Raw genomic sequence first — 72,089 nt, forward strand, 5'->3', positions numbered from 1 at the left:
CCCCCACAACGGTAAGGAACTCTTCAACATTGTAAAAGAGCTCTCCAACCCCAGCGCCAGCAACAACGACATCACACCATCGTAAGACCTCTGCAACTCCCTCGCCACGTTCTTCTACCGCAAGATCGCAGATATACACGACAGCTTTGATGCCCAGACTCCGCCTCCAGTCACCAAACCAACGACCCCCACCACCACCCTCAGTGCCTGGACCCCCATCAGCACAGAAGACACCACCCACGTCATGAACACCATCCACTCTGGCTCTCCCTCCGACGCATGCCCACATCACATCTACAACAAAGCCCACACCATCATTGCACCCCACCTCCGGAACGTCATAAACAACTCCGTCGCGTCAGCCCCCTTCCCAGAGAGCTGGAAGCACTTAGAGATCAACGTCCTTCTGAAAAAACCCACAGCAGACCCTAAAGACCTCAAGAACTTCCACCCCATCTCTCTTCTTCCCTTCTCGGCAAATGTCATCGAGAAGACCGTCAATAAACAGCTGACTGCATTCCTCGAGGCAAACAACTCGCTCAACCCATCCCAGTCCGTATTTCGAGCCAACCACAGCACCGAGACCGCCCTCATCGCAGCCACCGATGACATCAGGACCCTGATGGACAACAGGGAGACAACCACCCTTATCCTCCTAGACTCTCAGCCGCCTTTGATACCGTCTGCCACCGCAGCCTAATAACCCGCCTGTACAACACTGGGATCCAAGGAAAATCCCTGGACTGTATCACCTCTTTCCTCTCCAACAGAACCCAGAGAGTCCGCCTCCTGCCGTTCCGCTCTGCGGCCACCAAGATCATCTGTGGCGTACCCCAAGGCTCCTCGCTCAGCCCAACCCTCTTCAATATCTACATGAGTCCCCTCGCCACCATCGCACGCAAACACAACCTCAACATCATCTCCTACGCCGACGACACCCAGCTGATACTCTCCCTCACAAAAGACCCAGCCACTGCCAAAACCAACCTCCAGGAAGGAATGAAAGATGTCGCAGAATGGATGAAGGTCAGTCGGCTGAAACTGAAGTCAGACAAGACAGAGGTCCCCATCCTCGGACAAACCCCATCCGCCTGGGATGACTCCTGGTGGCCCACAGCGCTGGGCACTCCACCGACACCCACGGCCCACGCACGCAACCTGGGATTCATCCTGGACTCCTCCCTCACGATGACCAAACAAGTCAACTCCATGTCATCCTCACGCTTCAACACCCTGCGCCTGCTCCGAAAGATCTTCCGGTGGATCCCCACCGAAACCAGAAAGACGGCCACCCAGGCACTCGTCACCAGCCGACTGGACTACGGGAACGCCCTTTACGCAGGAACCACAGCCAAACTTCAGAAACGTCTTCAGCGCATACAGAACGCCTCTGCACGACTCATCCTCGACATCCCTCGCCACAGCCACATATCTGCCCACCTGAGAAACCTGCACTGGCTCCCCGTCAGCAAGAGGATCACGTTCAGGCTTCTCATCCATGCACACAAAGCACTCCATGACATGGCCCCCCGAATACCTCAACAACCGCCTCTCATTCTACACTCCTACCCGCTAGCTCCGCTCCACCAGCCTCGCCCTCGCCAACGTCCCACGGATTCGCCGAACCACCACGGGAGGAAGATAATTCTCCTACCTGGCCGCCAAGACATGGAACTCCCTCCCCGCACACTTACGACTGACCCAGGACCATCTCACCTTCAGGAAACACCTCAAGACCTGGCTATTCGAGCAGTAGCGGCCCCCCTCCCTTCAGCGCCTTGAGACCCTCGCGGGTGAGTAGCGTGCTTTATAAATGTATTGATTGATTGATTGATATCTTTCCACTAGAATCCTTTCTTCTATTGTGCGCTGCACCGTCAGCACAACATATATATAGAAAAGAGAGTTCTGGAAATATTTGTATTGTATCTACATTTCAGTATACTTTGTAATACTTTTTTTGCTCGTATGATGCAAGTACAATCCACCAGCCCCTCTGAAGCAAGACCCTGAAATCAGTGACATCTTGCCAGCAGCGTGTTTGTTTCTTGCCTGTGCTTTTGTACAGCTAGGTTTTATAGTATAAATATAGTGTTGTTCAATCAAAGAAATGGGGGTCTCTAGTTGGCAAAGGTTTGCACCCTTGTCCAGGTAGGGACCCTTCTTCCTAGTCATGGTAAGTGGGATACACTTCTAGAATAACCACTTCTCACCCTCTTGGTAGCTTGGACAGGCTCAACTCAGAGGCAGCGTGTAAAGCATTTGTGCACAGATATAGTAATACAGTGAAAATACTACAAATGGACACCACACCAGTTTAGAAAAATAAGTAATCTTTATCTAAACCAAACACAATTAAAACGACAAAAATCCACAATACAGTAATCAAAATATGACTTTTAAAAGGTAGAAACCGTTCTGCTATACATCAATTCTCTCGATTCTCTGGTGGTAAAGAAGCCCTGTGCTCAGTCAAAATCATTCCTGTCCTCTCTGGTGTAGATTCCTGGCAGGAGGTGGAGACAGTATTGTGTAAGTCAGACCAGGCCTATTAGGTGCAAGTAAATTTTCTCCCGCTACTCTAAATGCAGCCCATATCTATCCAACCCAGCCCTGACTCATTCAGGAAAGGCAGCACATACATCAACCCTGCCCCCCCCCATGGCTGTCTGAGAGAATTCACAACCCGATCCCCTGTCATTTAAAAGCCGGACAGCCAATCCACAAACCTGCAGAGGCACACAGGATGGCTAAGCAAGGAAATATCCACTTTCTAAAAGTGGTATTTCCAAACACACAATATAAAAATATTCTTTAATAAAAGATGCATTTTTATATTCTGAGTTTAGGCATACCTCAGGCTCCAGCTTTCTATCTTGTCCCAATGGGAAGTTATATTTATAAGATGTTATAAATAAACTCGTATTCTATCCAGTGGGACAGATGGTCAATAGTGAAAAACGAAATTGGCAATATTTTACTATCAGGACATGCCACACACAACAGGGCATGTCCTACTTTTCACAAATACTGCACCATGACCACAGGGGTACCTTGGGCCTACATTAGGGGTGACTCACATGTTAAAAAAGAAAAGGTTGGAGCCTGGCAAGTTGGTGCACTTGAAATGAAATATAAAATACCAGTATTTGTAAAGCGCACAGCTACCTCCGAAGTGGTGTCCCAGCGCTAAGGGCCGTCAGGAAGATTAAGCAAGCTATTGCCTAGAGCCACATAGTGCTGAGCTAAACTGCCGCCGACGCCAGCGATCGAACCGTGAAACCCGTAGTCCGGAGTCAGTCACCCTGGCAGCTGCGCCACACCTCTTCCACTTGTCAGGTTGACATGGCAGTACCAAACTGTACACTGACTCTGTAGTGTAAGGTCTGAGTTACATTTACAGGCTGCTCATGTGGGTGGCACAATCAGTGCTGCAGGCCCACTAGCAGCATTTGATTAACAGGCCCTGGGCACACACAGTACACTGTACTAGGGACTTACCTGTAAATTTAATATGCTAATCATGGAATCAGCAATCCATAATAAAAATTTACAGGGAGAGCATATGCATTTTAGAACTGATCAGCAGTGGTAAAGTGCCCAGCAGCGTCGGATTGGTAACACAGCCACTCAGGCAATGCCCGAGGGGCCGGTGACCTAGTTCCAGCTGTGGGCTGCTTTGTTGAGCAGTCTGGGTGGCTGATTTGCATGGTTTCTGCATTGTTCCCAAATACTGCCAGCGACCCAGGTGGTGCCTGAGTAGCCTTTCTGGAGGCAGATGAGCGTCCATTACCTCCCATTTAGGAACGGGCAGAGGTGTAACTCCCTTTCTCTCACTGGGCCTGCCCATTAATGTATGCATATTGAGCGGGGGACATGAGCAGAAGTTGAAGTTGAGTTTATTGTACAGTTAATTAAAACCTATACAATCATACATTACATTTCTTTAAACATTATTAGTGACTTAAAATAGATCGTTGTTAAAACACAATAACATTTAGATAAAATGTAACCCAAGTGTAGTTTTGAGCAGCAAAGAACGGAACATCGGGAAGGATAAGAATATAGATTGAAGTGTGGTATGCAAGGAAGCAGTTGTTATTTCTACAGGATTCTTGTAAAAAGTCATTAGTGTTCTACTTGTCTAGCGACAGATAGAGATACTGATTACAGCGGCTGCTTGCTCAGGTTTTACTATGTAGTCAAGCGGTATACACATAGAGCCGTGGGGAGCTAGAGAGAGCAGAGAGCTGGGCAGCTGTGACTATAAACTTGCTATGGAGTAAAACAAGGGAGCATTGTGTACCTTGAGAGGCAGCGTATGGTGCACAGCTGCGTTGGTCTGGTGACTAGCAGCAAGTTTGAATATAGGGGCAGAGCTGGAAAGGTGCGTCATGCAGATAAAGGTGCAAGGTGCTAAACAGCGAATGTTGCATCTACAAGATATTAGTGAGGGGCATCGGTATTCGACCTAACTTGCTACAGGGTAAAGTGCTATGTGCTAACAGTGCTGTTTTACGAGAATCTTACTGTAGCGTAGGAAACAGTGCCTTTGTTGGAGATTGTTGAATGCTGAGGGCAATGGTATATGCAGAGATTTGCAATAGAGGTATGCATTATGGGGCTTTGGGTATTTAGTAAGTTGTTTGGTAAGTATGAAAAGGGGGGTTAGCGAGGGCATTCCGCCTAGTGCAAGACCTTAAAAGTGCATGATGTGCCAATCTTCAACATTACTAAGGTTTCCATTTGCGGCAGCAGAACAGTCCTTTAAAGTGCATGATGTACCAGTCTTAACATTACTGAGGTTCCCATTTACGGCAGCAGCACAGGCAGTGTCTTATGAGAATTGGAACTAGGTACCATAATGCGTTCAGCTGTGGTGCGGTATGCAGACTGGGTGGCCTGCCTTTTTATCATCGTTTCTGCGACGGGTAAGTATTTTACCAGATGAAAGCTTAGTTGGGCATCCTCGCCAGAGAAGGATGCTAACACTGCTTGTCTGCAAATTCGAATTAATTTCTTATTGAAGAGAGGTCTTAGCAAGATCCGTCGTTCCTGTGTTAGGGCCTTGCATATAGTCAAAAGGTGCACTATATCCTCCTCCCCCTCCCCACAGAGTCGGCAGATTGCTGGCTTCGGGGGACGTAGCCAGGGCAGCATGTGGTATGCAGATGGTAGTATGCCTGTTTAGTGAGTCAGACGGACCCCTTTTAATTTTAAACCAGCTTTTGATAAATGCCTTTTTGCGGGCGAGCTCTTGCCTTTTTAGCCCAAACTCCAGCCTTAGTTGTGCGGGAGATGTATATTCTGGTAGCCCAAAAATCATTCAAAATACTCTTGTTATTGTACGATCCAGAGTTTCTGCATCTCTCCCTCTCACAGCTTCACTTCCGTAGCTGATTGATGGTATAAGTTGCGCCTGGGTCACTTTGATTAAGGGAAGAAAATTTGGGACAGAGATGTTATTCTTGAGGTTTCTTAGTACCACAGCAGTTGATAATCCCCTTTTTTTATGGCCTTCAGTTGAGCTGTGTACTTTCCTTTGTCATCAGTTATGATTCCCAGGTACTTGTATCTTTGAACAGTTTCCAGTTTGCATGACGCCAAGTGCCAGTGAGGTTGTATTTTTTTTTGTGCCAGTTCACACAGAGAGTTTTAGTTTTTTCTTTATTGATGCTGAGTTTGTTCTCCTTCAAATACCAAGATGTAGTATCAAGCAGACGCTGTAAATCCACTGGTGTTTGCCTTATGAGCACCAAGTCGTCCGCGTAAAATAGGTTGGACAGTTGAAGGCCGCCTATTTTGGGATCGTGCGAGTTGTTACCATTGAGGGAAGTTGAAAGCTCTGCCATGAAAAGACTAAAAAGCTGCGGGGCGAGCACACAGCCTTGCTTTAATCCGGTGGTGGTAGGGATCTTTTTTGTTAAGTGGTCTCCGGTGCCTAGTTTTGCTCGCACCCAAGTGTTACTGCGCAAGAGGACTAGCTGTTTTAGTAGTAGCGATGGAATATTCAGCTTTTTTAGATTTTGCCACAACAAGTTCCTATTTATATGATCGAGCGCTGAGCTGTAGTCGATGAAACATAGATACAAGGGCTGTTTTTTGGCAAGAGCGGCGTCTATCATTAACAAGAGGGTCATGATGTTGGTGGTGGTCCCCATGTTTTGCAGAAGCCTGTTTGGTTTATCGGGATTGCAGAGATTTCCGTCGCCCAAGATTTTAATTCTTGTAAGAGCAGTACTGCGTAATATTTGGCTTCGTTGTCAAGTAGAGCTATCAACCGGTAGTTTTTGGGGTTGTCCCTGTTGCCTTTTTTGTAAATGGGGGAGATGATCGAGCCCCTCCATGAGGATGGTGTTGTCGATATACGCAGGATTGATTCACAGGTCATTTTTAATACAGATGCCCAGTATTCCGGGTCTTTTTTTGTATATTATGGGTGGGATTCCGTTTGGTCCTGGAGTTCCCTCGCGCCTACCCATTGAAATTCTTTTCCAGATTTGTTGACTCGTGATTATAAGAGGTTGTTCTAAAGTTATGTTAGATAGCAATTGAGATGTTGCAACATTGCTTTCGGGTGAAGGAGTGTCAGTATGAGGTTGAATAATTTCCTGTGCTTGTCTTTCAGTTCCCTCAGTTCTTGTAAAGTCATAGAATCGGACACGCCTTTCTTCAATCTCCAGAGTGCGCAGTTTATCAGTGATTTAAGCTTTTTCAGCTGCACATTGTTTCCAATTTGGAGACAGGGGCTTTTGGGTCTAGCAAGTCCTGAATTCCTGTTTAGGTGGTATCCCTTTTTCACACCATATTTGTTTCCTAGGTTACTTGTGAACATCTCCTAGCTTCTCAGGCCATCAGAGGTTGCAGATCGTGCTTCTTCCATGAGTTGTTTTGCAAGGATGAGAAAGCCTTCCGGGTCATCCATTTTGCATTTTATTCTCTTTGCGTTAGATGTAAATTCTGAGTCATGGATGTGTGCTGGCAGAGTTTGTGGTATGACGATTGAACCTATTGTAATTTCCTGTGGTAAATGATCGCTGTATTCAGAGGTTCCGATGTGATAGTCCGTTACTTTTGGGAACATGCAGCAAGAAACAAATGTTTAGTCTATTGTGGTACTTGCTACTGTGTTGTGGAATGTTGCAGTCTGTGGGCGGTCTCCTGGGAATCATCCATTTAAAGCTTGAAAGCCCAGCTGCTCCAGGATTGCTAAAAGCCTATGTGTAGTTTTTGTGTGTCTCCCGCCTGCATTATCATCTTGTGTTACTGCGATCCATGATAAAGGGTCCTCCTCCATGTCAGTTTCTTCAGCTGTTCTCCTGAACATGTTTGCATTGAAGTCCCCAGTGATGATCAGGCTGTTGGTCTGCTCTTCCGTTAGAATTTCCTCTAACTTCTCCTTCAACTACAGGATGCCTTTAGTTCTATCGCGTGGGTATAGGTAGAGATTTATGAGAATTACCAGCTCATTGTTCACCTCCCCCAGCAAGGTAAGTCTAAGCGCTTGCATAGCGTTTGGGGGTGCTAAGCTGTGCGTCATAGACCCCATAGCGTAGATGCTCTTTATGGAGCTGTATGTATCAAGACCTCCCTTGCTGTGACCAAATTTGGCGCTCTTTGTGGCAGGTAGGGAGAGCACATTGAATCCGTCCAGAGCTGGCGGCGATTCACACCAAGTTTCCTGGAGAAAGATTATGTCGAAGCCTTGTAGGTAGAGTTGCAGTTCCAGATCCAGGGTCTTATCTCCCACCCGTTGATGTTCCACAAGCAAAGTTTGAGGGAGTTTTTGGTGTCCGTATTGGGTCTGCAGAACTTGGTGTGTCACAGATTTCGATTTTTTGTGTTTATGGTCCTGGATAGCCCGCTCCACTCTTATGGTGGTATGCTTTTTGTTGCATTGGACCTATGGAGCCGCTGATCTCTAATTTCCTTGCCCTCTGAGCTTTTGCTGCTGGCTCTGCGTAACACTGAGTATGAGTGTGTACTCAGTTGAGTCCCCCCGGACTCTTTTTGATTTTCCGAAGTGATGATTAGGGGTTCCGGATATCTTGGTTTGGCGAAGGGTCGTAGCTTAATGCTCCAGGTGTTACATTTGGTATATTCTTTTAGAAATTTGTCTGCTATCCCAGATGTAGCCCAAACCTTTTTAGTCCATTCCACACCCAGATGTTCCAGAGACTCCACAAATTCTATTGACTCAAGAGCCATAGATCTTATGTTCTTCAGGCTGTTAATGGAATTTATTAAACGTTGAATGTTTCCTCTATTTAGTATGTCGATCTGTCCCTTTGACTTGTATTCGGTATGGAACTTGATTGTTGTGGAGTTCAGTTGCGCCATCTGGTCTATGGGTGATTCCTGATTGACTCTGGGTGTATCCGTTGGCTCAGGGGATTCACTTGATGTAGTTAATCCCACACCATCAGTTGTCCCCTCATGAGTGCGCCCTCTGTTCTAGCAGGGTTTGCTCTTTGGGGCTTCTCCACCGCTTGTGTTTGTTTTGGGGGAGTTGCTTCTTTTTGCTTCTATTGCCTCTTCCTGGGGGGAGTGCTCTGAAAGTTCCTGTTGGCAATCTGTCCCGTCAGCCACCTAGGTTGTAGTGTCAGGGGGATCCCCATTGAGGTCTTCCCCCGGTTCCTGGCTTATGACCCTGCAAGGAGATGTTAGTTTAGTTAGCTTTTGGTTTCGCCCCTTTATCTTCAGCTTCCTTCGTTGTTTGGATCTAAGCGAGCTGGTTGGTGAAACGTTAGTTCCGGGGAGTCTGCTGTTGGGAGGCATGTTATGCCTTGAGGACATTGGCGAGGTTTCCAGTGATCCTTGCCTTGATTGTTTTTTTTCCTCTGATCTTATTGAGACCGAGCTCTCATCGGGCATTCTGTTCTCTGGTTTCTGGTCCATGATGTCCTGAGGTACGTCCTCAGTTATCAGTTGTATTGGTTGTTGCTCGGCCATTCTCATTGTGCCAAGTTCTTTTGGTGTTGATTTCTGTGACACAGCGTCTCTCATGTTGGATAGGAGGTTGTCTATTACCGTTGGGAGAGTTGCCAGCTTATCTACTATGGTTACGCAGGTGCAGCTAGCCTGTACCGTTTGTGTCTCCGCTTGTGCTCTTCAGAATAAGATTATTGAGATCTACCAGTCTGTCATCTATATTTGCAACAAAGATTGAGAGAGAATTGAGAACTCACAATTGGATGTCCATCTTGTCGGTCTGATATTGCATGGCAAAATACAATAATAGGTAATCCGAGCACAGGCAAGAAAGTCCTAACAAAAATGAAATCCAAATGCCAGTCTTGATCAGATTCTTCTTAGTTTATTTCAGGCTTTGTTTGTCCAATAATGTGTTCATATTTCAAATAAGTCTTCGAACCACACTGGATGCCAACACGTGTTTCGTCCAACAGACAGTAAGTCATGGACTTACTCAGGGCTAAAGACAAGATGAAATGCTAACATTAAGAGCCATTCTAGTCTCAAACCTTACTGTTAAGTAAGTAATGATTATCTGCTGGGCTCAGCAGACCACCATGTCTGATACTGCTTTTAAATAAAACATTTTTTTTTAATGCAGCCCGTTTTCCTCAAAGGGAAACGGGATGCATTAAAAAAAAAAACGTTTTCGTTTCATTTTTTAACCCCTTCCATGCTGCGCAGATTCCGCCGCTGTGCTGACGGAATCTTGCGCGGGCGTGGTCATGACGGAACGGTTCCGTCATGAGCACAGCTCAACCGTGGCTCATGACGGAACCGTTCCGTCATGAGCACCGAAGGGGTTAAGGGCAGGTAGTGGTCCCTGGGACAACTGCCTGCCCATAAAAAAAAAATGTCCCCTGCAGTTGCAAAGGGGAAGGGGTCCCCTGGGGACCCATCCCTTTTTGCAAGTGCATTACCACCCTCATGAAAAGGGTGGTAATTTACTAATGTTTTGCGCCCGCAATTGCAGACGCAAAACATTCTTACATAGGGTGGCGCTCGCTATTAGGTAGGGTATGCCCCTTCCTAATAGCAAGTCGTAAAACCCTATTTTGCGAGTCGCAAAAAATTGCGAGTTGCAATATAGGGTTTGTACATTCCCCATGCTGCTTTTGTATGAGCAAACGGGTTCGCCTAATCATTACTTACATAACAGTAAGGTTTGATACCATTCCCGTTGCCTATTCCTTTTGTTGTTGGTGGAGTTCTGGAGTGCCTGGTTCTTCCCTTAGAGTAATGTTTTTATTGTTGTTAGTGTTATTGTTAGCAAGGTTTCCATGTTCTTATTCCAGGCGTTCATGATGTTTCGGCCCCTCTTTCCCGAGTTGTGTGCTGCCCAATTGGTCGAGGTTCCTTCCTTTTTGCCACTGAGGGGGTTGTGTTTGGCCATCTATCTCCCTTGCGTTGATTTTGTTGATGTTTTTGTTGGTGGCGTTTTTGTTGGTGGTGTTGTCTTTCGATATCAGCTCCGTTCGGGACCATTTGTCCTTGTTTGTTCCTTCATGTGCCTTGTCCCCCTGCTCCTTGTCCCCTTTGTGCTTCTCATCTTCTGTGCTTGCTTCGTGGGGTCCTGTTACGCGTAGCAAATCCCTGCCGGCCGAAAGCCCCTCGTGGTCTGCATTAGGCTTTTGTCGCCCAGTATGAAGTATTTTGAAGAGGGGTTGGAAGATTGCTTTATTTGTTGCTGGCTAGGCAGAAGACCGGCCCGGCATCTTTTAAGAAGGAGAATTTGGAGTATATTTTTGCTTGATAACCTTTGGTCTTGATGGCCCCGATGGTTGTGTTACTTGTGTTAACAATTGGCTGAGCCAACGGGCAGCTGAGAAGTGGGGAGATCAGAGGGGCCTCCTCCTCCTTTGTCGTCAGTTCTTCTGTGATTTGTAAGCTTTTTATGCCGGAAGCCTTCTTTGTTGTCCTGTGCGTTTTCCTGCTAGGGTTTGGCACCGACTGCTGTCTTGCCTTCCCTGATAACATTGTAGCGGTCGGTGTAAGTGTTGAAGGGGGCCCTTCCCGGTTTCTTTCCCTCTTTTTCCTTGGCTTGGTCCTTCCCCCTTAGCAGAAATTCCGATGGGCTGGTGATTATTGCCTTGCCTTTCCTCCTACCCCCTTTCTCGTTTGAGAAGCTCAGTAATCTAGGTTGTAAGGTGGATCTGGAACTAGGCCGGGAACTGAGCTGGGACTGAGCTGGAGTAGAAGTTGGGGGGATTGAATGGTGGACAGATGGACGGTAGACAAGTTTGTTGCAGCACGGAGTATCGTGCTGTGCGTGTTGCGCATCCAGCGTCTTGAGGTGCCTTGAGATGCTGTGGTTGTTGTACTGGGCTGGAGCTCCGCTGCCCCCTCTGCACTAGGGCTCACACCACTTCACTAAGCTCAACGCGCCGTCTCTTCCCCCCACCTGCCGCCCCTCCTGCGATTTTGCTCCTTCACGTTCCCCAAGCTCTTCTGAGCTCCACTGAGCTCCGCGGCGGCGGCGCCACTAGATGTTTCAGGGCAGCGCAATGACAAGGAGCAAGGCACAGGTGCAGAGGCCAGATAAGCTGACTGGCAGAAGCACAGAGGAGCAGTTGCAGGAGTTGTAGGAGTACAGGTAGGGCTGAGAGGCCAGGAGAGGCCAGGGGAGACCAAAAGAGCAGCGCGGGCAAGTGAATACGAGGAAAGTGCACTGAGGAGGGGGCAAGCCTGTTTACCACACACCGCTTTAGCCCGCTTTAACCCCTCTAGTCCTCCGCTGCAGGCGACCAACCACAGCCAAACCAAGCCACAGGCAGCAAGCCTCAGCAAAAACAACCCACGAGCGGCCCTCAGAGCGTGTTAACTGGCTTACCGGGTCGTTCCTTGCGTTGTGGGCATTGATGGGAAAGAGGCGGCAGCGGTGGCGGCAACAGCGGAGGGATGGCGGTGGCAGCAGGCGGCAGGTAACCTGTGGAGCGGTGCGGTGACACTGCGTGAGGCCGGTTTTGCTAGACCACCGGGACTGGGACGCCGGAGTTCAGCGTGGTCAGATCTCAGCATGGCCGCAGGATCCCAATGCTCAGCGCAGTTGGAGCTCAGCTCGACTGCAGGTTCCCAAACGCAGCTGACCGGAAGCATCGGAAGTCGGAAACAGAGCTAGCGCAATGGTCACTGAGCAGAAGTGGCCTCACTTGTTTTCAGGTGTGTTTCACCAGTGTAAACTAATCCATTCATTTTTTATTACCCCCCCTTTTTTTAAATACATTTTCGCCGAAACAGTGTTTTGAGGAAAGGCAATATTGAAATGTGGGCCACTTTTTTTTAGCGTGCCTGGGACAATTTTTCATCCCAATCCAACCCTGGTTCCCAGAGTCATAAAACCAACAACAACAGGGTTCAAAACAGGAGGCTAAAAATCAAAAAGTCTGGGGCTAAACTCGCTTGAAAAGCCAGGTTTAAAAAAGAACATTTTCTTTTTACAAAATATTGACTAACATTTCATACAACTCAGCGCAGAAAGTGAATTTACTGTGTTGCAGTAGTAAAAGGGAGAGAGTATTTTGAAAGATATGGCATAGTTCTGCTCTCTGGTATTGCGGGTGCACTTTTGGCTGCCTAGAGCCAATGGAGGCATCCTTGTGTCATTGTGCAGGAAGACATACGTACTTGCTCCAAAACTATCCTTGAATACGATATCCTCTTGGTATGTGTGCTGAAGAATGCAGCACACGTAGAAAGATTAAATGAGGAGAAATAAACATATTTCTCCTCATTGAGCGAACCTCACATAGGTGCACCATTTTGGCGCCACCCAATGTTTACAAGTATTTGTAAATTTGGGTTTGAGTCAAAATACACAGGTGTGCCCATGTACCACCCATGTAACAGCTACCTGACGAAAGGTAACGCAAGGAAGGGCTATGTAAATTCCAAAACGAATTTTGCGACCGGTCTGTGCCAAAAGGAAACCCTGACGCAAATTCTTAGTAAATGTGGATCTTCATGCTTTAGGAAAATTCGAAAACGGTATCCTCATTACAGATATTGAGAAGACTGCGAGGATTCTGTACACAACAGCGACATTGCACAACAGCATGTTGTACAGCATTGTGATACCTACTCAGGGGGTCAGCGACTGTTTAAAAAATAAACACTATAAACAAAAAACAAGATTAATATAAAGAAGCAAATTGTAGAAATTATCTCTTAATATGAAGAGGTTTGAAACTGGAGACAAAGAATTAAGGTCCTTATTTATACGCCCATTTGCGCCGCTGGTACGTCACTTTATATATGGGAAAAAGTGACATACCAGTGGCACAAGGGACTTGTAAATAAGCCCCTAAATTCATATCCTTGTACGGATTTGTGGGAGCAGTGCAACATTATATAATATGGACAATAGATGGCCTCACTTGAATGTAGAAAGCTCTAATCTTTCCATTAAAATGTAAGCTTTGTTTTTTATATTTGTTTGTGATTTTAAAAGAATATTTAATATTTTGTGTATTCGTCTGATAAAAGCTTGTTTTTGTATATTTGTGCATTGTTTTGTGGTTTAAATCATCAAAATAGCTTAGGCGGGTGTCTCCAGATTCCAATAATGACTAAGTGGGGGTCCACAAATTCCAATAATGTTTTAGTAGGTGTCCCCAGATTCCAGTAATGATTACATGAAGAACCTCTGGTCTACAGGCTTCCGCAGAGAGTTCTCATTGTCTACCCCGCACAGGAAAGAAATAGATTTCCATTATGGTTCATTCATAATGCTGACCTTAATCAAGATGTCTTGAGTTCAGGAACACTGCTTCACTGAAAGATGCAAAGGAAGTGTCTACATTTGCACCACTTCATAAGACGTGTGCTGGAAGGCTCTAATTGCAGGAGTTCAACAGCCTGCTCAAGATGTGAAGGTTTCCAATTTGTGCAATAGGAACTTGTACATAATGCATTGGCTTTAAGAGCAAACTAACGATATCAATGAATATGTCATGAGGCTTTGTAGGACTGTACATAATGCTTGCACTAAGGTGTCTCATTTCTAACCTCTGTACTCCATTCATTCTTTTATGGAGGTTACTTTGCTGATGAGTCACCAGACTGCAAGTCTCATTCAGCTATCACAATAGTAGTGCTTTTATGAATAAGACTTGCGGTATAGTACAGATGAAATGTCATAAATAAATATTAGAATTCCTATCAATAATATTAACTAATCCTATGCAAAATTTGATTTTGCTATGGAGAATTTTGTGAAATTCCCTAATAATAACACAAAATAACACAAAATTTCCAGAAATGCATTGCCGGAACCTCACCAAAGTGCCTTGCTAATGAACTCCACTACCACATCAGAGCCCCCATTTTCATCTTTACTTTCACGGGGAAATTGAAAACCTGGCTCTTCCAACAGGCCCTCAGACAGGCCAGAAATCCCCCACGTGTTGGTGGCCTTGAGTACAGTGTTTTATATGGCAGAGGTTGTAAGCCTTCACTGAAGGAGTACTCCTCTTGCACTTTTTGCTTGTAGGAAAGCTTCTGCTCAATATAGTAGGAGTATGTTGGGTGTGCCAATTCAATTATCAAGGCAATAGGCCCAATCCATTTGATATTTAAAGTTAAGACAAAGTTATAACAAAGACGGTACTCCAGAGATATTTATTGTTAAAAGCATATGTTGACACCAATAAATATTTAAGGGAGGATTGTTAATACACGTTGTGAAATACTATAGACACCTAGTTTCTCCCAGGGAATCTCAAAGATTACTGTAGGAGGCAAGGGCTTTGCTGATGGTTTCCCACTCTGACCAGCTATAGAAGTAGAAGAGTTGCACTGTGATAAATCTGGTTTTGTTTTGTCAGCGGTAAATGTATTAATTTGTAATTTGATGGCTCTGTGCCATCCAGTTGCCTTTTTTTGGAAAGATTATGCACAATGAAGTGGACCTGAGCTGTTATTGGTTTCAAGCCAATGACACAGGCAATAGACCTCTTTGGTTCTGGAAAAATGATATCCATCACCATATTATTGATATGTTTAAACATGAAAAGTAATGTTAAAGTAATTGGCTTGACTTATTTATTGTGAAAAGCATTTGTTACAGCTGATAGGTCTTAAAAGATGCATTGTTATTATCCTGTGTTAAAAGCTATGCCCAGGTATTTTTACTTTAATGCAGTAAGCAAGGGTTTTTTTGTTTTGCTAATCCTTCCTAACCCTCGTAAATGGGATTGTATTTTGTTTTGCCCCATGTAATTTTGTATTCATTTTTAATGTTATGACTTGTCGTCCGATGGATGCCTTTTGGAAAAGCTTATGCTCAATACAGTAGGTTTGAGGTTTTTTTTGTGAAAAACCCATTGATACTGGCCATAGGCCTGAGATGGGTAAATGGGAAAAAATATATCAGATGCCATAGGTCTGATCTGTTATGGAAAGATATTACAAAGGCAGGATGCCTGACTTATTTCTTAAATCTTAAAGCATATAGGCCTTATCAGTGGCTCGTTATTAAATCGGTATTTCAGTGCTTAACTTGTAAAAAAGTACCAGGACCCTTCTCAGGAGGCTATTGCAGCCTGCACCACACATTGCACCTGTCAGCACTGCCAATAGCAGTACCAATTGATAACCATCGCACTCCTGCAAGTGTGAAAATTCAGCCAATCAAACGCCATCCACAGCTAAAATAATGGTGTGATTGGCCGGTAATGACCTTCTTCCATGTATATTGACTTATTAATCCCTGTTGTTATGCTCATCTCAAACTTAGGCAGACAGCACCATCATGTGGTGAACTGTCACTGACAATTAAGGGGTATATTCACAAGAACGTGTGATAAATACCGCAAGAGTAGCTTAACTCAACTCTCAACATCGCAGCCCATCGCGGGAAAATAGCCCAGTGTCAACGTGGAATTCACAACAAGGCGATACCATGCGATAGTCTGCCTAAACCGCAGACAATGTCCACAATACAACCACCTTGATGGAGATAAAAACACAAACCACAACACAAAAAAACCTGCGATGGGCCAAAGCGCGATGAGGAAATCAGCGATAAGCAGTGCCAGGCCTGCAACACACACCTGGCAGGCGGGAAAAATCACCATAAAAGTAGAAGAAACACCTGACCCAGGCGGTGGTTCGAGAGTTCAGAGGGGTGGGGGCCGGAGTGGGGGGGCGGATTCCTGCCCACCTGCTTTCTAGGATTATTTTACAACAGCCGATGCGCCTTGGGGATATCTCTAGCGAGGTGCAGACCTTGCGGTTGTGCTGGAATAGGAGCCAGCAGAGAGCGCGGATCGATCTGAAAAATGCTTTCTTTAGTATTCCCATTGCCGAAGAGAGTAGGGATATTTTTGGCTTCTCTTTTGGAGGCCGAAGCTTCCGGTTCAAACGCGCACCTCAAGGCTATTGTGAAAGTCCCTCTATTTATAGTCAAGCTTTGAAATGTCATCTTTATGCTTTTTCCTTGCCGTCTGGTGCTGCTCTCATTCAATACATGGACGATTTGTTAATCGCTGCTGATTCAGAGGATATATGTAAGAATGTGACAGTTGCATTGTTGCGACACTTATCCAATCTTAATCATAAGTTTTCACCTTCTAAGCTACAATATGTTTGTCGAGAGGTCACCTATTTGGGTCATCTCTTATCAAAGGAGGGAAGACGATTAACCCCAGAACGTATCCAAGCAATTGCGCAAATGTCTGTGCCATCCACACAAAGAGAGGTACGTGCCTTTCTGGGTATTACTTCCTATTGTAGGCAGTGGATCCCTAACTTCTCTCTGTTGGCCAAACCTTTGTTGGCACTCACTTTGAAAGATACGCCTCAGCCCCTTCCATGGACTGACGAATGTCAAAGGAGTTTTACTGACTTACGTCCTGCTCTGTGTTCTGCTCCTGTACTAGGTACTCCTGATTACAGTAAACCTTTTATGCTCTATGTTCATGAAAGAGAAGGTTGTGCGTTGTCAGTCTTGACACCGCGATTTGGAGATAAACAGCGACCATGTGCCTATTTTTCGGCTACGTTAGATCCAATAGCTAAAGCATTGCCTAGTTGTCTTAAAGCGACAGCAGCAACAGCAACTTCTATTTGACAGTCGGCTGGAGTGGTGCTAGATAATACTCTCATTGTTATGGTGCCACATGCAGTGGATACTTTGCTAAACAGAACAAAAACACAGCATCTTACGAGTGCTCGTTTGTCTGGATATGAGCTGACGCTCTTGGCTAGTCACGTGCATATCAAACGATGTAATACTTTGAATTCAGCTACTTTGTTGCCTCTGCCAGAAGAGAAAGGTGTTCAAGAATAACATGATTGTTTCTTCCGTACTGAGGAAGAGACAAAAGGTAGAATTGACTTAACAGATACGCCATTAGTGAATCCAGATGGAACGCTATGGGCAGATGGTTCTTGTTTTAAGCTTCCTAATGGAGAGACAACTTCCACCTATGCTGTTACTACCTTGCATACAATCGTGGAAACAGCACACATCAGACATAATTCAGCTCAGGCAGCTGAACTGATAGCTTTGACCAGAGCGTGTGTGTTATCTAAAGGAAAAAGAGTGAACGTGGAATGCATTTGCGGATGAGGTAGCGAAAAAGACAGCCAGAGATGCTACAAGTCGCATGTATGTTGCAGGCCCCGCAAATTGGGTCAGAGAAAGAGGAATGTATGAGGATACAGTAGAAAGTGTGAAATCAATTCAAGAAGAGGCTACAGAGAAAGAATTGAGAAAGTGGAAAGAAAGTACAGGAATGTTAGACGAGATGGGATGTTGGGTGGGATGGGATGTTGGGTGGAATTGTCCGAGCACCAACGTTGGCTGTTACTGGATGCCTATGTACTACCTGTAGTTACTATGGCGCATGGTCCAGCCCACCTAAGTGCGAAAGGAATATGCAAACTTCTGGCTCCAGTATGGCAAAACGAAGGAATCCCAAAATGTGCAGACAATGTAGTGAAACATTGTATTATTTGCTTAATGTACAATCCGGGAAAAGGAACCCCAACTCCAGCAGGTCATTTTGCTCCTCCGACCTATCCATTTGAGGTGTTACAAATCGATTACATTCACATGGAACGATGCAACAATCTCAAATATGTTCTAGTGGTGGTATGTGCCTTTTCCAGATGGATAGAGGCTTACCCCCTGAAAGACAATACTGCTTTATCTACAGCCAAAGTACTTCTAAAGGAGTTTTTCCCTAGATTTGGTTTGCCGCGCATTGACTGGAGTGACAATGGGAGCGAATTTGTGGGCCAAGTCATTCAAAAAGTTTGTGCAGATCTTGGTATAAAACAGAAATTCCATGCGGCAAACCATCCACAGTCAGCGGGTCCAGTGGAGTGCTATAATGGCACTCTAAAACTCAAACTTGCTAAAATACAAGCTAGTACAGGCCTTAGTTGGCCCGATTCCCTACCTTTGGCTCTTCTATCCACCAGAACGGCTGTGCATTCTCGTTTGGGACTTAGCCCTTAAGAGATAGTTTTCGGATGCCCAGCTAATATATGGGGAGTCCTTCGCCCTAAAAAGTATTCAGACTTGCCATATCCAATGTTGATTGATTATTTGCACGACCTTACAACTAAATTGCGTGTTCTCCATCAACAGGTTCAGAGCGCTTTGCCAGAGGCCTCCACAGACTCAGGTCATTCCATCCGACCAGGTGACTGGGTTTGTGTGAAGAATTTCCAAAGGACGAAAAATTTGAAGCCTCGCTGGAGAGTACCCCGTCAGGTTCTCCTGACTACTCGTACAGCCGTAAAGGTTGAAGGAAAGAAGAACTGGATTCACGGCGTGCACTGCAAGAAGGTTCCTTTGCCTTTGCCCTTTAATCAGTGGGTCCGCAAGGGTATAAATGACTCTGAAAGCAAGAAGGTTTCACGATTTATACCTTTTAGTGATGAACGCTTGAATGGAACATTGTCGGTAAAAGAAAACAACGACATTCTCCAAGAAGCTGTACCACCACATTTTCGTCTGAATACCACAAATCCACGAACATTGTTTCAGGATCAGACTGTACATGATAAGGCTCATTACGATTTAAGACCCAGACTAAAGAAGAAAACTTGAGATTTTCTCTTTTGTGTAGTTTCTATCCCGGTTGCAGGGTCACGGTAGGAGTCTTGGTTGTGACCTGAGTAGTGGCAATAGGCCTGCAGGACTTGCAGTGTCATAGGACAGCAGACAATCGTAACGAAGTGATTAAGGAAGATTGCCGTGAGCATCCATTTAGAATATGGAAACTACATTAGGCGAAAGAGAAAGAAAGAACAAAATGAAAGACAATCATTGTAAAATAATATACAATCGTTGTGGTATAACTTTATGTGTTTTTATATTATTATGCATTTTATTGGCGTGTATAGGTTGCATTGTTTATGCTATGCAGCAAAAAGTTGTCCCTTCTTCTATTATTGTGCCTTCTTTTTCTACTATCTCTCCGCATCTATTTCATACACTTCCTCAGCATGAACTCGTTAGAAGAACCGAATATTACAATAATTCATTTATCCAGTTATTGCACCAACACCAATTAGTAATTAATACAACCAAGTGTTGGGTGTGTGGACTAATGCCTCATACCACAGAAAAAGGGATGCCATATTTAGTCCTCCCGTTCTCTTATGAAGGTTCTGCTTGGGCTTATTTTATAATTTTCTCTAACGCCTATCAAAGCTGATTTAAATGACCTGTCAGTTCTTATATTGGTGGACCAGACTTCAGTCATAGTTGATTGATAAAGGGAATGGTAGCTATGGCCAAAATCATGGAAAACAGTAAAATTTCTGTTGATGAGAGAAAAGCATATACTAATTGGAACGTCACTCATTATATCACTAGCCTTAGTGATAAGGTTAAACAGGGAAAATCTCCACCAATTTGGACTGTACCTCATCAAGGCAATTTCTGTTTGCAAATAAATGGCCAAACTACTGACACCGAACAGACAAAAAGTTTTTGTTCCCATACATACATCCACTCATCTCAGAATTCGCCGCCGTTAGTGCCATCTCAGGGCACGTATTTCATCTGTCACGATAGAGCCTATACGTGGTTGCCAACTAGTTTTTCTGGAACTTGCTATATAGCTTTTCTTCTTCCCCCGACATACACCGCTTCTTCAAATTTTCATAAAAGCAGATACGGCAGAGGAATTATTGATTCCAAAGACAAAGCAGGACAAGAGGGAGGAGACTTCCTGAAAGGATTTCTTCTTTTTTAGGGTCCTATGGCAAACAGCAGGAATATGAGACAACTGGTTTGTGTTGTAGAGACTACCATAGACATCACTGTAGGAGCTTTGAGTAATATTACAGCGGAACTACAGGCGGATCGTCTTATGACTTTGCAGAACCGAGTTGCCTTATATGTTATTCATGCAGATCGTGGTGGAGTCTGTAAAATGATCAAATCAAGTTGCTGTATTTGTATACCTGGTGATGCTCCGACAGTATACAAGGCCATCTCTAAATTACATATAATCTCCGAGTCGATTCATCAGGACAAAGGAGATTGGTCGTTGTTGGGATGGTTTTGGGGACTACTGTCCAATGGGGTTGGAAAGTGCTAACATTCTTTGGTATGGTTTAAGCCATCGTTTTCTCTTTTTGTCTGTGTATGCAGTGTGGTCCCGCTATCTGCGACCTTTGTGCTACTGTGTGCATCCCAAAACCTAAGACACAAAGAACAGAGAATATTAGAATGATGTTACAGCAACAACTCCATGACCTCATGGCCATCGACATCGACTCAGATTAACGTGAGTCTGTGTATCTTGCCTGAGTTCTGGCAAAAGGAGGGTCTGAGGAAATTTGATTTTCGATCACGATCGTATTGAGCCTCCATTTTGTGCTTCGCCGCCATTTTGTGTTGCCCGCACTCAGGCAGCGCGACGAACGAAGTCTTTTCTGCTTTTCCTGCAGTATTGTGTCAAAATAGCCTTGTGCCTCTGTTTACAAAGCTGGTGTTAGAGACTGGCCGAGTACACTAATCCCTGTCTGGTTTTCCTAATCCCTTTCTTAACTATCTGTTGGTTCACACTATTCACTTCTGACTTTATCTCATCCTCTGGCATTCGCTGTCCTCTGCTCGTATTCTCTCGTTTCACAACTGTCCTCCAAAACACACGAACGTATCTCACCACCTGCAAGTCAGTTACAGACACGTTAATACCTTAACCTGTGGGAGGGGTGGCAAACACAGTTGGAGGAGAGACCTCTTCGGGTTACTCAATACTTTTGTTTTCCAATTCTTTCTATTGTAGGACAACTGTACTAGCTGCAGCTAATAAAATCTGATCTTTTACGCCGACAGAGTGTCCCCGTGTCTCTGTTAGCTGAAGCAGGAGAACCCAGGAGATTAAGGCGTACCCTGCGCCGCCAGGCCCATAAGGTTTCTGGTTCTTCAGATGGGTCAGGAGACCCTTACATGCAAATTCTTGTTGGTTTAAGTTTGGCACTTTGCTAAGTTTTTTGCAGCACCCAACGTTGCTTCATTACTAGGGCCAGACACATGCTCCCTATTTTATACATTTGCGCTGACACATCAACAAGCACTTCATTTCGCACTGTACTGGATGTCTATAAAATGTCTTACGTGGCCATAGGGGCATTCATGATTATCATAAATCTAGACTGGTTCATGCATATACAGTTCTCCATCATACAGATTTATGCCTTCTGCAGGAACTACACCTTACAGCCCGTAAGACCCCCGGGGTTAAAAGCTAGATGGTACAACGAGGCATATATTTCGGTATACTCAAACTATGCCAGGGGCGTAGCCATCCTGCTCTGCTGGGGACTTTCATGGCGTCTCAGAGATGTAATCACAGATAAGGAAGGGAGGTATTGTTATTGCGAGAGGCACTTTGCACACAAAACACTAGTGGCAGTATATGGGCCGAACATGGATGACCCTGGGTTCTTTATGGTGCCTTGCAGCTTGGAGGGACCACGGGATACAGATATGGGGAGGAGACTTTAACATGATTCTAGTTGACAGCTGTGACAGATCCAGGTTGTCACATTGCCCGGATGCCAGAGCAGCATTCCCGCTAAGTACAATAATACAAGACAACAACCATCTTGATATATGGAGATAGTCCTGACATGGGCAACTTGAAGGGACCTGTTTTTCTGTGCAACACCACACATGGTCAAAAATAGATGATTGGATTATAGCACATGAGGCAAAACAATGGGACACCAAAGTTACACACATGGTCGGCACACTATCTGACCACGCCCCCGTTTTATTAGAGTTATCGATTCCACAAGCCCACCCCAGGCGCCATTCTCCGGGAGCATTGCAGGATATGGAGTTTAGGGAGGAGATTCGGCAGATGTAATCGCTTACTTGAAGCAGAATAAGGCCTTGGAAACATCTCCCTCCATACTGTTAGACCCGGCCTCGTGGCATGGCCATCCCTGTCCCCGCACCACATATCCTGACCCATGCACCTCAGGCAGCCCCCGAGCACACGGCCTAGCCGATCCTTCCCACCAGAACACACACACACCCGACCCGGACTTCCCCGTCCGTGGCCTTCCTCCTTTTGGCCACACCGGGCCCGCGTGCCCACTTCATGCACCAAGATGGCCGCCCGGTCCCCAGCGCGACCCTGGCCTAGAGGCGCCACTCCGGCTGGAGGATATCGCACTCCCATTGGGATGAGAGAGGGAGGAGCAGTTTCCATCGCACCTCTGAGTTCCCCTGGGAAGGTGGGTTTCGATCGGCCCTCCGGCCTCCCCGAGGGCTGGCTCCACGCCTGCTGGGTGTCTGGGACTCCTCCCAACCCGGCCCTGAAAGGATCAAAAGACACTGGCAGGAAACCCCGACAAGCGACCCCCAGGTGACAAGACCCCTGCCTGCACAGACTCCAGACATCAAAGAGGAGTCGACCTATAACAAGGGGTGCTCTGGGACTATCCGGCAGATTCGCCTTTGGAAACACCTGAGCCCTGCTGAGTGACTCGCGGCTCCCAGAAGATCGTAAGACCTCCGAACTTGTGCTTGAGCCCTGCTGAGTGACTCGCGGCTCCCTGAAGATCGTAAGACCTCCGAACTTGTGCTTGACCCCTGCTGAGTTACTCGCGGCTCCCTGAAGATCGTAAGACCTCCGAACTTGTGCTTGAGCCCTGCTGAGTGACTCGCGGCTCCCACAGACTCTCCTGGGCCCGCCGAACCCCGACGACAACAAGCGTATCCCCCAGCTCGAGGATTGTGAGCTGTGCGCTGGGTACGCCCTTGCATTTGATACATATCCCCAAAGACTGTCCCGCTACCTCCTACCCTCCCCGAGACTCTGTGAGCCCGTGCTCTACTTGTATATATTTGCCTTGCTGATCATAAAGATCCTACGACTCCGATTTGATAAAGATTTGTTCTTAAGAACTCACGGTGTGGCGTCTCTTTGTCGTGTGGTGCCGAGTGTACGATCCTAGATACGAGATTCCTCCCCTGAGAAGTCTCCCGCCAGTGCCCGGCTACGATACCTCGAGGGTTGGTCTCAGGATAGTCGGGGCCCCCTCCGGGCTCCTCTGAGGTCGCCTTCCAACACATACGTTAGGAGCTTTCAAGGCGGTAATATGTGGTGCATGTATCTATAAAAAAGCAGGCATACTCAGGGCAATATGCACCCAAATGACCACACTCGAGGGTAACATAAGTGCCCTGGTGATTGAATACTATATAACAAATGATCCACACACGCTAGCCATGTTCAAGGAGAAAATATCTGCTTACATGGAGAAGGCCAAGCACGAAGTGAAATAACTAGGCAGGGAAGCCCAGGCACGCCTATATGGCAAGGGGAATAGACCCGGGAAAACATTGGCAAGCATCCTCAAACACTGCTCAACATACATACTGGAACTGGTAGACAATAAAAATTGTGTTTTGACACACCCACAGGTGTGCTGGACACTATGTCTAACTTCTTTGCTGTGCTATACACATCCAACTCCATCAGGAACATGGACAAGCTCTCTGCTTATTTCGTCAAACTGCAGTTGGTATGGCTTGATAATGCACACACCGAGTTCTTGGACATGCCCATTACAGTAGAGGAGATTCTACAAACTATTAGCACACTCCCTAGCGATAAAGCACCAGGCCTGTACGGCTTCACTACTTCCTTTTAAAAGGAATACGCCACCCTATTAGCTCCCCATCAAGTGGCTTAGTATGAAGATTCACTCCACAATGGATCCCTTCCCCCTACACTTCAAGAGGCGGTTAGCATTTCACTATTAAATCCGGATAAACCTCCCAATAACTACAACGCCTACAGGCCATTATCACTAATTATTGTGGATAACAAAATACTGGCTAAAATCCTAGCGAACCGTATCGTGCCCCTGTTATCCACTATGACCCAAGCCCTCGTCAGCAGCAGGCTAGACTACAGCAACGCACTCTACGCAGGAATCCCGGCCAAACACCTGCGACGACTACAACGCATTCAGAACGCCTCAGCCCGACTGATCCTCAACGTCCCCAGCCGCAGCCACATCTCCCCCCACCTCAGAGACCTGCACTGGCTCCCCATCAACAAGAGGATCACCTTCAAACTCCTCACCCATGCACACAAAGCACTCAACAACACCGGACCAGCATACCTGAACGACAGACTCAACTTCTACACCCCCACCCGCCAGCTCCGCTCTGCCAGCCTCGCCCTTGCCGCCGTCCCGCGCATCCAACGAACAACCTGCGGCGGCAGATCCTTCTCCTTCCTTGCTGCAGAAACCGGGAACACCCTCCCCACCCATTTACGGCAGACACAGGACCTGCTCACCTTCAGAAGGCTCCTCAAGACCTGGCTCTTCGAGCAGTAGCGGCACCCTCACCCCTCAGCGCCTTGAGACCCTCACGGGTAAGTAGCGCGCTTTACAAATTCACTGGTTGATTGATTGATTATGATAAGACCAGATCAGGCGGTTTTTATTCCAGGCCATTCCACTGCACACAACTTACGCACATTATTTGCAGTTATGCATCATCTTGACATCGATGTGCAGGCAGTGGCCATCCTGTTAAACGCCAATAAGGCTTTTGACTCCTTGCTATGGGATTCCATGCTCCCACTGCTTAAACAGCTAGAAGTGAGCTTTACTCTCATCCGGTATATTCAATTGCTTTACACCCTCTCCACAGCTCGAGTACGACTAAACAGACTTATTTCATAGCCGATTGCGATCACTTGTGGCACTAGGGAAGGATGTCCTCTTTTGCCACTTCTATTTGTCATTGCCATGGAGCCACTGGCTACCAGGCTCAGACAACACCGGCGTATAGGATTCACCACACAAGAGATAATAATCTCAGAATATGCAGATGATGTTACGCTATATGTATGTGACCCACGCACATTAGCTCCGATAATATGCAAGATGTCCTGATTTGGAGGCCTGTTTTGTATAAACATTAAGTGGGAAAATCTGTGTTGTTTCCTCTTACAGATCATACTGACCCATTCCGCAGTGACTATCCCTTAAAATGGGCCACCTGCACAGTCCGCTACCTGGCTATATGGATAAGCCGAGGCAATCGATTGGCTTCAAAATAGAATTCCTGTGTGGTCCAAGCTATCAATATCGATCGCCGGATGCAATGCAATTGCCAAAATGGTAATTTTACCGAAGTTTATATACCTTTTTCAAAATATCCCCTTCCCATTAACATGCACATCCTGAGACGCCTTCGCTCTAACTTAATCACGATGGTGTCTGCAGGCAGACAGCCCTATATATCATGGGAAATTCTCATGTTGCTCCAATGCGCAAGGTGTGCTGGGAGCACCAGACATGAGGCTCTATGCTTCACACGCACAAGCACAATTCCTGCCCTTCTGGATTCAACCCACCCCATTCCAACCCCATGTGACGAAAGAAAAAGGTTGAGCCTCTCCATTGCCCCTAACCACCGCCACCAATGTATGCCCCTTACAAAGCAACCTGTCCATCTGTGAGCAGATGGACAGGTTGTCGCCAAACTACAGCCTCTCAGGTTGATATATTTTAACTTTTTAATTTTAATGAGTCCTACACCGGCTGTATTGCACCCCGCTGCAATTATATAAACTGAGACTAGCTGACACCAATATGTGCCTCAGATGTGGCGCACGCAGTGTGGAATGTCTCCATCTTGCATGGCATGCAGCTTACTGGAATGCAATAGTCTCAATAAACCAAGCCAGGTTTGAGATACGCATAGAATGCAAACCATTGATAGGGCTCTTGAGTTACACCGCAAACTCGTGGCCATGCTCCTCCTTTTGGCCAAGCAAAGAACCACTATGACGTGGGGAAGACGATTGGCACCGAAAGAGAAATATTAGCTCCAGGATGCAGCCTATTGTTCGGATCAATTATCGCACTTCTGGGGAATGATGCAGCACAAATCTCGCCCTAGAGATATTTGGGAACCTCTGTTAAGCTATTTGAGTTCCAAAAACGAAACTGGTTTAACAGCACCTCTGACTCCCACCCCAGGCTAGATTAGATAACTTGCCATGGATACCTACTCACTAGTATAAATAAGTTGGACATCTGTATGGTCAAACGTTATTAGTTGCAATACAAATAGCTGATGTCTAACACTAGACCTTTATTGCTTACACATGTGTTGTCAAAGACAGTATCATTAACTAGCAATGGTCTCGCATAGAATGGATGCTGATGTTTGTTGGCCCAAATAGCAACTGTTGATGATTCACACATTGCAATGTATTTCTCTCTTTTTCCAATAAGCTGCACTCGTTCTTTTAAGTTGTTCTACCCAGGCATGACTGAATATGTACGGATGTACTGCTTAAAAATGCTGGAAATGTGGCCATGCAAGCTCAATGTTTGTAATGTTATACAAACGCAAAAAAAAAAAAAATTGTTCTGCAGGTTGGTGTCTTCACACACTGAGAGCCCTCACGAAGGATTTGTATTATCCAAGGTGTGATTTGTTCCAATCATGGGCACTAGGCTCAGCCACATAACTGGCATAGCATTTTTATCAGGGCAAGTGTGGGAACGCTGAGTGGTAGGTATTTTGAAGATACCTTCCAACTTCAAAAGTTCCTGTCACAGAAATGTGAGGAAACATTTTTAATTTAGGCACAGTTGGAGGTTTGGAATCCACGCAAGTCACACCACCTGGAACTCTTTATGGTGTCTAGTTTTCAGAAATGTTTAGATTAGGTTTGTTTCCTTGGGTGGCAGCAGAGCCCAGGCCCAAAAACTACAGCTACTCACATTGCTAAGAAGGGTCAGTTTAAATTGGAAAGTTTGATCTATGCATGTTGCATTTTGGGGCGTTTCCTGTCACAGTCCCTACACCCACTCATACAAGTTATGGACCACGTTTATTGGGACAAGTGGGGGAACATTGGATCATTGGAAATTTGTAGATTCCTTGAGATTTTATAATGTTTTTTCACAGAAATATGTGGAAAAAACAACCTTTAAGATTAAAGTATGAGCTTGGTGAAGAATAAATCAAAATATTTCATGGATAAAATCGAAGCGGCTAATAACTCTGCTAAGGAGTTATTTAACCCCTTGTGTGCCACGCCCTTTCCCCGCCCTGTGCCGGCCGTTACATTAGCGGGCGGGGTTTATGACGAGCTGGACTCGTCATGGGCACAGCGCAACCGCGGCCCATGACGAGTCCAGCTCGTCATGGGCACACAAGGGGTTAATAGGGTCAAAATTCTTGCTAGTTTGAATACTCCCAATACTCTTGTACCAGATCAGACTATGTGTAACAAGATAGCAATTTTTTTAAAGACAAGATTCAGAAAATATATTGTAAATTTTAACCTAGCCAGAATACTAATAATGTAAGTGATTGCCTGAATAACTTACAGACATCACAGGACACACTACAGGAGTTCCCTTTGTTGTTGGAGGACAGAGTTAAGTTGTTTATTGAATCTACAAAATCTGGATCACCATCAGACTCCTGTCCTCCAACTATTTTATAATAAGTAACATATAATTTCAGGCCACCTCACCATACTTTTAAATTCAATCATCCAAACTGGAATCTTTCCGACTGATTCAAGGAAAGCATCTATTCTCCTATTGAAAAAGCCCTCTCTGGACCCTAATGAAGCAAAAAGCTATAGGTCTATCTCTTGGCTACTGTTTCCAGCAAAAATATTAGAAAAACATCTTAACTTTGGCCTCCCATCATTTTTGGATACAAATGAAACCCTAGATGCCGTGCAGTATGGTTTCAGGAAAAACCACAGTGAAGCGTCAGCACTTGTTGCGGCTGTGGAAGAAATCAGAACCACCTAGAAAGCATAGGTGTCGATGGTTCAGCACATTATTTTTTTACATCTTTTCTTGCATATAGAGAACAAAGGGTTGTGCTTGGAGATTTTACATATACATATTTTATGCTGCCTTGTGGGGTCCCTCAGGGATCTTCCCTGAGTCTGTCCCTCTTTAATATATATGTGGCACCTTTGGCCAAACTCATGAGATTGTTTGGTTTCTCCACTGCATTATATGCAGATGGTGTGCAGACTGTAGTTTCAATCTCGGGAGATCAATTAGAGGTTGCCAATCGTTTCACAAAATACATGTGTGAACTTGTAAGCTGGATGGGAAATAACTGTCTTAAAATGAACTCAGAAAAGACAAAGGTTTTGCTGTTTGGCAAAGACACAACTGTCTGGAATCCTGGTTGGTGGCATCAGGACCTAGGTCTTCTACCTTCTCCTGTCTCTAAGGTGAGAAATCTAGGGATCATCTTTGACAGTAAACTCACCTTCTCCGACCAGATAAATAAAACCACCTCAGCTTGTTTTTATCTTCTAAGAACACTGAAAAAGATACTGCAGTTAATCCCATTTGCTTTACAAAAAACAGTAATCACTCTTTCTAAGGAAAGTTTTTCATTGGTACATTCCTAGAAGACCTGTTTGATCCAGCTGTACTAAAGCAATGGTGAGAGCAAAAACTTGGAAAGCTGCCTAGGGAGGGAGAAGTCTTTCAGATGTCACTATAAAATTGTGGCACTCATTACCCTTACATCTTAAGGGCATTCTCCACCCTCCTGGAGTTTAGGAAACAACTTAAAGCATGGCCATTTTCCAAAAATCTTTTTTTTTATACCACCATTTCTACATATAGATCTGTTTTTGTATTTGCAGTGCCAGCACCAAGCTTCCTTAGGACATTCAATCAATCAATCAATCAATCAATCAATCAATCAATCAATCAATCAATTATTTTGTAAAGCGCACTATATACCCGTGAGGGTTTCAAGGTGCTAGGGGGGATGGGGGGGTGCTGTTGCAACTGGTCGAAGAGCCAGGTCTTGAGTCATCTCCTGAAGGTCAGCAGGACTTCGGTTTGTCGTAGGTTGAGGGGGAGGGTGTTCCAGGTCTTGGCGGCGCGGTGGGAGAAGGACCTGCCTCCGGATGTGGTTCTATGGATGCGCGGGACCGTGGCCAGGGTGTGGTCAGCGGAGCGGAGTTTCCTGTTGGATACGGAGAAGGAGAGTCGACTGTTGAGATAGGCTGGGCTGTCTTTGTGGAGTGCCTTGTGTGTGTGGACCAGGAGCTTGAAGGAGATTCTTCTGTCGATGGGGAGCCAGTGCAGGTTCCTCAGGTGGGGGGGTGATGTGGTCACGGCTCGGGACGTCGAGGATTAGGCGTGCAGAGGCGTTCTGGATTCTTTGTAGTCTGTTGATGAGCTTGGACGAGGCTCCGGCATAGAGGGCGTTTCCGTAATTGAGTCTGTTGCTGACTAGGGCCTGGGTGACTGTTTTCCTCGTGTATGTCGGGATCCATCTGTAGATCTTGCGGAACATGCGGAGGGTGTTGAAGAAGGTGGAGGAGACTGCATTGACTTGTTTGGTCATGGTGAGTTTTGAGTCGAGGATGACTCCCAGGTTGCGTGCGTGGTTGGTAGGGGCCGGGGGGGTCCTCAGTGATGCGGGCCACCAGGAGTCGTCCCATGCTGAGGAGTTGGGCCCGAGGATGAGGATCTCCGTCTTGTCTGAGTTAAGCTTAAGTCGGCTTTCCTTCATCCAGTCGGCGACGGCCTTCATTCCCTGGTGGAGGTTGGATTTTGCGGTGAGAGGGTCCTTGGTGAGGGAGAGGATCAGCTGTGTGTCGTCGGCATAGGAGATTATGTAGAGGTCGTGCTGTCGGGCAATGCGTGCTAGTGGTGCCATGTAGACGTTGAACAGCGTCGGGCTGAGGGAGGATCCCTGTGGGACACCACAGATGATCTTGGAGGCTTCGGAATGGAACGGGGGGAGGCGGACTCTCTGAGTTCTGCCGGTGAGGAAGGAGGTGGTCCAGTCCAAGGCCTTCTCTCGGATCCCTGCGTCGTAGAGGCGCGAGCGTAGTGTGCGGTGGCAAACGGTGTCGAAGGCGGCAGAGAGATCCAGGAGGATGAGGGTCACCGTCTGGCCATTGTTTAGAAGGATCCTGATGTCGTCTGTGGCGGAGATGAGGGCGGTCTCGGTGCTGTGGTTGCTGCGGAATCCTGATTGGGAGGGGTTCAGGATGTTGTTGTCTTCGAGGTGACGGGTGAGCTTCATGTTAACTATCTCCTCGATGACCTTTGCTGGGAACGGAAGCAGGGAGATGGGCCGGAAGATATTAAGGTTGCTTGGATCCGCCTTGGGTTTCTTCAGTAGGGCGTTGATCTCTGCATGTTTCCAGTTCTCAGGGAAGGTAGCGGTCTCGAAGGAGAGGTTGATGATGTTGCGCAGGTGGGGTGCGATGGAGCTGCCGGCTTTGTTGAAGATGTGGTGTGGGAGAGGGTCGGACGGGGATCCGGAGTGGATTGTGCCCATGGTCTTGATTGTGTCCTCGATGCTCACTTTGGCCCAGGTTGTCAGGGAGTCGTGGTCGGTGGGGTGCGGTGGGTCCAGCGTGTCGAGGCCTGTAGGGGTCATTCGGGGTTTGAAACTGTCATGAATGTTGGTGATTGTTTGGTGAAAGAAGGTGGCGAGGGAGTCGCACAGGGCTTGCGATGGCGGGATGTCGTTGGCGCTGGAGCTGGGGTTGGAGAGTTTCTTCACGATGTTGAAGAGCTCCTTGCTGCTGTGTGCGTTGTTGTCAAGGCGGTCTGTGAAGTATGCCCTTTTGGCGGTCCTGATGAGGTGGTGGTGGTTGCGGATGGCGTCTTTGTGGGCAGCACGGCTGTCCGGCGTATTGTCACTGTGCCATATGTTCTCCAATTTCCGGCAGGTGCACTTTGAAGCGAGGAGTTCCGGGGTGAACCAGCTGGCTCTTTTGCTGGTGTTTCTGTTGGTGGGCTTTTTCAGCGGGGCTACGGTGTTGGCGCTGTCGTCTATCCAGCGTTCGAGGGTGAGTGCACCATCGTCGGGGTTGGTGGGGTTCAAGCTCTTTATAAACATATCGATATTCACAGAAAAAATCATAGGTTTCAGGGGCGTTATAGTTAGTTGGACATTTCACTCTTACAAAACCATTGAAATTCCCCCGTTATAGTTAGTTCAGCTAACTATAACTCGCGCGCCACCAATGCACTGCCGATGACGTCACATATTACATCACTCATGACATGGTCAGTGACATCACTCATGACATCACTGATGACATCTCAAATGACATCACTGATGACATCCCTGATGACATCATCAAGTGAATGTGTGTTTTTCAAAAAATTAAATATGTTTTATATATGTATATCTCAAGGTCAATGGAAGAATAAATGGGTATATAAGTGTCTAAATGGATGATTTTGTTTTGAAAAATTGATTGTATAACTGACTGATTAAGTGTATCTTAGTGAATACATGGGTTAGTGAGTAATGTTTATATATATTAATATCTGTATCAGTCTCTCACTTTGTGTATAAGTGGCTGTATGAGTTGGTGAATAGCTACATGAGCGTCTATATAGGTTATTAGTTGGATTTTTGAGTATCAGTATGAGTATCTGAGTGTCTGTATGGTTCGGTGGGGGGTATTATGCAGTGCATAGATGCATGAATGAGTGACTCACTGTTTGTATGTGTTGAAGACAGCATGTGTGCAGGACTGTATGGGTGGATGAGTGTGTGTATGGGTGTGCTAGTGAGTGAATGACTGTCTCAATAGTGTCTTTATGAGTAACTACATATGTTTTAAACTAGTATATGTGAGTATTGGTGTAAGTGAGTATATGTGAGAGTGAGAGATTGGAAGAGTTCCTTTATAAATTAGTATGTGTTTTTATAAGTGATTGCTTAAGAGAGTAAGTAAGTGTAAGTTTCTGTAACAGTAAGTGTGGTGGTGTGTGTATAACTGTATATGCAATTTAATGGATATTTGATAATTTGTTTGCATGTGTGACTATGTATGTGACTAACTCTATGGATGAGTGTCAGTGTGTAACAGGATGTATAGGTGTATGAGTACATATGATGAGTGAGTACATGTATGAGTGACTGTATAGGACTGTTGATGAATGAGTGCATGTGTGTTTAGATCTTGGAATTACTGAATAGGTGTGTTGTGAGTGGTATTGGTATGTCCATTGTTTGAAAATGTTAGTTTCTATTTTTGAGTGTGTATATCAAAGGTTATATTAGGGTGAGAGGAGGTGTGCCACTCTATCACAAGGATGATGTCACCAGTGATGTCATTTGAGATGTCATCAGTGATGTCATGAGTGATGTCACTGACCATGTCATGAGTGATGTAATATGTGACGTCATCAGCAGTGCATTGCGGGCGCATGAGTTATAGTTAGCTGAACTAACTATAACGGAGGAAGTTCAATGGTTTTGTATGAGTGAAATGTCCAACTAACTATAACGCCCCAAAACCTATGGATTTTTCAGCCAATTTCTAAGGTTTTTTAAATGCTAATTTCTAACTATAACTTGCCTGAAACCTATGTTTTTTTCATTGAATTTCAAAGGTTTTTTAAATGCTAATTTGTAACTATAACATGCCTAAAACCTATGGATTTTTCAGTTAATTTCAAAGGTTTTTTAAATGCTAGTTTCTAACTATGCCTACAGAGATAGGACATGTGAAGAAAGAAAAAAAACACACAGAAAGAAGAAAAAGAAATGAATAAAGAAGCAACAGAAATCCTCAAAGACGAAGAAAAGTGCAGGAAGACAGAAGTCGTGCAGAAAGAATAAACAAAGGAGCAGAAAGAGGCCTTGTTGCAAAATCATCCTGTACCCTCAACTTTTTCAGATGGGTGGTGGTAACTGAGTCTGACTTACCAGTCCTAAAGCCAGTGCTATGCTAAAAGACACTTAGAATACAGTTAAAACACCTACATACACTAGGGAACACTATGCGTTGGGGTACCCCTGTGATTACTATGGCCTTCTCTGTAAGACCCTAGTACATAATAGGGCAGGGGGATTAGAACTACCTCTTAAAATGCACCACAGGGTGCGTTTGCACACTGGTAAAGTGAGGGGGCCTGAGCTAACGTGTGCAAACACACCCTGTGGCGATTTAATTTGGGGGATACAGTCCCTTTGAATCCTGAGTGTCCCTTGGGTCCAACTAGCCCACCAGGTATCTCCAGTTAGCGCCACAGAGCTGCGTTGCAGAGAGGTGTAAAAAGGGGCACGCCCTGGTCCACCGCTCTGCGCAGTGGCGCTTACTGGAAGCATCTGGTGGGCTAGTTGGCCCCCAGGGGCCCTCAGGATTGAAGGGGAATTATTTCCCCAACTTAAAATGTGCCACAGGGCGTGTTTGCCCACGTCACCTCAGGCCCCGCCCCCTTCCTTCACCACTGTGTAAACACGCCTCGTGGCCGTTTTAAGTTGTAAGATTTAGTCCCCTTGAATCCTGATGGACCCTAGGGTCCAACTAGCCCACTAGGTACCTCCAGTAAGCACCACAGAGCTGCGTTACAGAGAGGTGCAAAAAGGGGCACGCCCTGGACCACATCTCTGCAACGCAGAGCAGTGGCGCTTACTCGAAGCACCTGGTAGGCTAGTTAGCCCCCAGGGCCCCTCAGGATTGAAGGGGAATTATTTCCCCATCTTAAAACGCACCACAGGGTGTGTTTGAACACGTCACCTCAGGCCCCGTCCCCTCCCTTCCCACTGTGTAAACACGGCCTGTGGCCGTTTTAAGTTGGGAGATTAAGTCCCCTTGAATCCTGAGGGTCCCTAGGGTCAAACTAGCCCACTAGGTACCTCCAGTAAGCGCCATTGCAGAGAGGTGTAAAAAGGGGCACGTCCTGGACCACCTCTCTGCAATGCAGTGCAGTGGCACTTACTGGAAGCACCTGGTGGGCTAGTTGGCCCCCCAGGGGCCCTCAGGATTGAAGGGGAATTATTTCCCCAACTTAAAATGCGCCACAGGGCTTGTTTGCCCGTGTGGAAAAGCAATCGGCTTTGGGTTTTGGGAGAGAGCGCAGGATTCCCTGCTCTCTCTTCCAAAAACCAAAGCAGTTTGCTATGCAAACTGCAGTGTCCCGAGTGTGGGCACCCCAGAACACTGCAGGAGCCGGCCCTGGGGGGTGGCGGTCCCCGGGGCCATGACAGGGCTCCAGGAGGGGGGGCTGTGCGGCCCCCCTCCCAACATTAGCAAAGCCCTGGGGAGGTGGTGGTCCCCAGGGTTGGGGGGGCCGTAACAGACCCCCAATTTGCATACTTAGAGCCCTGGGGAGGTGGCGGTCCCCGGGGCTTGGGGGGCCTTTGAGCCCCCCCACCCATTTACTTTAGAAGCCCAGGGGGGTTGTGGTCCCCGGAGCTGGGGGGGCTGTGAGACCCCCTTGCAAATATTTTCAAAAAGCCCCTGGGGTGACGGTCCCCAGGGTTTGGGGGGCCTTTGAGCCCCCCACACCCATTTATTTTTGATGCCCCGGGGATGGCGGTCCCCGGGGCTGGGGGGGCTGTGAGCCCCCTCCACACATATTTTTGAAAATCCCCAGGGATGGCAGTCCCCGGGACTGGGGGGCCCCCCATTACAATATAAAGATTGCCCCCGAGACTTGGCCCACCCGGGGGCTAAATATTAACGAAGTGCGGGAGCCCGCGCTTTGTTTTTTTAAAAATTTCAGCCAAAATTCGCAGTGGGTGCGCAAATCTGACTGATTTTTTTTTTTATAAAAATGCTTTTTTTGGCCCTGGGGGTCCTTGTGGGGCCCCTGAGCAGCCCTAGGGGGTCAGGGATTTTCTACCCTGTCCCCTTTTCTTGATTTTTGCAATTCTTTTTCTGTTTCGAGGCACAAGATGGCTGCCAACACTTCCTGGTTTGGAGTGTTGACAGCCAATTAGCATGAAGCTCGTGATCAGGAGGGTGCGCGGATCCAACGGGGCCATAGATATCACTATCTGTATTTCTTAATTTCTCAAAAACTACTGAACGGATTCACACCTTTTTACAAAAGGTCGCTTTCTGAGCCAAGCAGTACCCTTCTGCCAAATTTGCTGTAATTCCATTCAGCAGTTTTTGCTATAACCGTGTCTAAAGTTTCCTATGGGAAAATTATTTTTTTACCACAATGTTTTTAATTTCTCAGGAACTGCTGAACGGATTTACACCATTTAAAAAAAAAAAAAGGGCGGTTTCTGAACCAAGGGCTACTTTTTTGCAAAATTTGGTGTAATTCCATTCAGCAGTTCAGGCTGTAGCCGTGTCTAAAATTTCCTATGGGACATAACATAGGGAAAAACGCGTTTTGGGACCCCCCTTTTTTCTCGGCCCCCGCTTGACAAATCACCCCCAGCTTTCAGGATAGGAGCTGCCCGGAACGGGCCATTAGTTTTGACAATTTCACGAAGATTCGTCAACCGGCGCCGAAGGTATTGGGAATAGAATGTTACGATTTTCCTATGGATAATAGGTCCTAACTATAACTATCTACTGGCAACCGCCAGTAGGTAATTAATATCAAAGCTGTACAGGTAAGAAAATCTCTTCAGGTCTTTGAAAATCATACCACCCTAGTCTTTTCTGGTTGTCTGGTTATCAGAAATGTTTGGGTTTATTAGGTGTCCGATGAAGGTAGCGGTTCAGGGGCTCAAAATCGACAGCAACTCTCATAAAAAAAAACATTGGTTTTGATTGTGACAATTCGCTACCCACGCTCTTATGCCTGCCACCAGGGGACCTACATATGGAACTTTCCACTGTTCCAATAAGCTTTCGGACATTCTACTTTGACCACATACTGATTTCTAGGCTCTTGAATGCTGTTCAGAAATTCTAGTACATTCCTGAACCATGCCGGATTTTGTGGAAACCAGCCTGCTTATGCTAAAATCTCCAATATCTAGAATTCTGTGCTCATTGCTTCAGCACCACTCCAGGCCAAGGACGGTTGGTGGAATTCAGCATTTTTGTCGCTAGTAGGTGCTAGGCTGTTCACACCTGATGCATGTGTTTATAGTTAACTCTTTTAAGCCCCAGTTCCCTTCAGTCCAGTGCTGGTCATTGTAGCAGTGTTCCTGTTTGGCAAACCCTTTGGTTTCTGAGTTTCTGAGCTTTTGCTATCCTTGTTTCCTGAAGATTCCTGATTACTCAGCTGTAGCAGCTTCCTTGTTCCTTAAACCAGCATTAACTTCAGTATTACCTTGATTCCTATACTGTTGAGCAAGCACTTTGATAGCGCATCCTTGCCTGCCTCAGAGGCAGATTTCATTTACCGCATCACAGCACCAAATGCTTTGCTTGTTGTGGGGCTGACAAGCCTCTTGTGTAATGCAAACTTGGAATATGGGATCCACATACATATCATCGCTGCTGTGGTGGGATGTCATCTAACCCACGACTCCTGGTTCTCTACTGTGCGTACCTTTCCATTTATAAGATTGGGTGGACTCACATGCATCGTAAGGAATTTGATTATATAACGTATACAGCTTTTACAATTTGTTTGCCCTGAAGTAGTCCACTTTGTTTGTATAAATGTTTTTAGAGAAAGAATTCTCTTAAAATCATTGAATACATATTGAATGTGGTGCACCTCTGGTTGTATTGTTTGAAAGAATTGTCTCCCCATGATAGGGTAGCATCCTTGGAGCACAGGGTGCCTACAGGGAGTGTACATGTTATGACAGAAGACTTAGGGATATTGCGGTGAAGGTGCAGATGTTGTTAAGGTCCACTGCCCTTTCTTTTTTGTATTTCTCATTAATCATCAGGTGTAAAAGTGCCTATAAATGTCAATAACGCACATGTACTGTGATCAATAAACACTGTCAGCATTACTATATCAATAAAGCATTTTAAAAACACTGTCAGCATTATTTTGCCAGTATAGCATTTTAAATTGAGGAAAAGGTGTCTGTGTGCCTTTGTGGACTTTTGAATAGGTCTGGGCACAAAACTGCAGTCAGCTCGCGGAGAATGCAACGGAGCAGAATTTTTGTTTTGTTAGCGCGCTAAAATGTCCCATCTTGTCGGGTGCTCCCGATCGCTCACAAGATCTTCAGAGCTGTTCACGAACCCCACGAGATTTGCTTGCTGGCCGCATGCTCCTGCAGGATTTTGCGGTCGCCATACGTCATTCGGGCATGCCAACAACTTCCGGTGGGTGTTTACTGCTGTATGCGATCCTGAGAGCACTGGTTCTCTTGCGACTGCAATATGGGGAAGATTCTCTCCTTGAGAAACATCTAAATCTTCCCAAAATGTTGATTTGGAGTTAAAAACCTCCCCGAATTGACATTTGGGGGTTGTTTTTTGTGTGTGAGTAGTCCTACATTTTTTTATTTCTTTTTTCCAACTGGAAGCAAGTGCCCCAGAGTCTTCAACTTCCTGTTCCTTTCCAGCAGGCCTCTCCCGGTGCTTTGTCCATCTCCAGGTCACTTTTCTTTTGGATTTGGAGCTGCATGTACCATTGGATTTAAAGACTTTGTACTTGAGATTTCACAAGTACATTGAAAAACTGGTGTTGTTTGTTTGATTGGGGCCATGCACCGTGATTAATTTGTACTCCTAATTTAACCCCTTCAGCGCGGCGCGGATTTCCGCGCCACGCTGAAGGTTCTGAGCGCGGGCGGGGCCATGACGGAACGGTTCCGTCATAAGCACAGCCCAACCGACGTGCATGACGGAACCGTTCCGTCATGCGCGTCGAAGGGGTTAATTTTAAAATGTATTGTGGTGAGTGGCCTGCAGTTTCAGTAGGGTCCTAGTTATTTCTTTGTAAGCTATTTGTCTTCTTTTATAAAGGAAAATGTTGCAGAAATCACTACCTTTTTTCCATGTTTTATTTTTACTACATTTGCGTTATTGTTTTAATTTACTATGTGGCCTAGTATGCCAATTGGGCTTCCAGGCAGTAGGCCCGGTGTTAGCCAAGGGTGCATAAAACAACTGTTTCTGTGGTGTCTGTTGACTTTGAAACATCATTTAGGCCTTGGATAGAATTGGATTGTGATAGAAAATGTTATTTTTTTGCTCCTACAAACAGTGCTTAGATGGGATAATGCCTTTAGTGGATGTGTGTTGTAAACATGTTTAGCCCTGTTGATTTTTGTTTTTGGCATTGCAGAATTATTTCTGTGTTCTCTTTTTTACCATGCCTCCTTTATCTTACTAGTGTGTGTGTGTGTGTGTGTTTCCATAGGCCACCATTTACCTTTGTTCCACATGCCATGTGGTATGGGGCTATTTTATATAGCCAGTGTCCATAGGCCTGCATGTTTTCTTTGCTTTCCAGGCCTCCTGCCTCTTGTGACCATTTGGATGTTGGACATGTGTATGCAGCCAGTATACTTTTGCCACAGGCCTCCATATCTTCTTTGTTGGGGCCATGCCTTCTTGCTGGTTATTGTTGTTATGACCATGTGGCTGGCAGCTATTTTGTGTATCTAGCCAGTGTGATTTCCACATTGGCCTGCATGTCTTCTTCTTAGTTTGTTCCTCATGCCTTCTTGGTTGTTGTTGTGACCATGTGGCTGGAGGCCATTTTGTGTAGCCAGTGTGCTTTCCCCATAGGCCTGCATGTGTTCTTTGTTTTTCAGGCCTCCTGCTTCTTGTAACTATGTAGCGGTTGGACATTTTATGTAGGCAGCCACTGTGCTTTTGCGACAGGCCTGCATGTCTTCTTTGTTTGGGCCATGCCTTTTTGCTGGTTGTTGTTGTTGTGACCATGTGGCTGGCAGTCATTTTGTGTAGTTAGCCTGTGTGCCTTTTCCATAGGCCTGCATGTCTTCTTCTTAGTTTGTTCCCATTCCTTCTTGCTTGTTGCTATGACCATGTGGCTTGTGGCCATTTTGTGTAGCCATTGTGCATTCCCCATAGGCCTGCATGTGTTCTTTGTTTTCCAGGCATTCTGCTTTTGTTGTGACCATGTGGCTGGCGGCCATTTTGCATAGGCAGTCCATGTGCTTTTGCATTAGCCTTGCATTTGATTTTTCTGTCCATACCTCCTTGCTAGTTGGTGTTGTTGTTTTGCATGTAATTTTTCTTAATTTCTACAGGAAAATTGTTTTACAGTTTAGTACATTTTCTCCATGTTTTCTAATACATGTGCAATATTATTTTAATCCACTATGTGGCCCGGTCTGCCAATGGGCCTTCCAGCCAGTAGCACCAGTACTTGTCATGGGTGCATGAAACAACTGTTTCTGTGTTGTCTGTGGGATGAAACAGCTTTAGGGCTTGGATGGCATTGGAATAAAATACAAAATGTGCTTTTTTTAAGGGTATTTCAAGTTTTATTTTAATCTTTTCTCCAGCCAACAGTGTATAGGTGGGGTAATGCCTTTGGAGGATGTGTGTTGTTGTAAAAAAATGTAATCCTATAAATTTTCAGTTTTGGCATAGCTGAATTAATGCTGTGTTTTCTGTTTTATCATGCCTCCTTTGTCTGCCCAGAGTGTGTGTATGTTTGCCATAGGCCATCCATTTGTCTTTGTTTTACATGCCATGTGGCCTGGGGCCCTTTTGTACAGTGTCCATTGGCCTGCATGTGTTCTTTGTTTTTCAGGCCTCGTCCTCCTGCCTCTTGTTGTTGTGACCATGTGGCTGGCGGTCATTTTGCTCTGCCCGCCAGTGCGCTTTTTCTTCAAGACTTGCATGTGTTCTTTGCTGTGGATATGTCTTCTTGCTAGTTGTTGTTGTGACCATGTGGTCGGTGGCTCTTTTGTGTAGGCAGCTGGTGTGCTTTCCCCATGGCCTGCATGTCTGCTCTTTGTTCCCAATGCCTCCCTGCTCAGTGTTGCTGTTGATGACCATGTGGCACTGGCTGGCAACCGTTTTGTACATCCAGACAGTGTGGCCCTTTGCCATAGGCTTGCATGGTTGGTTGAAACATGAGATAGTAGTTTATTATATCTTTGAGGATAACTTCACTTGTTTATAATTCTAATTTTTTTCAAATAGTTTTTCTAATTATTTGTTAAATTTAAAAAAATTGTTTGAATTTTTTTTTTTTTTTTTTGTTCAAACCAATCCCACTACACCTGGCATCAATGAATCACCCTCATGTCTGCTATAGGTGCACAACAGCATTTATTGTCTAAGGATTATTCCTTTCATTTGTCAGCTGCACCACCCTGAGTGCTACATTCCACATGACGTGATGCACATAAAGCAAACAGTTACATCTGTATGTTGTTGTTGCTCTTACTTATCCCTCCTGAGTGTATAGTCAGTCACCATGAAAGATTATGTTGGTTCGGTTTCCCTTTTATTTATATTAAGAGTAACCAGTGATCACACTAGATTATATTGTGTTTTGTTTGTACTACTAATTGAACTGCAACAATGCCACGTTTCACTGATGTTCTTCTTGCTTCTTTTCTTTAAGCTACACAAGAAGAGACAACATCACCCACAGCACTGCCACCCAGAAGGCCTGTGCACGATGTGACGCATGACCCACACAGCACAGACATCTCTTCAACTTGTGAAGCTAAGTGTCACTGCTAACTGACTGCTTCAAAATGGCCCTAAAATAAGGTGCTACCAAGAAAATGGGCACTGAGAAGAAGAAGGAGCTTACCACCATTGGCATGTCGGCCCTGATCTATTTTGGAGGGAAAAAAACGTGCCTGCCGCACCAGCCTCTGGGGAGCAAGCTGGGAGCAGCACCCCGCATCAGTGGACCCACACCAATCTAGGACCAAGCCCATTCCTGTCAGAGAGGCAGCCAGTTCAATCATGGCAACACCAAGGTGCAGTGATGTGCAACTTGACTTATTTCTATTGCAAAGTAGTACCCAATCATTATAGGAAACTCAGAGAAGTGAACAACAGCCGCAACCGCCAATTGTAGTTCCTCTCAAAGTCTGAGCAGTTCAAGAGATTGAGCTTCAGTTTTAGGGAGTAGAGGAATCTTTTTTTTCAGAAGATACTTTGTATTGTATATCTCTAGCTAGAAAAAGGAGGGTTAGTAGTACATCATCTTCTTCTTCAAGCCCCCCTTCTGATGATCTAGACACCACTTGAATCCCACCTTCGTCTAAGAGTGAGACACATCACAAGACAAGGCTAGGGAAGAGGAAGGTTACGGAAAGTCTTAGAGTTATGGAGGCAGACGTAGAAGAGGAGGATGACGATGAGCCTCTCATCATGGATGTTAGCCCAGACCCAGTGGAGACCAACATTACCCCATCCCAACTTTCCGTGAGGGATGTGGCAGTGGCACCACAGATACAACAACCACCACTGCCAGCTGCTTTAATTGAAAAGTCCCGGCAGCGACTTACATCCTCAACCACCTCAGAAGAAATAGGTACTGCAGAGAGTGAAACATCAAAATGCCAACCTACCGCCAGTCCACAAAACATTGGCAGTGGCACCAGCAATAGAAAGTTGAGCTTGCCAGTTAGGGACTTCTCTTTGGTGAGCAAAAAGGACGTGAACATTGCCATATGCTCCGTTTGTGTAGCAAGTGTTAGTCCTGGTAGGCTTGGTACAAACTATGGTACCAGGGGCCAAACGACCCATTTGAGGAAGCCTCATACAATCCATTGGGAGGTGCACCATAGCGGCCAAAAAACTGCAAATGTTGTTGGGTAAAAGGGTGAAAGACGGCTGATTGGGAGTCCGAATCCGATCCCATCATGGTGGAAGGTGAAGAAAAGTTAGACATTTTAGTTACACAATACAGCCCTTTCGCCAGCAGTGCAGTAGTATCACCCACATTAGCAAAATCGCAAAGGCACAAGGCACAGGTCGAGACACCAAGGCAAGAGAGGACAGTGACTGCCCCATTGAAACACACATTAAGCCTACCACAGCCTGCTCTCAAGCAGTCACCTGCATCAGTGGCACCAGGCTACTATTCCGCGAAGCTGGCTAAAATGTTAGTGCTGCACCTCCTCCCCTTTTCTTTTGTGGAAGGAGTGGGTTTTCTTGAATTTGTGGCAGCCATCTGCCTGAAATGGAAGGTTCCAGCTGGTCCTATTCCACCAGGGTTTCTGTTCACGATGTGCTGCAATTGCTTGGACAAGCTTTGCAGCAGAGTGCTGCTCACAATATCCACTTGACAACAGACATGTGGACCAGTTGCCAAGTGACTGATTCCATGTGCGTCACTGTACACTGGATCTCTTTTGTGAGGGCTAGAGAAAAGTTCTACAGGTACAATGCTGAGATTTTTAATGCTGCTTGGAAGCATGCAACAGCGGCCATATTTGCAATTGAGAAATCATACACAGCTGCAAACATTTTGGACGACTATAACAACAGGTCTTTGAATGGCTGTGGCCAAGAGGGCCTAAGATTGGATTTGTTGCCACAGACAATGGTTGTAATATAGTTAGGTAATCAAGGTAACTTGTTTTACAAGACAGACGTATAAATGGCCTTCCAGTTATTATTAAAATTGTATTAAAATGTGGGATCCCAACGGTAAACAATTATCCTAAATAAAATAAAAGGCATACAGAACAAGCATTGGCATAGCCAATAGGTCTCGCTTTTGGGACCTTATAAGGGTTTAGCCATGCAACAGTTGATGTTGTTGCACCAAGGATATTGTGCTGAATAACCAAACACTTATAAGGTCCCAAAGGCGAAACCTATTGGCTATGCCAGTGCTTGTTTCATTTTGTTTGCTGATTCAAGAGGGATCAGTAAAAAAAATAGCATGGTGGGGGGAAGTAACATGGCTGGGATGTAGATTCACAGACGCCTGGGGAAGCAGTTCAGAGGAATGCAGGTTGTGGGAAGCAACACAGAGGGCATGAGTGAAGGATAGGATGCGGGAAGGGGAAGCAAACAGAGAAAGGAAAATTGGGAAGAACACATGGATGAGATAGAGCACAACAGTACAGAATATTGCAAATGTTTCCGTTCTGAAATGATGCGACTGTGAAAGAACTAAAACGAGTCTCTTTGAAGTTACATCAAAGTCTTCGTCGAGATTTTCTTTTCCACCCTGAGGGTGAGGGCAGAAATGGAGGGCACCTGCTTTTAAGAAATGCTGGTGCTCAGCACCGGCAAGACCCGGCCCACTTAAAGCCCTGAAGGGGTGCCCCATTCAGCACTGTATACTGGAAGAGAATCACAAACAGCTTTGAATTAACAATTGTCTATGACAGACCAAAGCTCTGATGAGGGAGGGCGTGGGTTTGGGTTCAGTGGCCTGGACAGCTTGTCATGGGCCCTAGTTGAAGTAAGGAAAAGAGCCATTGACTGATGTGAGAACTGTGAAACACAGGAATATTCTGAGTTCAGAGGGCCCCTCGGGCCTGTGTCCCGGTGCCACTGCTCCTGCTGCACCAATTGACATTACGCCCCTGTTGTGGGTAGCTGTTCTTCAGCATGTCACGTGCTGTACAAATACCCCCCATACCGTGTGCCGGGCCCCTGCTGCACTCTGGGGCGGGGCCTGCCTGGCTTGTGATGCCGCTTCCTACTGTACTGCTTGGAATGTAAGGTCCATATCCAAACAGCCACCGAGACTCGGCCAGTTTTTCAGGGATGTGCACCATCCTGTGCCTGAACCCCTCTACCTCTGTGTGCACGTACTTGCAAGGGGCAGGAGCATGCATGCAGTGCACCCCTCGCCCCCGACAGCCAGAAAGCCGGGCCCCGCAGCAGCCGCTCATCTGGTACGCATTTGCAGACTCTGAAGTAAACCTTCATTAAGTGGCAGGAGCACACTGCTTCTGATTCATTCACCAGTGCAGTGAAATGCTCAGTTTTCTTTCACAGAATCTTCGGGGGGAGGGGTGGGGGCTAAAAAGCACCACGTCCAGGGTGAATAGGGATTCTGACGGTGCGTCTCACTCCCGGACTCCCAAATATAAACTCCCTGCATGTCTTTCACCCTCAGACACTCACGCGCCATATTTACTCAAAGGGTCATGAAAGGAACATTTTGTTTCCCCGCCCCCAGTTATTTTATAGACCTAAATTAAACCTGCGCCCTCGCCTCTGCTCTCAATTGACTGTATTGGAACACTGTAAATAAAAGAAAGGAAAAAAATCACACCCAGCTGCTGATGAATGCGCGTGTATTTGTTGGCTCATGCCACCCTACCCACCACCCAGGAAAAAGTTTGGATATGACTTTTGGTGGAGTTGTCAAGCTATTTTTAACGTGTGGTAGGAAAGCACGGACCTTGCAAGACTAAACCACATGGGACACTTGTTCTAAAGAAAACTTACTGAAAGAAACTGAAAAGTTCTCTTAAAATATACCTTGGGCAAATAAATAAGTTGTTCCAAATCATAATACAAACTTAGCAATATGAAACAATGTTCCTGTCGGTAGCTGGAGAGTGTCATCATATCTGAGACTGAGATGCATACTTTTCACTTAAAAGACAAAAATCCAAAATCGCAATTTAATCAAAAAAGGTTTAGCAAAGAAAAGATTATGTTGATAAACAGATATATACTAAGCAAAACGAAACAGCATAGCAAGCTAGACAGAAACTACAGTCCATCAGAATAGTGAATTACAAAGTAGAACCCTTAACACAGGCAACTGGTCACAGGTAGAGACCGGGAGATCACAGACCTGAGCTTCAAACATAAACTTAGAAGGCAGTCAGGCCAGATCTATCAACAATGGGACCTGGGTCTAGTGGAAAATGAATTACACTGTGCTGTGGAGACTCAGAACGGGAACTTTGAGGAAATCGTCTACATGAGTAAAGTCTGAAAGTCTTACGAGTGAGCATAAAATTCGGGTATTGCTGTGGGAACACAAGCAAAAGTCCAGACTACCTGCAACACCAGAGACACAAAAATCATTGATGCAAAATCCCGCTAACCTTCAGACACTTTGGCAAGACTTGAAAACTCAAACCATTGTTTTGCACTGAACTGACAGCGCCCCCTGCGGGGGTAGGTTGGCATGTCCACCTGAGGGGGGCTGGACTCGTTTTCTCCGTACGTGAATAAAGAACCTGCATCCGTGGCTCCGTTTAACCACGTTGAGTGCTTTCATGTTCGGCGGGGGGGGGGGGCTCAAGTTCCAGGAGCACTCAATGGGGCAACGTGTACCCAGCAAAATACATTTGGCGTCTGGGCTGCTTCTACTGATGAATACAATTATGCAATAGAAGTCTCCGTTTGTGTTCCCAGGCCAACCCCTGACTTTATCACTTCAGAGCAGTGACTGGCCTCTGAACACAAACAGCTTCCCGACACCCCCACCCTAACTTCACCCAAATCACTCACTGCTGAGCTCCAGCAGACTGCTGCCGAGTTGTTTGTTTTGGGGTGTTGGTGTGTGGCAGCATGGGTGAGGGAGATGGGGCAGGGCAAAGAATGTGCTGATGAAGTGTTAAAAATCTCGCCTGCTTAATGCTAAACAAAGAATAAAAATTAGTTTGTAAATGTGCCACTGGTGACAAGAGTCCCCCTGAAGATTAGCACCGTTGCCCTGGGCCCAGCTCGCCCGTGCCAAAAGCCGGCGTTGCCTGCTGTGTACACAGATCAGGGCATGTTTCCATTACTGCGAATTGGTTGAGCGAGACGCCCTGACCAAAAGGCACTGCTTTCATGGGAGTGTCCACGCAAAATGCACAGCTGACTGTGGTATTGTTGCCAAAAGACTGCCGACCCTTCGTAAACTTCGCCACGGAGTTATCAACACATCCAGCGTGGTTAATACATAGTGGTGGTAGTAGGGTAATGATCGGTGGCCTAAAACAAAAGCTGACCAATCTGTAATCATGGCGCAGCTATCGAGATTACACCGGAGTAGAATTAACAGCAGGGCACATTTAAGAACAGTACTAAACACAAGGAAACAACAAGCATTGGCCGCGCGGCCGTGAAAGCGAAAGTAATAGCGATCGCGATCAAAGCGAAAGTGATCGCGATCGCTAGGACGGGACGCGCTGTGTGACAAGCACGCGAGTGGTGCGCGTGCAGCAGTGATTGGCGGCTGCGCGCGTGCACGCTCGCGTGCACTCAAGCTTTAGGCCACAGGCAGCATTTTAAAAATCCCAAATACAAAATGTCTCTCCGAGCCAGCGCAAGCGCTGGGGCTCAGCGAGACCTAAAAATTAACATTAAGTTGTAATATTTCACATTCCTCTCAATAAAACAGCCAATGATCACATAAAACTATTTTTTATTGGATATCCTTTACATAATGTAACCCACCTATTATTAATGTATTTGGCAGAAATCATTCAATGTTTTTATTCCGAAAGTTGATCCTTTAACGAAGAGGGAAGCAATTAACTTGATTTGTTAATATCTACGGTGGAAAGGGATTCTTTTGTTGTTGATTATATATATATGACCTGTCCCTTTTCTTTCTACTAGGGTAACTCCCTTGTCAGTGTGTGTAATATAGTTAAGGCCATAGCCAATGGTGGCTATTTCATGCAGTGTGTTTGGCGCACTACATCAACATCTTTGTACAGGACATTCTAAAAAAGAAGACCAATTAAGCAACTTGCTGTCCACCTGAAGAAGAATCTGAACTCATTCCAGCCATTCATTTAATGCCCAGAAACAGCTGAGGGTCATTCAACGTGATAATAGAATGCCAGTTAAAGTACTCATACCGGAGGGGCCAACACGTTGGAACCTGACTTATTGCAGGCATGAACTCCTGTTTGTGCAGTACAGATCTATCAATGACTATGTCATGGAAAGAGGGGGTGCAACTGTAAAAGACATGAACATTGAAATTGATCAATGGGACCTAGTCAAATGCCTGACAATGATGCTGCTTCCTTTTGAGGTGTTCACATGGGAAGTCAGCAAGGAGGACAGTACCATAGCCAAGCTATCCTATTGCTACACATGCTACAGGAACAGCTAAAGGAGGTGTCTACAATGTATGCATATGTGGAGGAAAAAGAATATGTGTATGACTTGGTGGAAAGCTCAAGCCTTCACCTATCTGCTAATACAAGGGTGCAAAGAGACATTGTGTCATGCAAACTTTATATCTATGCCACAATTCTTGATCCACGGTGCAACCTATTACTGTCCACTTTCATTCTTTTTTCATACAGGGATGTTGGAAAATACAAAACATGGATAGCTGAGCAAGCCAGGGAGCTACAAAAAGAATGGCATGGAATTAGAGGCTCACTCCTCCAGGGCACAAGCCATGTGGGGCAGCCTTCAAGTTTAGAGCCTGAGGGCAGTGCTGTTGTCTCACAGCATCAATAACCAACAACAACAACATCATCAACAAGAACAGGAACATCAGCCCCAAAATCTGCAACTGAGTGTTTTCTACTGCTAGGACCTGAGTCAATTACAGAGGCAGAGGAAAATAGTTTGAGCAAGGTGGAGCACCAATGACCATTGAGCAAATGGTCCAGGCCTATCTGGATGACCCAAAAGAGGTCTCCCTTGATCAAAACTCATTGATGTATTGGTATGGAAAGAGGCACCAATGTCCAATGCTCAGCAGGCTGGCAATTAACTATCTGGCTTTCCAGGTAGCCAGTGTCTCCGCTGGGCATGTTTTCAGTGCTGCTGGTGCCGTTGTCACAGTGAGAAGTCTCTCGTCGCAAAACGTGGAGAGATTAACCATGATCAAAATGAATCAGCACTTTATACCACCGGATTACTCCATACATGAAGTACAAGAGTTGGAAGATGAGGGAGACTCAGGTCATGGAAGTAGTGTGTTAGATTGCCTACTTGTGGACGAACTATCAGAGTTTGAGGACAAGCTCTACTTCTCTGACTTCTCTGACTACTAGTCCTGAGCCAACAACCATAGAACTTTCTCTCTCAGTCTCTATCGCTGATCTGCTTTCTTTGCCACCAAAAAAAGAAAAAGATATAGCTTGGGGAACATTATTTACATTTATTTGTTTGTGTCTGGTTGACTAATTCAACCCCACAGTCTTATTCTTAGACACATTTTTGCCAGATTGGAGTTGAAACTGTGTGCAGTGAAGAAGCCCCCCATACCGATTTCCCTCATGAGCATTGGATGGAGATAATACAAACAAATGTGTGTCTGCCTCCAACCCAGAGCTGTGACTATCTATCCTTTCCAAGTTTATTACCCTAGCCGGACTGCCCACATTATTTGATTTCTCACTGGCCAATGTCTGCTTCATGAAAAATGGATCTGCAATGTACCAGATCACGGTGACCACGCATGAAGAAGTTGTAAATGGCACACATTGCACGCTGAGTGATTGTTGCTTGTTGTGAACTTGTGATGTGTGTTGAGAGGATTCATGTAGTGGCAGGCAGTGTGAAACTGGGTGTTTTTTTATCTGTAACTATTATGCTTAAAATGTGTTTGTGATGATTTATAATGTTCATGGTATACCTATGGCTGAATGATTTTTCCCTGAAGGTGATTTTCTTTTTCCTTCCCCTTTGAAAGAGACCGAGATTTCTTTACCGGGTTCACTCCACTCTGCTTTGTTTAGTTATTTTCTGCTTAATAATACTCAAAGAGCCGGACACCACCAGTCCCTTAGATTATATAAACACAAATCTAGCCTACACAAAAAATGATTCAATGTTTCTCTGGTTTTGCAGCAACGAAATTGTACTACAGGTTGAACTATTGCATTTGAGTCAGGATTCAAGACACGGTTGGTACGGAGTTGGACACCTTACTTAAAGTCAGGAGGATCAGAGATGATGGAATGACTCAGGGCCTGGCCGTGACTACTGCCACTTGAAGAATATTCTATTAGCCACACGCTCACAGTGTTCACATTTGTTTTCACCAGAACATCATTGCCAGCATCATCATTCAGACACTGCATTGCATCAAAGGTTATGCTAGTCCACTTGGTAGTTCAAGTCGACTTTATTCTGTAACTTTTGCTAAGTCATCATTGTTCTGAGTAATTAAATTTAGCATTAGTTATTGTATTTCTCTAGTCTCTCTTCTTATGTACAAGTAGTCTAGTCTCTGGTGACTGTCTCATTTTTTTTTAAAGCTTGCATATAATAATAGTATTAACTCAGGTTTTATTTCAATTTGTTTAGTTCCCTGCAATGAATAGTCTTTATCCTACAGTTCAATTTAGCCTAGGAGGGAGTATGACCCTGCTTCTGAAGCCTTCAGTGTTAGTGCGCTAGCATGCTGCTACTAGTACTACCACCATGCAGCCCTCACTTCATCTAATCAGGTAAAAGAACTGTTGTTGGTTCATTGTTGAACTGCAATCATTCTATATGCAATGGAAACTCACCCACCCACCCCTCCGAGTCTTTAGGGGTTAATATAGTTGCAGACTGCAACACTAGGAGGAGAGAGGAAGACAAAGGAGGGTACCGCATAACTATTTTGTTGTTACACTATCAGCGTATTTTAAAAAACTGACTGAGGCACAGGCAGCAATGCGAAGTAAAATAGTAGCCCCTAAAATCCTAATGTACACTGATAAAAAATGTATCCCCCTAAATATAAATAAACTAGCAAACCCACAATTGGCCCACCCCTCTCCCTAACCACAACCAATGTACCAAGTAGTGTCAAAGTCCAAAAACGAAATTGTCCAAAAGGAAATCCCCAAAATGCCCTAACTCCTGCATTCCCAGCCTCTCCTCACTGCAAGTCCCATCCACCAAAAAAAGGATTAAAAAAGGGGAAGAAGAGTAGGCCTAACTGCAGGCTAGGAACTTTTTAAAATACCTCTCCAATGTGTCCATATGTTCCCCTGCCTGGATCCAGGCGTGGCAGCTCTGCATAATGTGGCACTGAAATGTGCAGAAATAGGGGTGAGCAGCAGTGGTGGAATGACGACGGGCGGCTGTCTTTGGACAGGGACGACAGTGGACTGAAGGCACTGGGGCCTAGCTGGGGCCAGTGGCATTAGCAGCTGCTGCTGCCACCTCCGCCTCCTCCTCCAAGTCCCCCAGTTGCTGGTACTCGGCCCTGATGGCCTCCAGTTTCCCCTGCGGAGTCCGGGCTGCTCTCTCCTACCTATTAGGTGTTTGATCAGCAGGAGTAGCTATTCCAAGAAGAAAAAATACAATTGGTAAACAATGCTCTTAGCGAAACACATACAATTTTAACGTGGCACAGTAGCAGTACAATTACAGATATCCTAGGCCATTTCATTTTGTTGTGAATAGAGTTTCATGCATTACGCACTATGGAGTATATAAGTATTCTTCTCTCTCTTGTTGAGTTAAATCAATGAAGGCACGATAGCTCGACTGGCACCCTAGACAGACATATCTGTGTTAAGTTACTTTGATACTGCCTACAGGTGGGGCAGCTGTACTAGAAAATTATCTTATTCTTATCATGGCCATAAAAATGCCACAATTGCGCTCTGACTACAAGACAGATGAATAGTTACTTACTATGAATGACATAAGTCACGTGAATGACTATATAAAAACAATTATGCAGACAGACATGCTCCTGGCAAAAGTAATGCACTGCAATACAGGGAAAGGATTAAGGAACAAGATATTGTATTTGGCACGTTCATCACAGACTATCCCATCCACAAAATGCAAAGACACTTACTCTTAGTTCCACTTTACTCCATGGCCCCATCCTCCATCACCACATTTGACATTACTCTTCTCCAACAAAATAGATTTGTTTGGCAGTTAGGCAAATAATTATTAACTTGCTCTACAGCAGGTAAATTAGAGGGATTAGGCCGCATAGGTAGATGTTTCACTGATCATCATCATCATCAAGTGCCTAGCTTTTGCTAGTTGTGAGTCACTTTGTTCGGCAATTGGTGAAAGGGAAATATTTGAACGAACGTAAATCATTATGGACGCAATAATAAAATACATCACTTGGTCAGAGAAAAGTGGTGCATGCAAAGAATGTTTTTTTCAAATTTTACAAAAGGCTGGGACTGAAGGAACTTAGGAAAGAAGTTATGTACTAGGAAGTGACTGAGTGGGCACTGGGAATGAAGGGAAACACAACTGTTTTTCGCTTTGCCATGAAATTTGTAAACGGGCCTAATCATTAACTGAGGCAGATGCCAACAATGCAGTGCCGCTGATGTAACCATGCAGCTGATAGGTCACCCATGGGTGTAACTGGCGAAATGCCATGGATAGGGAGTGCAGGAGGGGATTGATGATAGGTGGGTAGGAAGGATACATAATGTATGTTGTGCTTGTAAGCTACTGTGAGTCAGGGGAGAAGTCTGACATACCACCTCAGCCCTTTGCATCATAAACCTTGTTAAAAACCATTCCAAGCAAATAAAGTTGAGAAGAACGCCACTACAGAGGAGCACCTTAGTCCCTTGTTAATTCTTCTTCCCAAGGATTTTTCCATTCACCATTGCATTGTTCGTCTACTATTTTTATTCTTCCCCCTTAGCTTTGCTACTCACCGTTTAAGTTTTACATTCACTCAGTCCAGACTTCACCATTGAAAACCATCTATCCATATATCCATCCATCAAAACAAGGCTCTCAGTCTCAGTGAAACTTTCATCAACATACATTCGTGATTTACACACCCATGCGTCCTTTCACCCATCAAACCCACCTGAGGATTCCTTTCACCCACCCAGGCAGACTTCCTTTCACCCATATACTTTCACCCACCCAGGCAGGCATCCCTTCACCTTTCATCCATCCTTCACCGACCCATGCATCCTATCAGCCACCTATAGTATATGCATTCTTTCACCAGCGCATTCCTTCTCTTCCAGTCATTATATTTCACCCTTCCTTTCTCCTTCCATCCTTCTTTCCCTTTTCCATTAAGGCCTCAAAGTTAAATGTCTTCATGAAAATTTCTCTGCTGAGTTGAAGATGGAATAGACCATTAGTTACTCATCTCCTGTTGTATATGCTAAGTAAAGAGGGGTGTGTTCAACTGTTCACAAGTCAAGAGCACACCCTTGCAGTTAGTATGTCATTCAATCAATCAATCAAAGACATTTATAGAGCGCACGACTCACCCGTAGGGTCTCAAGGCGCTTGGGGGGGGGGGGGGTGCCGTTACTGCTCGAACAGCCGTTGTTGCTCGAACAGCCAGGTCTTGAGCTTCTTCCTGAAGGAGAGGTGGTCTTGGGTCAGGCGCAGGTCGGTCGGGAGGGAGTTCCAGGTCTTGGCGGCCAGGTAGGAGAAGGACCTTCCTCCTGTTGTTGCTCTTCGGATGCGGGGAACGGCGGCGAGTGCGTGGCTGGCTGATCGGAGGTGGCGTTTGGGAGCGTAGATGTTGATTCGGTTGTTGAGGTAGCTCGGGCCTTGATCGTGTAGGGCTTTGTGTGCGTGGGTGAGGAGCCGGAAGGTGATTCTTTTGTTGACGGGGAGCCAATGCAGGTCTCTCAGATGTCCGGAGATGTGGCTGGTTCGTGGGATGTCGAGGATGAGTCTGGCTGAGGCGTTCTGGATCCGCTGGAGTCTCTTCTGGAGCTTGGCGGTGGTTCCGGTGTAGAGGGCGTTGCCGTAGTCCAGTCGGCTGGTGACGAGGGCCTGGGTGACAGTTTTCCTGGTCTCGGTGGGGATCCACCAGAAGATCTTCCGTAGCATGCACAGGGTGTTGAAGCACGACGAGGAAACGGCGTTGACTTGTCTGGTCATGGAGAGGGAGGAGTCCAGGATGAAGCCCAGGTTGCGTGCGTGGTCCGTCGGTTTGGGTGCGGTGCCCAGGGCGGGGGGCCACCAGGAGTCGTCCCAGGCGGAGGGCGAGGGGCCCAGGATGAGGACCTCCGTCTTGTCTGAGTTCAGTTTCAGGCGGCTGGTCGTCATCCACTCGGCAACATCTTTCATCCCTTCGTGCAGGTTGGCTCTGGCGGCGGCGGGGTCGTTGGTCAGGGAGAGGATCAGCTGGGTGTCGTCGGCGTAGGAGATTATGTTGAGGTTGTGTTGATTGTCAATAAGCAAGCAAAATGACTTACCACCACCCGCCAGTGCCACTGCCGCTAGCTCACCCTCTACTGCTACCGCATCTGCTGACTGGTTGGTGCGGCCATCACTGCTGGCCCCTGGCACTGGTGGTCTACGCAGCTATAAAAAACATTACACATTTTTTAGATGCCAGATACGCTTCCCCCTTATTTTCATGGCAAAATACACCACGCACATCACTGCAATTAAGATACAGGCAGTATCTTCTATCAAAATATCAGGTTGGGCATTTTGTTGGTGGCAGTTTTTGAAAAGCCTCAAGACAAACTGTAAGGGAGTGCCTAGAGCTATTGATGAATCTGAGTATTTGAAAAGCAATAAAAGCGTGGACAACTGGACATTTGGTCTTGGTTAGCAATAGCAATGGGGCCGTCCTCATACTTCCTTCCAGCCCGGGTGCACAGTCATCAGTTCACCAACTGTAGCTAATAATACTAGGCCTAGCTAAGGAGACACAACTTTGCGGTGTCCAACTTGACCATGGCTACTCTCTCAATTTACTGATTGAGCATGAGAAAGTAAAAGAAAAACATCTTACTTGGGCATGCAATCTGCACAGTAAGCAAAAGAAAGTAAAAGAAAAACATATTACTTGGGCATGCAATCTGCACAGCAGAGTAGTAGTAGTAGTAATTGACCAATGGGTTATCTGCGTCTTACAATACCACTGCTAGGCAGTTCACAAAATATAATATAAGGGGAGAGTGACAGCTGACTAACAAAGCAGAAGAAAGGAAGCTATAGATAGACTAGTACAGAGGCAGTTTGAAGTAAGCACATATACTATGAATATATAAAATAAGTAAATAGGATAATGCAGGGATACTACGAATTTAGAAATGGATAGATCGAAGAGGATTTAGAAAAAAATGAGGAAACGGGTAGAAATAATTCAAAATACGGAGCGTTAAAAGTTAGGGAAATAAATAATAATGTTAACAATAGGAGGACTTACTGGGGCCAGTAAAGCCATCGGCCGAGGAACATTGAGACTTGGGAGCACCTCCGGCTCCCACACCCACCTCAGACTTCTTCATGCCCCTGGATGCTGATCAATCAATCAGGTTAATTGTAAGTGTGCTACTCACCCATGAGGGTCTCAAGGTGCGGGGGGAGGAGGTTATGCAGCTCTGTTCAGTCAAAGAGCCAGGTCTTGAGCGTCTTCCTGAAGATGTAGAGGGAGGGGATTCTCCTGATGTCGATTGGGAGCTCGTTCCAGGTTTTGGCTGCGATGTAGGAGAAGGTTCGTCCTCCTGTTCTGGCTCTGTTGATGCGAGGGGTTGCGACGAGGGGGAGGTTGGCAGATCGGAGGTTTCTCTTGGGTACGTGGAACAAGATTCTCTCTTTGAGGTATTGGGGCCCGGTGCTGATGTAAGACATAAAGAAAAAAAAAAGATTGGTGATAAACAAATAATCTTGACAGGAAAAGGTAATCGCAATAACAGTGAACTTTTCTAAATTAGATCGACCTATCCTATTCCAAATTTCCTAAACCTACCTAGCGCTATTGCAAATTTAGCAAACTAGATTTTGGAATTAATAATAAATTGCAATGAAGGAAGTTTGCTTCTTCTAATCTCATACGTAATCTCAAGCTTCTTTGACGGGCCGATTCACAAAGTCTGCATTTTTTCTTTAAATTCATAGATGGACGCATGCGTACACCAAATTGGTTGCTTGTCACTATATGAGCTACAAAAAAAGGCTCTAAGAACTGAAGTGAGAGGACGCGTGCCGCTAAATTACTAATAGTAACTACCACTATCTTATTGACAGGGCAAAGGAGTCTCTGCATTACATTAGCTCTTACATAATCAGCCCAACCGAGTGTCAACTAGCAGCTAGGTAGTGCCGAGCACCTGTCTAGAATAAAAATCACATATAATATTTGTAAACTTAACTTACCTGCATGTGAGCATCATGCTTGCTATTTAGGAAAAATATTAGCAATAGCATAGAACACAAGTAATAATAATGTTAATAATTAGTTACTCGCGAGCCCCCTGACCTCAACCCCTAGCAGGTCCAACAGGTCCTGCTCTCAGTCCAGGATGTCGGCAGTGAAACGCCGACTGGCACACCCTCGCCTAGTGCTGCAGGCGCTCCCGGAGTTCGTACCCGGTACCAGGCCAGCCGCCTGCTGCCTGCTGTCAGGGAATTTAGGGGGGTGGTGCTGGACGTAAAATAACAGTGCTGCCACCTCCACCTCAGAAAACAAGGCACAGCTCCTTGTTGTGGGCGTTTTTGGGGCACCTTTATCTGCCATGGTGCTGTGCAGGGGGGCAGAAGAGAGAAAATGCAGAAACAAAAATAAGAAGGAAGGAAGGGAAAATATTAGGAATGAAATGAAATACAAAACTGACAAAAAAGTAGAAAAAAACATAAAATGCACACTCAGAAACACAAAAGGTAAGATAATAAATAAAAAAGGTGGTAAAAACGTTTATTGCAGAGATTGAGGAAGGATCAAAAAGTAGGCCCCAGTACAGAGTGAAAAACAAGAGTGAGAAACTAGAGTGAGAATCAAGAGGGCCACACCCATCTGTGACCACATGGTGCAGTTTGTGCAATATTTCCGCCAGAAAATGCAATTCATGTTGCCGCACAGTGGACAGTCACACAAATGGTTGAGACAAGGGAACCCTGCCCACTCATGCTACTTCGTATAGCATGGCAGAGTTTTTCTTCCACTTTACGGAGTTCCACATAGCACTGCTTTGTGAACTCCGCCCGAGCCTACTTTTAAATCATGAAAATGCAATCATAAAAACAGCCCCTAGTGGTTATCACATTTTGATTACATAGTCCTGCATTCGTTGACTTAGCCCCGAGAGGGCGCTTTGCAAAATGACTCTGTACCAACCTCTTTAGGCCTAGTAAATTAAACTATACAGTTAGCCTCTGGAAAGCACTGCTCTGCCAACTGAAGAGCAAAAGCTACAGCATTGGGAATGCTTTAAAACATTCAGGAAAGTCCAGAGTGGTCTTGGTTTCTAGGACCAGACAAACATTAGGGTCAGTCCCTTACAAAAAACCTTTTAGGGGGAGCTGCTGTGTTCCTGCTGCCCTGAACCCATGCCTTCTTTTCACCTTTGGTGGTGCCCCTGCCATTCTGGGCTCACCACAAGAGGAAAATATATGTACTGAAAAGTACAGCAGGGCATTATGGGGTGCTCCATCTGGAGCAGTGAATATTTTATCAGGGGATCTCCCGCTGTGCTGGGAGATCAGCAAAGATTTCTTTTTGTGTTTTTTGCTGTTTTTTGAGGGGCCACCTCAGCACACCCATGCCTCCACTTGGATTTATTCGAGAGAGCTCACCTCTTGCTGCCCTGCCAGTTCCTGCATGGCACACACCTCCATGTGTTGCCATGCAGGGGCGATCTGCTTCTCTCTGCTGGCCAGCTGCTGAAGGTAGTCTTCTGCAGTGGCTGCCCCATTCCCCCAGACATGGGCATGGGGAGCAGGGACTCAATGGGGCTCCCCATCCTCCTAGTTTTGGGCACCGGGAATTAATTTTGGCCCCCCTTTTTGCATAAACAGCCCGACAGATAAAGCTAGTAGAGAGTCCAGGAAGGAGGCCTTATGTATGCCCATCCCTGAGGAAAATTTTATAAATAATTCCTATGCCCTGGCCCACCCTGGGTCTAATTGGTGGAAACGGTGTCAGAGCCCCATACACTTTGCAGCAAGAAAAGTTCAAAAGTTGCCATTATTGAAAATGCCACTACTCGAGCCCCTTTGGACCGATGTTGATGATCCTGGGGTCATGTTATTTATGGTGGGAAGCTCTGGCCAGAAGGGGTTGTTGCAGCAGACCTCCTTCCTCCATAGTGTTGTAATATTCAGGAAGCTGGTTCTCCTGGCTGCCTGTGCTTCCTCTTGGTAATGGGTTCCAGTTGCTGAAGTCCTGGCCTTTTCTCCAACTGGCCTTCAGGGGATACAAGGGGGCCAGCATCACATGCCCTTGCGGACACACACTGGTCCTGGGATCAACTGGACAGAGTCCTTAGTCCGTTAAGGACATCAGGTGACTCTTCCTTCCGGTTGTCCATGGCAGCCCTAGGGTCCAGCAGCTAAGAGCAGAAAAATCAGAAAGCAAAAGTGAATCTCCCCCTTTTGCAGTTTTTAACCCCTTGAGTGCCCCGCTCTTTCCACGCCCTGTGCCGGGCGTTTCATTAGCGGGCGGGGCTCATGACGAGATAGTCTTGTCATGGGCACAGCGCAACCACGGCCCATGACGAGACCATCTCGTCATGGTCACTCAAGGGGTTAAAGGAGAGTTGATGGTTCCAGAAACCAGGTATCCCTGGCCAAGCCTAGGGTGCCACATCACCCCTCATCCCCTGTCCCAACCCTCCTGACCAGGATGTAGGAATGGTCCAAGATGCTTCATCCAGGAATCACTAGTTTCATCTCTTCTGGGGGCCTCAGCTCCGGCCTTCCCTGAAATCACTGCCAGGGCCTTCCTCCATAAATCTTCAAAAGGGAGCCCCTCCTGTGTTAGCTCCAGAGGTCTGCGTTTCCACCTTTGTTCCCTGGGCGTGGGCAGGCCCATTCTTAGTACAGTCTGACAACTGATTTATGAAGATCCCTCAGCCCACCCCTTTTCTCCTCAGGAGCTGAATGAAGCACTGTTAATTACTCCCTTTGTGTAGGGAGGTCTTTCTTCCTGCTGTTGGAGAGAAATGTAATTACCCTGGCACAGCAGGGTGACAAAGGGCCTGGGCTCTCATCCTGAGCTGAGCCAGAGAAATATGAAAAATCTGGATTACCTATAAATTGTACAGATATCATATTGGAACTTGCAGAATTGATTTTCCCTCACAGGTTATACCCCAATTCGATATGTCGCTGACCTCTATAGGCCAATGGGAAGAAAAACTGCACTGTAAGGAAGTCTTCTCCCTATGTGTATAATAAAGTGTTATTACAGGCAAAATAGTAAATCACACTGACTTTTCCCATTAGATTACACTAACATTATAAGGCCTGCCGAAGGTCAATATATAATCCTGCAGAGTTCCCGCTTCGGCCAGTCTACTTGTGCACAGTTAATGGACTACGCACTATGGTAGTCTCCCGTGCACAGCCCACACACGTGCAACCAGACGAGTGCTACTTACACTTGCTGTGTCGCAGCGGCTTTATCTTAAAAGGCAGACAATGGCATTAAACACATACAGTCTGTTCGCCATGTGAATACGATGAGTGAGACATATCTAGTGAGGTTCAGCCAGAGTAAAATGTTATTAACCAGGTTATCCAAAAAGCAAAAAAATATAATAATAATCTGGGGGTACTAAATGGGCAGAACCCAGTTGAAACAATCTGTAACAGCAAGTGTGCATGAATAACCTACTGAGCTTCAGTCTTAATGTGTGGAGCTCCTGAGTGCTTCACCTCACATGCCTTTTATAGTTGATGCTGTTAAAGTGTGTTGAAAACAGCGTAGTGGGACAAGTGGGAGACAGAAAAAACAGCAGTCAGTTGCCATAAGATAAATCTCAGGCCAGGACCCTTGAGGATGTAAGTAGACGACAACCTCAGTCTCTACAGGTATATTTACTCGCGTAATGCTGGAGGAGATTTATCTTATGGCAACTGACTGCTGTCTTTTCTGTCTCCCACTTGTCCCACTAGGCTGTTTTCAACGCACTTTAAACATGATATTGGAATCTAACAGAGTTTGACTAAAGGGCTACCCCTGTCTCGGAGTCCCCAGAGATACGATTGCTCTCCTGAGATGGGGTAAGGTTGACGATTGTGAATGCACCATGAGTGATAGCGTTTTTAACAGTTTGATGAGAGAGACACAGATACGAGTTTTCACGGAGAATAGACACATGCCAGCACAGGTGGATATTGACAGTTTTGCGACACACATCGCCACCATATTTAATTCTACCACCAAGCTGTAAATGGCAAATATATTAGCACTACAGATGCATTGTAGTAGATATGTAATATGACAGGATCTGAGCACCCTGCAAGTCAGATATTTTGGGTGCACGCTGAAGCACGTCACGTTTGGGGAAGTTTGAAGTGTACTGATAAACATGGTGCACTATGATCTTTTTTTCGTTTTTCCTTTCTCTGTTTTACAGATGGAGTGAACACTGAACATAGATACATTATCTATAAGTAGGCAGTTTAGGAGCAGCTATCTGCCCTAAAAATAAAAGTATGGTATGGCAATCCCCCCTTTTCTTTTTGTCCAGGGAGAATTACTATATTATCTGCCCTCACCAAAGTCCCGGACCAATATGGTCAATCAGGACTGAAACACGTTGGCACTAGGGTCAGATCGGAGGCCACCGAAGTCATCTGCGGCATCCCGCAAGGATCATCACTAAGCCCCACCCTCTTCAACATCTACATGAGACCCCTCGCCATCATCGCACGCCAACACAACCTCAACATCGTCTCCTACGCCGACGACACCCAGCTGATCCTCTCCCTCACCAGAGACCCCGACACCGCCAGAACCAGCCTCCACGAAGGGATGAAAGACGTCGCCGAATGGATGAAGAACAGCCGCCTGAAACTGAACTCAGACCAGACGGAAGTCCTCATCCTGGGACCATCACCCTCCACTTGGGACGACTCCTGGTGGCCCCCAGCTCTGGCCACCGCCCCCAAGCCAACAGACCACGCACGCAACCTGGGCTTCATCCTGGACTCCTCCCTCTCGATGACCAGACAAGTCAACTCCGTCTCCTCCTCATGCTTCCGCACCCTCCGCATGCTCCGCAAGATCTTCCGATGGATCCCGACCGAAACCAGGAAGACGGTCACCCAGGCCCTCGTCACCAGCCGACTGGAATACGGGAACACCCTCTACGCTGGAACAACAGCCAAGCTACAGAAAAGACTCCAACGCATCCAGAACGCCTCCGCCCGACTCATCCTTGACATCCCCCGACGCAGCCACATCTCCAGCCACCTGAAGGACCTGCACTGGCTCCCCGTCAACAAAAGGATCACCTTCAGGCTCCTCACCCACGCACACAAGTCTCTTCACGACCTGGGCCCCAAGTACCTCAACAACCGCCTAACCTTCAACACGCCCACCCGCCAGCTACGATCCGCTAGCCTCGCCCTCGCCGCCGTACCACACATCCGAAGGGCCACCGCCGGAGGCAGATCCTTCTCCTACCTGGCGGCCAAGACCTGGAACTCCCTCCCCATCCACCTTCGGCTGACCCAAGACCACGTCGCCTTCAGGAGACAACTCAAAACCTGGCTGTTCGAGCAGTAGCAATCCCCTCCCCCTAGCGCCTTGAGACCCTCCCGGGTGAGTAGCGAGCTTTACAAGTGTTTTTGATTGATAGGGTCAAAGGACCATAAATATCCTGTCTGACCCCCATAACCTTTTTTTAATATCCCCGTCAGATCCACGATTAAAGGGATACTGGGATCTGGCGGCGGGTTTTCTTTAACTCCTCCTGGCCACATTTATTCAAGAGTTCCCTGAAATATGGTTGAGCCCACCCTGACTGGTGTCAGGGTAACCCTATGATGAAGCGTGACACCACTAGGGTGTGTGAGGGTAATTAAAACAAAAGGACGTGTGTCCTTCCCCACTCTCTAGTGGAGATCAGCCCATCATTGTGAATAAGACCTTTCCCATCGTATACCATACAGGGTTACTCTCAGTGGTTAGTGAACTCTCATCATAGATAGGTTGAGTACTTGTTGTGAAGAAGTGTTAGTCTAAATGCCAAATTCGCTTTTCTCCATTGACTCCCTATGTGATCTTGGGAGGCTCTGCTCCCAGAATTCTGTTTACCTGGAGGGCTCGATCACAGAGCAGGAGGTGCCAGAGTCGGTATTAGCTTTACCCACATGTAAATCTCATAGTGAGGATGTAATATTATGAAAATTTGTCTGCCCAGACACCAGTCCTTGATCTGTCCATGGTGTATTGTGGGCTTTTTTCTGTTGCAGAATCTGGGCCTACCCACACAAGTATTGCACCATTTTTACTGGGACACTTGTGGAAACACATTTTTAGAAATGTTTGGTTTGGAATGAAAATCCAATCAGTTGAATCTAAGATATGCAGTTTAAGAGATTTAATTAAAAATAGTGCCTAGAAGCACAAAGCTGTGGTTATCTCGTCAGGACAGTGTTAAGGCCAACCACGATAGAGCACAGGGCAGATACAGGGACCAAGCTAGGCCCCCTAAACAAAAACACTTTAAATTCTGGTTGCCAAGCTTACAAGATCTTCCATCGAGGTTGCTTTGCTCAGCAGCAGTTCAGAGGAGCTGTGATGCCAGGTCTTGTATTGGGCTGCTTCAGTTCTGCCCACAGGAAAACAGCTGGTCTGGCACAGACCTTCAGACCCATTTTCAAAGGTCCGGGATTGGGTTGACACCACTTGGGGAGCAAAATTCATAGTAATCAATCAATCAATCATGTAACTTGTAAAGTGCACTACATACCCGGGTGGGTTTCAAGGCGCTGGGGGGGGAAGATGTTACTGGTCGAAGAGCCAGGTCTTGAGTTGTCTCCTGAAGGTCAGCAGGTCTTCGGTTTGACGTAGGTGGAGGGGAGGATGTTCCAGGTCTTGGCGGCGCGATGGGAGAAGGATCTGCCTCCGGAAGTAGTTTTCCAGATGCGTGGGACCGTGGCCAGGGCGTGATCAGCGGAGCAGAGTTTCCTGTTGGGTACGTAGAAGGAGAGTCGGCTGTTGAGATAGGCTGGGCCGGTTTTGTGGAGTACTTTGTGTGCCTGGATCAGGAGCTTGAAGGAGATTCTTTTGTCGACGGGGAGCCAGTGCAGGTTCCTCAGGTGGGGGTGATGTGGTCGCGGCGCGGGACGTCGAGGATCAGGCGTGCAGAGGCATTCTGGATTCTCTGTAGTCTGCTGATGAGCTTGGACGAGGTTCCGGCGTAGAGGGCGTTTCCGTAGTCGAGCCTGCTGCTCACCAGGGCCTGGGTGACAGTTTTCCTCGTGTTTGTCAGGATCCATCTGAAGATCTTGCGGAGCATGCGGAGGGTGTTGAAACAGGTGGAGGAGACTGCGTTGACTTGTTTGGTCATGGAGAGTTTCGAGTCGAGGATGACTCCCAGGTTGCGTGCGCGGTCGGTGGGGGCCAGGGGGACCCCAGTGACGTGGGCCACCAAGAGTCATCCCATGCGGAGGGGTTGGACCCGAGGATGAGGATTTCATTCTTGTCTGTGTTCAGTTTGAGGCAGCTGTCCTCCATCCAGTCGGCGACGGCCTTCATTCCTTGGTGGAGGTTGGATTTGGCGGTGAGGGGGTCCTTGGTGAGGGAGAGGATCAGCTGAGTGTCGTCAGCGTTGGAGATTATGTCGAGGTCGTGTTGTTGGGCGATGCGTGCTAGTGGTGCCATGTAGATGTTGAACAGCGTCGGGCTGAGGGAGGATCCCTGTGGGATGCCGCAGATGATCTTGAAGGCCTCGGAGCGGAACGGGGGGAGGCGGACTCTCTGAGTTCTGCCGGAGAGGATGGAGGTGGTCCAGTCCAGGGCTTTGTTTCGGATCTCTGCGTCATGGAGGCGCGTGCAAGTGTGCGGTGGCAGACGGTGTCGAAAGCGGCGGAGAGTTCTAGGAGGATGAGGGCCGCCGTCTCGCCGTTGTCTAGCAGGATCCTGATGTCGTCTGTGGCGGCGATGAGGGCGGTCTCGGTGCTGTGGTTGCTGCGGAATCCTGATTGTGATGGGTCTAGGATCTTGTTGTCTTCGAGGTGTCGAGGTGTAGTAGGGTCCAAGTGCTGGGATCAAGGTGGTTGGAGCCTTTTCTGTCCCTGAGGCTTCTGATCAACAGGCCAGCCTTGTAGCCCTTGGTGTCACTTTAGTGGTCCTGGGATCAAGATGCAGGTCTAGTCTTTCTTGATCGGGCAGCACGCCAATGTAGTAGCAGTCCTTCTGGAAGAGAAGCACAGTAGTTCTGAGTCTTGAACAGGTCCAGAGGTATATTGAAGAGTTGTGTCTAGGGCACCAATATTGTGGATTTTTGGCATAGCAGCCTCATAGCTCCTCAGAACTGATGATGCATGGCGCATCTCCAACTCAGACGTATCATCAACACAAGACTTCTCAATGCTTCGCAACCAGAATTCAAGGATTTTTTGTTTATCAGGCACTGTAGCGGACCAGTGCTATATTGTGGTCAGCATGAACATGTGATTTTCTCCATGTGTAGCTCTATCAAAAATCCAGTTGCCATTTTGTGCTTTTTCGAGATATTTTCACTTACATCTTTAAAATTTCTTATGTCTGGTTCTACCAATTGGGTTTTTGTTCTTTTGGTCTTAAATTCGTTATTAAAATGTATTCTATTTTTCTAAATTGGTGTGGGATTTATCATGTGTTGTCTTCCATCTTTAATATTGTTCGAAGTGCTACATAAATACTTTACACATTGCCTCTAAGTTAAGCCTGACTGCTCTTCGCCAAGCTACCAGAGGGTTGAGCACAGGGTAATTTAGGGTTTGCTTGTGATTTTGCACTGACATGAAATGTGGTTTCGGCTTGAGTGGGGTTTCACCCCCCCCCCCCCCCCCGCAACCAGTAACCCAATTACTTGCTAACTTTGCTATGGGACCTACTTCCCAAGTTGTTAGACCTTCACTTCACTGAACCATTGGAACTCCAGAGGCTTGTCAGATCCAGCCCGGTCCTCCACTCTGGGCACAACAACCGAACCTGTTGCATGTGTCCATCCCCATCAGAAATCCAGGTCCATACTCCAAGCGTCAAAATATGCCACTGCCGCCTGTTTTTTAAGGATCAACATATACCCTTCTTTGCAGGGGATTTATCTGCCAACAATGACAAGCTTAAGAAATTCCTCACCCTTCCCTCTTTGCTTTACCTCTGGGACTGTAAATATGGTCTGTTAGACCCTGCATGTATTTTTATCACCATTAACAGTAAAACCAAGGACCTAGAATCCTTTCCCGATATTTGATATCACTTCCATGGAGACAACTGCACCCTTGGATCTGCCCCTACACTCCTCAAAATCTGCTACCAAGGTCTGGACACTGCCCTGTCTCTAAGTGAGGCTCTAATGCTCACCTGCCCACTGACATTGAGAGTCAGATCAGGAGGGTCTCAATCAGGTGGATAAGGTCCTTAGTAGAGGCAAGGATAGAGACAAATTGAGAGTGGAGGAGAGTAATTTGTCCCCAATTTGAAATGATAGTAGATGTGCGTTATAATCACGGGTAGTTTGCACTCGCATATATTTTGTATGACAAAAGAAAGAGGGGTACGAGATGTAAAAATAATTCCCATTGTTAACGTATATCACATGTGTACTTTAGAAATGTAGCTGACAAGTCTGTGGTGTGTTGTATTAATACTAGTGAAAGGATGACAAATTAAACATGTTTAGGTATTTGATTTACAGTTATGTACCTGACCATAATAATGTGGGATTAACCATTTGTAAATGTTAGGGCTAATGCCAGAAATATGGTTTAGTAGCGTGATGTAATCTGTGCATTGTTAACTTAGCTTAACTGCAGGCCTGAAGTGCATTTTAATTTCACTCCCTGGCTAACATTTGAATTCACATTTGCTTGTATCATGGAGTCTGCATGTATTCTGTGTTCCCACTGCAGGTGGACAAAGCTTCATTAGTTGAGAGAAAGAATTATTGTTCCAAAAGTTAGGAAGGCCTGAGAAGACACACAATAACGGATGGGGCTCAAGTTCTCATGGGAGAAGGAGATAGCACCAAGGACGTATGAATTATCTCAGCGTGTGAACAGGGAGGTGGAGAAAAGAAGCAGGAGAATGCTGGAATTATGGAAAATCACTAGTCGAATTGTGGGAGGTGCTTGATTCAACAACTGCTTATAGTATAACAAAATTAGGGACAGATGATCTTTTGCTTTAGGACGCCTAGAGGTACAGACCTCATTTTTGGCTACTGTGGTTTTATGCTACATGACCCAGGTTGGAGCTACTTCTTTGGAAGGCACTGACAGCTGACACCTTTTCTCATCATTTCTGAAGCTTGCCTTAGATTATGTCTCCACTTTAGGACACCATTAGAGGCACCCTGCCATACAAACCGCCAAGGACTTTGTCTGCTTTCTACGATGCCATCTCTGACTTTTTCACCCACCAGGCCATCAAATCCAGAAATGTCATCTTTCTTGGAGAACTTAACTTCCTCCTTGAGGACCCCAGTGATCCCCAACTCGGCCAGCCTAATCTAGATTATAAATAACCTGGGCCTCATAAAACTAGTCACTGACCCCACGCACATAGCCAGGTACACAGTGGATCCCATCTTCACAGCCAGCAACAGGATCAGATGCAACCCCACCTCTGAAATTCCCTGGCCCGAGCACTCGATCGTCTACTTCTCCATCACCACCGCCCCTGACACCCACGCACCCTGTCCGGCACCACCCAGGAACTGGAACAAGGTAACAGAGAACATCAGGACGGACACCCTTGACGCATCCACCCCTAAGACCACCTCAATCCTCAAGGTGACTGTCAAGAGCTCCAACACTTGGATCAGAGAATGTGCTGACAGAGTTTCCCCCCTCTGACCAGACAGAGCCACATAGCACACCAGCTGGTTAGCCCCGGAATTTAAGCCGTCCAAACGCTGCTGCAAATGACTGGAAAGAATCTGGAGCTCCAGCAAAATGCCCAGCGACCAAATCAACTTCAAAAAATCCCTAAACCAATACCTCCCAATAAAAACTCAGGAGCACCCGAGGACCCATGTCCTCACCACACGTTCAACCAGGGGAACAACTACATCTGCAAAAAACTCACCTCTATCCTCAACATCTTCATCTCTGCTGCCACTTTCCCAGCCGAATGGAAACACATCAAGATCAAATCCCCGCTCAAGAAGCCCTCCGTAGACACTCAAGACCTAAAAAACTACCGGTCTATCTCCCTCCTACCCTTCCCGGCTAAAGTCCTGGAAAACCACCAACCCAACAATCACCTACAGAACAACAACCTGCTGGATCCCACCCAATTCGGATTCCGTTCACACCATAGCATAGAGACTGCCCTGGTCGCAGCCACTGATGATATCACATCTCTCTTATACGAAGGGGACACCTCTGCCTTGACCCTGCTTCATCTCTCAGCAGCATTCAACATTGTGCCCAACCACACAGTCCTAAATGGCAAACACCCAAAATATCGATTCCAAAATATCGACTGCCCAGAATAACGAAGTTAAAATATAGAGTGGACAGAATATTGAATTATCAAAATATAGATAGGTCAGAATATCGAAATTGGGGTACAAAATATTGATTTCCAAAATATAGACTTTAAAAATATAGAATACCATAATATCGAATTTTAAAATATAGATTACCATAATATCGAATTTTTTTTGTGTTATGTATGGTAGTATATGTGTTAAAATGATGTATTATTTTTGTAATGTATGTTTAATTTATTTCAACAAATGAATGTTATGTAATTTAATTATTGCGTAATTTAATTCCGTAGAGGGTTGTGGGTTTATAGGGGAATAGGGTGGGAAGTAATTTAATTATGGTTAATTAAATATTAATTATATTTATACGTTTTGATAATTAATTAATTGATTGATAATTAATTATTAATTGGTAATTAATTTGTATTAATTGGTAATTAATTTATATTAATTGATAATTATGTTAATTGTATTTGTTATTATTAGGAGCGGGTTGTGGGTTTGTAGGGGAATTGGGTGGGAAGTAAATTAATTGTAATAAAGTAAATAATTAATTTTTTATTTATGTGTATTGATAATTAATTGATAATTAATTAATAATTGGTAATTAATTTGTATTAATGGGTAAATAATTTGTATGAATTGCTAAATAATTTTTATTATTTGCAAAATTATTTTTATTAATTGATTAATTAATAATAATGTTAATTGTATTTTTTATTATTGGGAGTGGGTTGTGGGTTTAAAGGGGAATTGGGTGGGAAGTAAATTAATTGTAATAAAGTAAATATTATTTTTTTATTTATGTGTATTGATAATTGATAATACATTTTTAATTGGTAATTAATTATTAATAATTGGTAATTAATTTTTAACAATTGATAATTAATATTTTTAAATGGCAATTAATTGTTATTAATTGGTAATTATTTTTAATTAACTTTTTATCGGTATTGATAATTAATGTAATCTTATTTTAAATTTAAATCATTACTTTCCCTACTTTTGCACTCTCAGGAGTGGGAATAGTATTTTTTACCCTCCGCTATCCAACTCTTTCCCTACTGTTGCACTCACTGGAGTGGGAATAGTCATTTTTACCCTCCTGCTATCCAATGCTTTCCCTTCTGTTGCACTCTTTGGAGTGGGAATAGCAATTTTTACCCCTACGCTATCCAACGTTTTCCCTACTGTTGCACTCACTTGAGTGGGAATAGTAATTTTTACCCCTACGCTATCCAACGCTTTCCCTACTGTTGCACTCACTGGAGTGGGAATGGTAATTTTTCCATTTGCGCTATCCAACGCTTTCCCTACTGTTGCACTCCCTGGAGTGGGAATAGTTAATTTTATCCTCCCGCTATCCAACGCTTTCCATACTGTTGCACTCTTTGGAGTGGGAATAGTAATTTGTACCCCTACGCTATCCAACGCTTTCCCTACTGTTGCACTCACTGGAGTGGGAATAGTATTTTTTACCCCTACGCTATCCAATGCTTTCCCTACTGTTGCACTCTCTGGAGTGGGAATAGTAATTGTTACCCTCCCGCTATCCAACACTTTCCCTACTGTTGCACTCTCTGGAGTGGGAATAGTAATTTTTACCCCTACGCTATCCAACTCTTTCCCTGCTGTTGCACTCTCTGCAGTGGGAATAGTAATTGTTACCCTCCCGCTATCCAACACTTTCCATACTGTTGCACTCTCTGGAGTGGGAATAGTAATTGTTACCCTCCCGCTATCCAACGCTTTCCCTACTGTTGCACTCACTGGAGTGGGAAAAGTAATTTTTACCCCTGCGCTATCCAACGTTTCCCTAGTGTTGCCATCTCTGGAGTGGGAATAGTAATTGTTACCCTCCCGCTATCCAACGCTTTCCCTACTGTTGCACTCTCTGGAGTGGGAATAGTAATATTTACCCCTACGCTATCCAACGCTTTCCCTACTGTTGCACTGTTTGGAGTTGGAATAGTAATTTTTACCCCTACGCTATCCAACGTTTTCCCTACTGTTGCACTCACTGGAGTGTGAATAGTAATTTTTACCTCTTCGCTATCCAACGCTTTCCCTACTGTTGCACTCACTGGAGTGGGAATAGTAATTTTTACGCTCTCACTATCCAACAAAATCTCGACTTTTTTAAATTACTTATATTATGTTTACATTTTAAGCTTTTTTCTATTATATTATGTATGTTTTATTTAATTGTTTTTAATATTTAATTAATTTTATATTATTTTTAATACATTTAAAAAATTCGATATTTTGGCTAACTATATTTTGACAGTCTGGGGCCGATTACGATCCAGGAAAAACCCGGTACAAACCGTGGGTCGGAGCGTTTTCTCCGTCCGACTCGTACCGGGTTGTAAAACTTTACAAACATGCAATTACGATTCGTACGGAAACACCATTTCCGTACGAATTGGAAAAAAAGACCAACCGACAGAAAAATACATACAAATGTGATCCGGGACACCGCGGACGTGACGTCCGGACGGAGTTAGGCATGTTTTTACGTACCAGCAATTACGATTTGCACCGACTGCAGTCCGGATGGGAATATTTTTACGGCACCCAAAAAGTGCCGGAAAAGCTAAGTACGCGGCGATGCGAGTTGATTAGGGGGCCCGGTACGTGCCGTACCCCCCCAGCCCCCCGTATGTACGGGGCGTAACCCCCAGCCCCCTGTATGTACGGGGCGTACCCCTGTACCCCCCAGCCCCCCGTATGTACGGAGCGTACCCCCCAGCCCCCCATATGTACCGGGCGTACCCCCCAGCCCCCCGTATGTACGGGGCATACCCCCCAGCCCCCCGTATGTACGGGGCGTACCCCTGTACCCCCCAGCCCCCCATATGTACGGAGCGTACCCCCACCCCCATATGTACGCGCTGGGGGTCCGCACCATACATACGGGGGTGGGGGTACGCTCCGTACATACGGGGGGCTGGGGGGTACAGGGGTACGCTCCATACATACGGGGGCATGGGGGTACGCCCCGTACATACGGGGGGCTGGGGGGTACAGGGGTACGCCCCGTACACACGGGGGGCTGGGGGGGAGGTACGGCGCGTACCGGGCACTTGTTTGGACATCTCCATGGTTGATATGGGAGTTCGCTCCGGACGGTCTTTTTACCATGCAGTTGTACAATCGGACGGATGGGACGGATCGTAATTGCGCATTGGGACTTCAGTTTTCCCATTTGTACGTGAAAATGTCCGGGGATGTGTCGGAGACTTTTCCCGACCCGAGGACGTGTGGGGGAATTTTCCCAATGCGATTCGTATGGACTTTTTCCCATACGAATCGTACTTGGCAGTTTGTACGGCGCTTTTACCATTTGTACGGAAAAAAGTCCAGATTCAATTGGGTTGGGGAAATTTTTTCCAGGATCCTAATCGGCACCTCTATATTTTGGAATCGATATTTTAGTACTTACCTGTTTGTAGATAGGCAGTCGATATTCTGTCCCTCTATATTTTGGTGTCGATTTTTTATGTAGTCGATATTTTGTCCCTCGATATTTAGTCACTGAACCGTCCTAAATAGGCTCCACCAGATGAGTATCCAAGGAGATGTTCTCTGACGGAGCGCATCCTTTCCCACCAGAAGAACGCAGACTGTCTGCTTCCCGCCCTATACCTCAGAGCACAGGAACAGCATCTGCAGAGTTCCACAAGGCTCCTCTCTCAGCCTCACCCTGTTAAACGCATACATGGCCCCTCTGGCCACCTTGGTCAGATCCCACAATATGAACATCACCTCGTGCGCTGATGACACTCAACTCATACTCTCTTTATCAGCCAAGTACATTAACACCAAAGCAAACTTCAACAGGTGTATGACCAGCATAGCCAGCTGGATGCAAAACAACTGCCTCAAACTTAACACCGACAACACAGAGGTACTTATCTTCGGGAACAGCAATTACCACTGGCACAACTCCTGCTGGCCAACAGATCTAGGTCCCTTCCCATCACCTTCAGAACAGGCCAGGAACCTCAGCATTATACTGGACAGCAGCCTCACCGTGAAAAACTAAATAAACTCAGTTTCCTCAGCTTGCTTATTCACACTATGCATGCTTCTGAAAGTCTTCAAGTAGATTGCAACAGACGCACCATCCCCCAAGCCCTCATCATCAGCTGCCTGGACTACGGCAAAATCCTCTATATTGGGATCACCACTCAGCTTCTAAACAGACTACAAACCATCTGGAACACAGCAGCCCAACTCCTCCTCAACCTCCTGAGGCAATCCCATATAACGCCCCCACCTTTGATCTCTCCACTGGCTCCCCATACACAAGAGATGTCAGTTCAAAATGATGACCCATGCTTACACAGCCCTTCACAATGTAGGACCAGCCTACCTCCACCCCAGGCTGAACTTCCACCAACCAACCAGATAGCTGCGATCCACCACCCTCACCTACACCCTCCTCAGTATAACTGCAGCAGGATAGTCAGCTACTCCTTCTCCTACCTGGCCACCAAGACCTGGAACGGCCTCCACCTCCACTTCAGGACCTCCTCCACACTGCAATAATTCATAAATGGCCTGAAGACATGGCTGTTTTACTGACGATGCCCAGCAGCAGAATACCCCTACATCAGCACCTTTAATCCCTCACTGGTGATAAGCAACTCCTAAAGAATCCTGATTGATTGATTGAGTGATTGATTGATTGATGATTGATTGAAAGGCCTTTGATACCTTGGTATCTGGGTCAACAGAGGGTTGACATATGGTAGAAGATAACCTTCTCCACTCATAGTATGCTCCATGCAAGATTTCCTCAAATGGCATCATGTAGGCCTCTCAATTAAGGGGATGACTGTGCCACCCAGATACAACTACATATTTAGCATGCTGACCCTGTAGATTCCACAGGCACTTGTCTTGGGAAGAGAGAAAAATATCAAGTCCGATATCTGGACCCCTGCAGGCTCAGACTGTATATCTCTCGATATTAGGATAACACTATGGCTGTGGCCCTTTGTCTACCATATGCCATTCTATAGGCTGCCTTTTCATCTTTCACAGCTGTCCTATCTATATGATTGCAAGGATGCTCCAACATGGTCCAGATTGAACTCAATGTTAAGGGATGGCTTCACACATTCCTGCTGGAATAATTTCCACATTCACATCGGTCTTGGAATGGGAATTAAACACTATCTGCTGCTACCACTGCATGCAGATTAGTGCATACACTGATGGGCATTCACACCCTTCTCCACTGTAAAGCTTCTACTGTGGCACAATATTTCTTTATGTATTGCAGACAAACTGACAGATGGAGCACAACTGAGAGCCACTACATTCAGTCAGACGTTTAGCTAGAGTTCCTTTAAACTATTTTCAGTGCTTAAAACTGCATTTTGCCTTTTCCTGACTGCGGACTGGAAATACCACTAGTTGGCATATTACCCCTGGGTAGCACTGGATTGCTGTACGTAGAGCTTCTGGTATCTCCCACCTTACAGCATCTATGGTTTTGGAGGTGTTACAAGGGTATGGTTTCAAACCTTTATGGGGTACTTATTAGAGCCATACATTCATGCCCCCACCTTACCCTCAGCAGACTCAAATGGCAAACAAAATATTGCTTCATGACTGCTGTTGGAAGTGCGCTGCAGATAGCTGCCTATTGTACCATGTTCTATGGTCCTGACAGGATATGCAGTCATACTAGGAGGCTGTGTGGGCTCACTATAACAATGCCATTGCCGATATGTGCACCTTTTGGCATACCTGGCACTCC

This window comes from Triturus cristatus, chromosome 3_1 (genome assembly GCF_964204655.1).
Source record: "Triturus cristatus chromosome 3_1, aTriCri1.1, whole genome shotgun sequence".
In the NCBI taxonomy this organism is placed as follows: Eukaryota; Metazoa; Chordata; class Amphibia; order Caudata; family Salamandridae; genus Triturus; species Triturus cristatus.